This window comes from Athene noctua, chromosome Z, assembly GCF_965140245.1.
Source record: "Athene noctua chromosome Z, bAthNoc1.hap1.1, whole genome shotgun sequence".
In the NCBI taxonomy this organism is placed as follows: Eukaryota; Metazoa; Chordata; class Aves; order Strigiformes; family Strigidae; genus Athene; species Athene noctua.
Window position 1 is genome coordinate 35211048 of NC_134077.1, and position 72089 is coordinate 35283136.

A 72089-nucleotide genomic window follows, 5' to 3' on the forward strand; every position below is an offset into this window, starting at 1 on the left:
TCTTCTAAAACAGAATGTACATTTTATAGCTTGTGTACAAGGTGCGTGGTGCACTTTGGAGTTAGTCTGACCAGCTTTCTGAAAACTCTGTTAAAACACTGTAGATCTGGCTGTAATAGTAGACAGCTGTTATTTCAGTGGCACTGCATGGTATGAACTTTGGAGAATTTAGACTAACCTTGCCTTGACTATATGTCAGCATTATTTGCTATGTATCAGAAATGATTTAAATTTCTTTAATGTGGCCCACTGTAACATTATAGTAATGTCATTCTCACTACTGTGTTTCTATGGGTTATTACAGTTCATCAGACCTAGTCTTTCATAGGAACTGCTCTCCCAGGACTAAGAGCAGCAATCAAAGATCAAATATGTATCTATCTATCTGGTCTGTTTTTAGAGAACTAAAACTCAGAAATTTGGAGGGATTTTGAGAGAATAAGACCTCTTGAGGATCTGAGTTTCTTTTTGCTCTGCAATGTGATAATTTTGTAATTTTTTTCTTTCCTTACAGAAGAGAAAGATAAGAGGCAAGTTTAGTGAGTTTTCTTTGACTTTTCCCATAGTCCTGTGATTGTTTTTTTAAAAACCTGGAAACAGTTGATCACGAGGAATCTTAATAATTAAGTGCAAAGTAGTAAAGTTTAAAAGGTAGCTACAATACTGGAATACGTGGAACAGTCCTAAAATGACTACGAAATTAAATAAATTCTGTAATAGCTATCTTTTGTGCTATGGGTTTGGTGTTTTTGTTTGTTTGTTTTGTGGTTTGGTTTTTTTTTTTTTTTACAATTGACATTAGTCTTATTTATTTCAAGAAAAGAGCTTGAAACAAAAGACATTCTGCACAGAGATAACTGAATATAAGTCCTATTAGTGTTGCTAGAGTTAAGCATGTAAACTCCATGTTTTTTCTTGAATGAAGAAAAATAATGTGTGTCAGAGAGTAACACAAACTAGCAGAACAAAGACAAACCTTAGTTAAAACTAAAAATGGCATTTCTCCTATGATAAGTTGAGCTTAAATTTAGGAGTGTGAGACCATTCAATATGACATTATCTCTGCATGACACAGGTGTGAAAGGGAGAATAAAAAAACCCCAGACTAACCACAAATATCCTGATTTGTTTTATTAGCATGTTCAAATCTTATATTTGCTTACCAACATTTTTTTTTTTTTTTAAATTCCTCGATAAGGTTTCTGAAAATTGAAATAGTGAATATTTGTATACCCTTCCATGTATTTAACCATATAGGTCATAAAGGCTTTACACAGTCATTGCACAAGTACAGAAATACAAACTTATTTTGCTTTTATGTTTTAATAACAGTGAAGATCCTAATTCTTTAGCATGTAAATATCTATTCATCTATCTGTGTAGAAGTTTAAATACTATAGACATAGGATATTTACACTTTGAATGAGAAAATGTGGTGGTTTAGGCCCTGCCAGGACCTGAGGCCACGCCACTGTGGTCCCTCCCCCACCCTCAAACCAGACGGGGCAAGAGTGAGATGCAAACCCTGGGGTTGAGATAAGGAAAAGTTTAATACAACAGTGTGACAATTGATAAACCGAACAACAACAATAGCAATAACAATAAACAGTAATAACAGTAAAGAGGACAAGAGATACACAGAGATATACTGCAAGGATAGAGCAGTCCCGTCTCGGGTACCATCAGGGACTAAAGCAACACAGAAACTGTTCCCACGCTTTGGCCCCTGGACCTGATGTCAGCATGGTATTGAATAGCCCTGCTGGAGCTCCCTTCCCACTGCTGGGGAAACTTAACCCTATCCTAGCTGAACCAGGACAGAAAAGAACAACATTTTGATTTTGGCTAGGTTAGGTTGATAGGTCATTACAGTGCCTGAGGTGAAATAAAACCATGTTTAGCAAGATAGTATGATCCTTTACAAGAAAAAGAAAAATAATCTTTAGATTCATTTGCTTTTAGCATAGTTTATAAAAATTTAAAAAAGATTTTTTTTTTTTCCTTTAGTGTAGGCAGAAGTTTGATTCTTGATCAGAGAATGAGAAAATCAGAAAATGCAGGTTAGCTCTCCCTTTCTGTGGTAATATTATTCCTCCTGCTTTTCTCCTAGCTGTAGCTAAGTAAGTTTGTAGTTTATATTGCAGAGATTTATGCATTTTGGTATATTTATTTTAAATTTATTAAAACTAACTACTGATAACTGGTTTACAGTGCACTCGGGCACACTGCATGGCATTTATATAGTGCATCAGTCAGCACTCTCTATTTGCTCCAATTATTTATATTTTTGTTTGATTTCTTGTATAAAATCAAGAAGGAAATAAAAAATCACTATAAAATACATATCTTGGACCAAAGAACCTTCCACTGGAAAATATGTGACTGAATAATTTTCATCTCCCCTGACACTTAAGGTTTTTATTGTGATGCTGGTCACTTCCCTTATTCCTTTGTACCTTTCTAGTCATGTTCTAACTTTTGCCTTTTGATGATATCTATTTTCATGTTTCCAAAGTTGCATAGTTAAAAAAACCCATTATTTCTGTTTTTATGCTCACTTCTAATTTCATTGGTCTTTTACTATCTTCCTCTCTTACATTTTTTTGAGGAACAGAGGCAGTTAATTCTTCCTTTGATGACTGTCAGATTCACTAATTGTTTTTTGCCTAATTTTTTTCTTTCAGTAAGTGGAATTCAGTAAATTCCACTCACTATTTTTCTCAATGATTAAGATATTTTTCGTACGGAACAATTATAGCCATTACCTTATTTATTCCCATTGAATGTAATGAAGTCATAACTGCTCCTCCCTATGCAACTACTGTTTTGTAGTCCTAGTCATCATGGTGAAATCCAGAATGTTTGGAAGCATATCCCCCCTTTTTGTCCCCACCCCCCCGAACTGAATGATTTTTTTTTAAAGTTTAAAATTTTTAGGATTTTTACCAAGTGCAATAGGCACTGGGTTACGCTGTTTATACAAATTACTATTTTAATCATCCAACAGAGAAACTGGGATCATGTCAAACAGGGTTCTTGTACACTCACTTCTAAAGGAAACCTGTCATACCAGGCAGAATCTTGAAAACAAACTCAAATGGCACTTAGTACAGCTCTGACTGATGACCACTGACTGCGTGCAAATACTTCCCACGTTACTGGAAACATTATGTCCAAACCATTGATGCATTTGTCAAGGACACAGCACAGAAGTGCGTATTACCCATTTGCTTCTCCTACACACTCATCACAGCAACTTGTCAGAATCTTTGAAGATAAATGGCCAAATATTTTCTCCCACAGTTGGCTATCCCATAGCCAGAGAACAGGATTTTGGATTGTGCAGTCTCTGGTCAAAAGAGGATGGTTCTGGGATTCTGTGGTAACCTTACCAAAATGTTATTACTCAGGCTTCGTAAGTCTGAGTAGTTTAAAACCTTTAAATTACCAAAAGTTTGTATCGTGGTTATTTATGTTACTATTTATTTCTGTTTATTTTCTAATTTTGAAAGGGTAACGTTCATACACTGACAGTGTCTTGATACTATAATGGGTTGCCTTGACATTGCATGCCTTTATAATTAGTCATAAGAAGTTGCCTTACTAAATGTCAACTGACAGATTCTCTTGGTTTCTGAAGTTGTAATGCAATGTCATTCAAGTACTTAAGAATATTTCATGAAGTTAAGAGACTTGTGAAAAGAAAAAAGCACATCCCAAAACCAGACTGAGAACCAGACTGCACTTGTAGGACATTAACTGCAGTGTTTCCCCAAACAGAATATACTTAACCATTGTTAAAAAAGAAGACTGAAATATCAAGAGGTCTGTGTTAAATGTCAGTTACTGTTAATTTTTTTAAAAAATTTAACTTTAAAAAATGCCTCAATCCCAAATGCTTTTCTATTTGGATAGTCCTACAGGGTAGCTCAAGGATACTTTTCAGGAATGGCTTTTTCAAAGGGTAAGAAGGAGTGAAAGACCTGACATATAACGCTCCTGGACAAGACCTACTGTCAAGCATAAGGCTGATCTGTTGCCTTCTCCCCAGGGCACAAAGTCCTGCAGATATCACATCAATAGATAATTCAGGGTAGGAAGTACTTGAAGGCACGGATCTAACTGAGCTTGGCTGCAGAAGTTTAACTTTCTATGCAGAAAGATTAGGAGTTTCCCATTTTGCAATAAAGAAGTCTAATACTCTTGTTGCAATTTAATCCCTAAATCCTCAAATCTCCATTAGTCTGAAAGGATGACTCTTAAAGTATCATACAGTAAATATTATAATTTTATAAACCACTAAGCATTTGATTCAGTCTTTCAGTTCTGTTTTAATACATTATATTGTTGTACAAAGGCTATTTTATAAAAACTTTTTTAATGTCAAAGCCTTAATAGTTTTGTGCGTTTTACTAGTATTAAACACAAGTGTTTGAGACTGAGAGAATATAATAGTTTCTTTATATTGATCCCTAAGATCGCATTCAAAAATAATTGTTTCTTAGGAAAGCTGTGCAGGATACCAGTTTAACTTATGCTCTCAATTATGGCTGCTTCTAATATTATAGTGAATAATTGTATGATTTTTAAATATGAGTGTTGATAATTCTATTTGATTGACCAGAAACAAAGTTTTACAGTATCTCTTATGTTATATTTTCAGTGATACAAGGCGCTCTAAGTAAGATATGCTTTCCAAGGAATTATATAACTCCACCTACTATTCTAGTTGCTTATCAGTTGTGAATAACATAATCCAAAAATTTCTCTTCCCTTAGGCTATTTCCAGCTTTGCTATTAGTGACATTATTTCTTCAAACTTAATATGATACTAAAAATTTGTGATTCATTATGGCCAGGCATAGAAATGTATTGTAAAAAGTTTCTGATTGGATGTATAGGTTTCTCTGTTTGATATGTCCAATTCACTTTCAATTCTTTTTATTAGTTTTGAATACAATATTGTAAACTTCATGTTGTCATAACACTCCCCTCAATGGTTACAGTCTTAACATATAACAGATGCCTGCAAAACGCAATGACCAATTTCACCAGGCTTCTGTGGATACGCAGTCATTAGATCCAGTGAATCAAAGCTTGAAGACTTTTGTTTTCAGAAGGACAGATGAACATATGGAGAGTAAGTTATTTTCTACATTCTCAGCAAAATCTTTTTGCGTAAGTAAATTAGTGACTTGAAGATAGCAAAAGGGAGTTTTATTCATTATGGCACCTCTGTCTTTTTTTTTTGTTTTTCTTTTGTGCCAATGGCATAACAGGGATGTAAAGCAGTCTCTAGATTTCTGTAATCATTATATATTCTTCAGAATGTGCAATTAGTATATAACAGCCAAAATTTGCAAACAGTAATGAATAGTGACTAAATATGAGCAAGCCATGTAAAGACTGAAAATTAAGCCAGAAGTTGTCTAGCAGGTTCTTCTCACCTATCTAGCTCAAATGTTTTTTTTCTCCTCTATTGGTTGATATTGAGTAATAGACGAGCCTTAAACATCAACTCAGTGCAAACTGGAGATTGGTCACTACTCATGTGAAAATGATACAATTTATGAGGATGCTTGATCCAAATTCTCTAGGCAAATCCAACAGAATTTTTGTTGTTTTGTTTATGAGTTATGAATAATATATAATATGCCTTGATGCAACCTTCATCTTTGCATTAGAATAAATACATACATGACACATTATGCAAATCATACAAATTAAGAGTTAGAAAAAAAATGCCAGTGCATGAATCATTTCCTAATTGTCAAAATTTTTACACTTCTGAAATCTGATTGCAGTTTGGTGATAGAGACATGACATTGAGCCACATGTAATTAAGTAGAGTAAGGTAGCAATTCCTGTGTTCGGAAAAGACTTGTCAGATCAACACTAACCTATCTCCATCCCTAGCTGAAGTGGTTAGGAGGGAATGGATTGCTTGACAACTATGTTAGCCCTAGGTAATTTTCACAGTATTTATGAACCCATGTTCTCTTTGCATCCATTCATTACCTACGCCTTTCAAAAGGGAGGAGGGAAGACATGGATAGCTGACTCCTGCTGATCACCACAGATGAGTAAGTCAAGACTGTTTAAAAAACCCAAAGTGTCAGGGTGGAGGGTAAAAAATGGAAATTGCAGCAGCTGCAGAAATGTTTCATGTATGTGCGGTAAAAGAATGGCTGTAAGCACTGGATCCAGTCATCTCCACCATACCTCACCTCCTCCTGCACCACCTGCAGTCTATCCAGCTGTTACTAATGGCCTTTGGACTGTTGGGGTCACATGTTTTTCTGCAAACAGTCTGGAGCTTTTCAGTGGTGTGTCTTTCCAGACCTGGGTTGAGAAGAGCAACAGTCTTTAGCTGCTAATGTAACCAAACCTAGAGAGAAAGAGAAAAGGAGGACTGGGCAGTTTGGAAAGAAGACAAAATACAGAAGGATGGGAAGAAGAAAATCAGATTAAAAGGATGCAGAAATAAGACTCTGGTTGTTCTAATTTTGGTAACCACCTCACTTTTCTTCTAAGAAATACATAGTTAACCAAATTATAGTTAACATTATAATGTCTGATAAACCATTAAATCAACATACCACGGGGTAATAAACATGATGTGATTCTTAATAAATCTTAACTGAAAATTGAGTTATTACAGATTTTTTTTTCACCATTAATATTCCTGTGGCTGGTCCTCATATGGGAAAAAAAAGTATATAATAATGGTTTTAAGTGACTTTTCTTTCTTTGCGGATACTTGCTCATGTTTTTGGGTTTGTGACTTTTTTTGGTGGCAGTGCACTGTATTGAATTCCAGTGCCTGTATTTGTGAAGCTTTCCTTTTTTGCTGCAGTCAGCTATTGGTTAAAAATAGCTACATTATATTGTTATTAAATATTCATTAAATTGAGTTGTGGCAGCCTGTGAGAAGCATCCAATTAAGCAGTTCACTTTCTACACATAAGGCTACAAATGAGCAGTCTTCCTTCCTTTCAATAATGCATCACAGGCTGCTATTAGTACCTGCAAAATAACTGATAAGGCAAAAGTAATTTGTAAAATACATACTAGAAATACAAAAGTATATTAGAGAGGATGATTTTGCCTTGGGACTTTCCTTTGATTGTGAGAAAAGTACAGCATACTTTGATTTAATTTTTACATAGCCTGGGAAAACCTGAAATGCCATATCTAATCATTCAATATTTTCTGTTTCTGACATGTATTATGTATTACTAAATCTTAAAAAAATCAGGGATGAAAAACACATCGTAGACTTTACTCACCCTGAAGCCATTACAGGACAGTAAATATGACTGGGTCATGGAAAAGGCTCTGACCTTTTGGATCTATCGTTTACCATATTTTGTTGCTAGCACACTGATATACTCACAGACATGTTTGAAGAATGTTCCTAGGGTGCAGAGGCATGACTACGCTCTGTGCAGGGAGAGCTGAGCTGGTGTGAGCAGCAATGGCAGCGGAGATTCACTGGCTCAGGCTTCAGCACAGGACAGAACATCTTTCTGATTCCCCAGGAGCAGTGCCACAGGCGAATGATGTCAGCCTGCTGCCAATCTCCTGTTGCCCAAGCCCTGGGCATGTCCAGGGACTAAATTAGGCTTATGTGTAAGTCACTGTATCCCAAGTTATATATTACACGCTTCTTTTGTAGGAACTTTCAGTTTCAATTTTGCCTTGTAAGTATCTCACTTGCTGATTATTTCTTACCTGGCTTCACTTACAGATGTTAGTTTTAATTCACCACTTTATTTAATTGCTGATTCCAGCACACTGCTTCAAAATGTACTTCCTGGTTATTATCAAAGCTCTGTGTATGACCTGGGCCTAAACTCCATGGGATATTGGTTCAGCAAGCTGTAAATGGTTTGGTAATTTTATTTACATTTAAAATGTAAGGTTTGATTGAAATAAGTATGAAGCAAAGCACTACAAGATGTATGGTGGGGTTTTTTTCTTTCTTTTTTTTAAACCTGGGATAAAATTACAATTACACAGAATCACGGAATCACAGAATTGTCTAGGTTGGAAAAGACCTTGAAGATCATCTAGTCCAATCGTTCACCTAGCACTGACAGTTCCCAGCTACACCATATCCCTCAGCGCTACATCAACCCGACTCTTAAACACCTCCAGGGATGGGGACTCCACCACCTCCCTGGGCAGCCCATTCCAATGCCTAACAACCCCTTCTGGAAAGAAATGCTTCCTAATATCTAGTCTAAATCTTCCCTGGCACAACTTGAGGCCATTACCTCTTGGTCCCTACAGTGTAATATTTAAGGAGACACAAAATTTTGTACTGACTATGCATTGATGTCAAAGGAGGAAACCTATGGATTTGTCAGCAAGCAGAGGTCACCTAAGCCACTTGGAACCCTTCAAGGCAAAGGAAAGAGCCTGGCAAAGGCCCCAGTGCTGAGAAGAAAGGCATGCTTTGCAACATGACAGGGGACCAGCTGCCACTGCAAAGTGTTTTCGTGCTCATTCCTTCCTCACCTTCCACCTCCAGTCTTGCCCTCTTGCCACTGTGGCAGGGTCAGCATCCATCAAATCCTACAGTGAGGTAAATGAGGTAGCTAAATGGGCACATAACCAGCCCTGTGAAAATGTGAAGAATCGGAATAGTGCATCTCCTGGGTACTTTTAAGGCAGGGGCAGGGGTGGCAGAGCACATGGCTGGTAGCTGTGGTTGGGCTCTGGGTTCTGAGGTCTGCTGAGAGGCATGCAGCAAAGTGAAATGATAAGTGTTACTGCTTTAGTCAGGTTGTTGGTTTTCAGAGTCAACATCATAACGCAAAAAGAGCTATTTGCAGGACCACCAGTAGTGATGTTTCTGATCAGCTGCAGGCTCAAAAAGTCAGTGCTTTGAACCATGTTATCAATATTATTTAAATACTGATGCAGTTCTAACTCCCAACAAGAACATCAACTATAGGATGATCTTATGGTGGGAAGAGACAATTTACAAGTTTGTACATGACCAGGATTTCATATATGATAGAAATGAGTATACATCTAGAAACTCAACAACGAGCTAATTCTTTGTTAATTTTTCAGCTTGCCCTTGCAGCAGTTTACAAGCAAAACATTTTTAAAAGGCTTAAGATTGTTAGTACAATATTGTTAGGAAAGTTTTATCTCAATTAAAACCTTATTTAAAAATATTATAATAATGCATTTGATATCATAAATGCAAAGCACTGCAGTTAATTCAATAAGAAATAAAAAGTAAAGCTGTTTTCTATATTCTATATTTTTATATATTTTCCAGGGTATAACTTGGAAATTGCAGACATTGCAATGGATTCAAAAGTCCAACCTGTCAGAAAGTCCAAAAAATAAGAATTAGCTAGAAAAATTCTTGCTGGATGCACAATATGTACTGAAACAAGAAATCAACTTCTCTTACATATATATATATATAATATACATTATTTATTTCCCCATGACTTTTTCACATTTATTGACTCTTTCTGTAGAAGTAGAAACAAAAGTTTAAAGTTTTAATAATTAATATACTAAGACAGTAAAACCAGTAACATAAATGAAACCAAATCAAATCAGGCTGTACATATTGGTACATATGCAGACAGTGACATTCTTAAAAAAAAATCTTTCACAGTTCTTATTCTGTGAAGCTTGCTATTATTGTTCCTGGGTATCAGAGGAAATCTTACTGCCAGGCATAATAAGAATTGACACCTTTTGAAGTTTATCTTAGTATTTACAGGGATCATCTAAAGGCCAGTCAAATCAATGGAAAAGCTCCTGGGATACATCTCCGCTGTCCAAAGCAGAGCAGTATTAAGCAGTGCTTGGCTTGCTGCTAAAAGTAGCTGCACTGTGCAGAGCCATGCAAGAGGCAGTAACTAGGTGCTAGAAAGGAGTGTAGCGACAGAGCAGGTTAAGCCCCAACCAGACTCCAGGTCCAAAGGCAGCTTGCTGTCTGCCAGTGTATCACCTCCCTGCAGCTATACAATGCACAGCATGGGCAAAACTCTGTTATATTATGAAGCCATGTGTAGTTTGGCCTTAAACTCAAATAAATGCAGGCTGTGCCTGATAATTGGGTGTCTTACGGTTTATGTGTTTCTCACCACATTATTTACCCAGTAATCTGCAGTAGTAAGCAGAGGATGTTTTAAACTGTAATCTACTGCTTTGTTGCTAAACAGTCAGGTAATGTAGAATGTCTCCCCCTAAGCTTGATCAAGGCAGAACACTTCTTACAACTACCAGAGAGGTCTTGAGGATGGAGAGGAGGTGAGACTTATGGCAGCAGGGTCAGGAGTTTACCTCAGGTGTTGAAGGCCACATTTCTTCCCAAGGGCTCTAAGGGTGCAGTTGCACAGCAACATCAGTGGTGATGTACAGTCAGTCCTATTGTGCCCTCTGCCACTGTCCACCACCATTTGTGGGACCATGGATTCAGCTCACTGAGACAGCTGATCTCTGTGATAAGTAAACTTTTTTCCCCCCCTCCCCTTTGATGGAGTTACTTTCCAAACACATGACCTTCCTTAGCCGATTTATGATACAATCAATCACATGTCCTCAATGCTGTGGTGGGGCTGAGCCCATGCCACCTTTTAAGAGCATGATACCATTTTAAAGTGATTGGCTTAAACTGCTGTGAAACCACTGCCTGAGTGGGGTTTTCCTAAAATCAGTAAAAACTGTTAGTGATCATGAAGTATGACAGGGACTACTGGAAACTCCTAAGTCTACCTCAATAGTATTTATTTTATACGACATAGTAATGGAACGTCAAATCAGTAAATGCTTTACGTATAATCAGAAGGATGACCTTGCTTTGAGGTCCCAATCCTAATACTTCCATAATACTTTAAAACATAGCAAGAAAACATACAGATTTTAACTAGCTGTCACAAACTGTTCCTAAACAAGAAACTGTTCGTAAAGAGGATGTCTCAAATAACTGGAGTGGGACACCCTGTGGGGTAGAAGCAAAGCAATCTCTGCGGAGATGGGGCTGTGGGCTATTTCTCTTGCCCTCCCTCCTGTTGTTGCCCAGAGACAGAACTTGCCTAACTGCACAAGTACAAGCCAGAAAAAATGAGAACCTCCTGGAACAACCTACTGTGCATGTATCAACACCCTTCAAGTGTTTCCACCTATGGACCAAGCTCACTACTCTACCACAGTGTGGGATCCACGGGTGGCGATTTCCCTTTTCCTATTCTCTCCTCTCTTTCCTCTTACTGCTCTCTCTTTCTTACATGTATTCATGTATATGTTCTGTTCAATCAGCTGGTCATTGACGGGTTGTTAGGAAAATAGTCTCATACCCAAAGTCCCTATATTTGCTCCCCAAAGTTTATCACTTGATTGTGCCGAATTGTCTCCATTCACTCACTAAACTGGTTAGTTAATAAAGTTACCAACTAAATAGTTCCTCTGAATCATTGTCGTGACTCAATCAGCCCTGGGGCTCTGCTGAGCAGAGACCAGCTCTTCCACTACCACTCAGGCTCTCTGGGAATTCAAGATTCACCCCTCCTCATAACACACCATGCAGGACAAGACACTAGCTTATAGTTGTATTATATAAATTAAATATGTGCAAGAGAATTTTTAGTAATATTGTGAGAAGCAATTTAGCTGAAATACTGCTTTGATAAATTTTGCTTTATTTTATTCTCTCCACTAAAGTCTTTGCAACTGTTTTGAAAGGAGAAAACAGTAAACACCATATTCAGCAACCAAAATGATTTCTTGTGGGCTTCCTAAACCAGAAATAGATAGTGCATAGAAACAGAGTGGTCATTCAGATTGGAAGATACTATGAAAGCAATACATTTGGCATTTAGTAAACCCCAAGGAGAAGGTTGTGGTGCTAATGTAATTTGTCCTACATTTTGAATGGAAAATGTAGAAGTTACAAAACACATTTAAGGCCTTATTTGCAAATTATGGACTTTCATTTTGAGTGTTACCCTTTGTGTTACAGTTCTTAAACTTGGCAGAAAAAGAGCATGGGCTAAAGAGCTCAAATAACTCTTATAATTGGCACCTTAGAATGGGCATTGGGTGCTTTGGGTCTTGATTTAGCAATCCATTTTTGTCCAGATTAAGCCTGGATTAATTACAGCACCAGAAGAATGCTTTACCACACACTCAGTAATAAAAAAGCAGCCCCCTTTAGTGAACCAAAACGTACAGATGAAAAAAACAGCCTCAGCTTACTGCATTCACTTGCAATGTTAATTGTGCAGTCTCCAGTCAGAAGTGGCTCACACCTTCTCAGCAGTGTAGACAAAATTGATTTTTTTTGCCTTAAGGATATGAAACAAAGAAATTGATTCATCAGTCAGAATCCAATATAACTGTTAAGCAGGTGTTACTGATTGTTATTGATTTGTTATTAATTTGAGTTGATTTTTGGTGATTTTGATAAGGAATGATTAGGACTAATCAATTAAATGGAATCTCACAGAAATACTGTTTTTTGTAAAAGATAGTGGTGTAAAGTTTTTAGTAGTCATAGAGCTGTTGTATTTAGTTTAAAGTAACCATACAACCAGTTATGGTTAGGGCCTCGAAGCATGTTAAAATTGCAACATGAGTCAAAGCCCTTGAGTCAGGGGCACTGGGGGGTCTTTCGAGTCAGTAGTCTGTGGTGGTCACAAAAGCAGCCCCGCGACTCATTTCAGGACTGAAGTGCGCATGACTGGAAAGAGGTGGGAATACGAAAATGCATTACAGGAATGATCATGTTTATGTATGAGAAGATGATTAATATGTATTACTGTATACAATATAATCAGCATGTTACGAGTTAGGTGTTCATTGTTGGTGAGACGACTCCCCTGTGCACCCAGCTGTTAATAAAGGAGTGTCTGCTTATCTACATCAAATTGGTGTTAATAAATTCTTTTATCCCGTTTTGGTGACACAGGTATCCTTTATTAGCAGTGCTGGGGTCACCCTGGGGATTCTCCACCATAAAGGCTCCCAAGAACTAACAAGGGACATCAGTTACATACACACAAACCCCACATATTCATTATATATCCTGGAAAGGGGTGTCTTACAATAATGAGTTTCCAGAAATCATTTACATAATCTGAGCATGTGTAGTGAAAATAGAGTGGGGGCCTTCAGTGGTTGAGGTAAGAAGTACATGGTCTTCTTCACGGTGTCTGCTCTTCCCAGAGCATGAACTGTGAAGTAAGGTCCTAAATCGGTGAGATCATCCTTCCTAGATGGTATCTCTGTGTGCTTTTGAGTTCCCCTTATGTTAGCTTGGCCAAGTGCCCATTGAAGGCTTTGAGTCTGCTATCAGTGAGTTATATAGGGAGCTTCTGACTTTGGTCTAGACAATGAGGCCTAGGGAAAACAATTGAGGAGTCCTTGGGAACAAACACAAGAAGAACTTTCATGTGTCACAGTTTAGTCCTAATCAGAAATTTATTGGTTTGAGCCCTTTCAGATAAGAAAAAATAATTAAGACCTGGACAACTATGCTTCTTGTAACTGTACAGAGGTTTGGAATTAAGATGTGGTGCAGCTATGAAACTGTCCTCCTCAGTGACTCTGCTCTGTCAGATCTCTTTCTTAGGATCACCAGCAAGAAAAGCTTCTCGAGGGTCTTGTGCAGTCAAATTAGTCGGTAAGACCTTTTCTGCCCCTTTCTGGGATGATTTTACACAGGTTAGTCTGCCACTGCAGACAGCCGCCTAAGCCTGCAGCTGATTTATCTTTTGTGTCTGAAACTGCTGCCTTCTCATTAACTACAGCATTGTTGAGAAAGGAAAGGCTCGTTTTCATTCCTCAATGGTGAAATTACTGTGACATGAAACCATGCCAGCGCCCAGCACCACTTCAAGAAGGGTGGTAATAGTAGAAAGGCAAGAATGTTTCAGCTCTTCTGTTTTTCATAGGAATTGCTGAATATATGCAAAATATTAACAGATCTAATTATTATGTATTTTCCTCATTTAATGACCAGAATGTGACAGCATTTTGCTGTTAAACACCCCGTATGGTTATAAAACACTTCATAAGTGAATATCTGTTGAGAAAAAAGTGTTTTGATCTCCAAATATGTGAATGACAAAACTCTAATGTAGTACAGGATAATGCATTTTCAGATTTCTCAGTGATTTTACTGTTACATTGGTTGTCAGTAGTTAGTATCCTTGCACTACCTTGGCTGGAGTTACAGATTTGTTAACAGAGGTGTCAAATAATTGTTTTTGTTGGCACTTGTTTAAAATGGGTAGTAAGACTGTAAGTATAGGTATGAATGCCGTTCTTACTTAAGTGCTAACTCTAGAGATTTAACACTGATACCTTATAAATTCCTACTCTTGACATCTGCATCAGCAAGCTCATTTAATATCTCTAAAATATGCACTTTACTTTTAAACAAAGTTGGTTTTTTGCTTGTAAGAAGGATGTTCCATCAGCTAAATGAAACAAAATTTTTCTTTACCCTTTTACTCTTTTTATTCCAGAGAAAATTAGGTCTTAGCACTTTAGGTTCTGGGGAACACGCAAATCTTCTAGTAGTAGGAATGAAGCAATTATGTTGTCTTAATGCAAATGTGATATTCAAGAAGGTAGAATTTTCTTAAATTATATTTCTGTTAATTATTCTGTGCCTTTCTAACTAGACAGTGAAAGCTAACTTGATTACTCTCAGTTATGAAATTTGGAATAAAGGAAAGATGAAAATGGCTTCTATGTCTTACCTGCAGAACAAAACTTTAGAAAAATATACTGACATTATCAATGACATAGCTATATTTTCTTTTTGAACCTTCTCTTTTTAAGTGTACATTGTCAAACTGTAAAATCATTTCCATTTAAGCACCTTTCGTCTTACACTTTTTTATGCATAATTTCTTTATATCCTGTCAGAATAACAATATTATTAAAATATAATTTAATGATCTCAAACTGAAAAGCTTTAAATAACTTATTTATACTTTTTCTTAGTAAGACTTACTAGCAAAACTAAGATTTTGAAGGATCTTTTAAGGTAAACATGTTAACTATTTTTTGGCTTGGTTTTCCAAGCAATGAATGATTATGTAGTGATTATATTACATATATATGTAGAACAGTTTTGAGTCTGCCCCTCAAAAACCTTCTGGTTGCAATGACCTACTGTAAATCAAATTTAATGTTTCAAAACATGAAGCTGCTGAAGTTTTCTGAAAATCAGTACCTGAATGGAGAAGAATAGTGCTCAATAGTGTGCACTGTGGGAGAAGCAGTTAAAATTCAGAGCCCTATCCATTTTAAGAGACAGGATCACATGATCAGCCAAGATGTATATACTAGGTAATCACTCAGCACTTTGTCAGCTCCAACCCAAAACTGGCATGTGCTGACTGTCAGCCAGTCAAGGAGGTAGGAACATGAGAAGAAACAGGGAAATACTGTGTGGAATAAGAAAAGGCAAGGGCAATAAGATGGTGCTGAGTGTACTAAATGTATACAGGAAGTGGCTAGGAAGTAACAGATATAAATCCACAAAAGGAACTCGCAAACAGTCTGAATCATGCTTGGTAAAATCAGATAAGGGGAAAAGCTATGCACTCATCTGTACACTAAAACATCTTTACTTACACATACAGCTTTAGACAAAGTAAGATTTATGTAAGTGAAGCTTTATTAAGTAGTTTGAAACGGGCTTCACAAAGGCTTTAAATTTTTTTATGACAGCTGAAGCGCAGACTAAAAAAAGTGTGATTTAGTCCTGTAAAAAGGAAACGGAAACGATGGATCAACATGTATGCAATATCTGTGATGTACAGTCCACAAGGAGGATGTGTAGGACAAAGCAAAGTCACTTGGTTTTTATTTTGTAGAAGAAATAATGCTCTGTGTTATTTTAGTCTTAGGTGCAGGGTCATTCCCCAGCAAAATGGAGCTTAAAAGGTCTTGGGACAATGGTTTGCCATATTGTACCTCATTCAAAAAGTTTTCTGGCAGCTTCTTTTAGTCTTTCCAGAACTGCTGAGGGAGATTCATTCTTATCTTGTCTCACCTCATACAATTTAGACTGGTTCAGAAACATAGGCATGGCATATTTAACTCTATATAAAATCCATTTCTGATACCGACTCATTCTTTCTCTGTGCTCCACATTATTTGGATCCCCACTGTGGATCCCCAGACGGAAAATTCTGCTCTAATATTCCACCTGTTGTCCCACTCAATACAGTCACTTCTGCCTGTGCTTTGCCAGCCTTCAATACCATCTGTGTTTTTGTATGATCTAACAAATTAGCTAAATTCACCTGTAAATCACTCCAATCCGGACTCTGTGTTCTGATGATAGTATCTACTACTCTGCCTGTTCTCTCAGGATCCTCTCTATACACTCCTGCTGCCTGCTTCCAAGCCATCAAATCAGTCACTGAAAAGGCACTTTCACATACACCGACCCATCACTGCCAACTCCCTGCCGCAGGGAAACTATTGTTTGTACCTGCTGCCGAGTTCTTTCAAGAAACAGGGGTATGAATTACAACCTCAGACGGCCCTTCATCCACATCCTCTATTTCACTACTCTCAGGTTCCTCTACCTGTTCTCTATATTCTCGCCCCCAATGCCATTCTCTCTGCGGAGGGGATATATCTAATTCCGGCCCTTCATCTTTTTCAGCAGAAGCAATTCTTTTCTTTAAACAATCTTTTCCAAGTTCACATGTTGAACAACACTTTTTCACCTTTTTATCGTCAGAAGTTATAGCCATTACTAAATTATCCCTACTAATCAACTTACATTCCTTCTGCCAATCCTCTTTTGTCTTAAATAGAAGAATAAATCAACATACAGCACTTCACTCCATTTCCCTTCCCTTCTGCAAAACAGCACTAATTACAGAATGGTGATATAATTCAATGTCCCATTCATGGGCCATTTTTCCTGATCATCCGAAGTATACAGAGGCCACCGATGATTACAATATTCAACCATCTGACTCTTTCGCAAATCATCATGCAAATCTTCCCAATGTGCTAACAAACATCCTAATGGAGAAGTTATCGGAACTTTGTCATTTGCAGCCAGATTACTCATACTTTTACTTTTAAACAAATGAGTCAGCTTAGATGCCATGGTTCAGTTACTTTGTAACAGAATATACAATCACTCAGGCTGCTTTGTTCTTCTCCAGCTGCACCCCTTGCAGGATAACAGAACCGCAGATCCGAACTCCGCACTCGCTTCGTGCTCAATTGCACATCTCACACTTACAAACACACTCACACTTTTCCACAATTACTACTACAAATAAAGGTATATAACACAATACAACACAGTTCTTAACTACTACACAATATTCAATTGATGAAACAGCCAATACCCCAATTAAGTGCATAAAAACTTTCAACTTCCCGTCAAATGCACTACTTGTGAGAACTCTATAGCATATAGGTTCTCTTATTCGAATTCCACAATTGTCCAACCCTGCAATAGCTTTCGCCTATGTCTTATGGGCAGACGCCTAGGCTTCCAATACACGAGGTACCTCTAGCCCAACCCTGCGCAGCTATCGCTGCATCTGACAGGCAGGCTTATACAGTGGGACTCTAACCCACTGAGTGGGACTCTAACCCACTCGTAGTGGGACTTTAACCCACTTATCCCAATACAAAAGAGAAGTGTCTTACCAAAATCCAAGGGATGTCGTGAAGAGCGTTACAGATCGGGGATCGATGGGTGTCCCTGAGAAATCCTCGGTGCCGGCTGGAACCAATCAGGACCCCGACTCCTCCTGTATCTCTCAGCAAGGTCCCATCTGGGTCGCCAGAAACTGTCACTGAAAACTGGGATAAAAACTTATCAACACCAATTTGATGCAGATAAGCAGACACTTCTTTACTGATGGCTGGACGTGTAGGGGAGTGCTCTCACCAACAACACTTGCTGGGCACCAGAATCATACACCTTATATAGAACTTACTCATACATATTCATTAAGTCTTCGTACATAAGCATACAGCTTCCAAGAAATCATTAACATGTTCCCCTCCTATTTCCAATTCTGCTCAGTAAAGGTTAGAAATGTCTAGAAATGGGTCTGGGGTGTAATGGGAGTAGGTGGTCCATGAGTCGGTGGTCGCGATCTCCCCCTGCCGGAATTACCTTTTGCTTAAGGACACAGTTTTCTCAGCAGGTACCTGCAAGCTGTTACAGTTACTTCCCTCAGTTCCCATTAATCCTGGACCTTGACAACTACTTGCATTCTTCCAGTCCTATGTATGAATTATAAATCAGCTTACAAACCATCTTGTGTTTTGCTACCTAGGTTCTAACCATTCCTACTAAACAATTATGACCAATCCCTTCAGCCTTGGTACGGGGCTGTACAGGGGATTTTAGAGTAGCAGTCGGTTGCTAGATTCAAAATACAACAAATGTAAAATAAATGATTTTTACTAAAATATCTCTTAATTCTGTACTTATATTAAAATCAAACACAATTTAATTTCAGTTGATAATAAAATCAGTAACAAGAGTGCCTGGAGTGGTGCCAAGTCTGCTTCTGCTCCATCTCAAGGAGAGGGACCATCCAAAAAGAGAGCACAGCAAATGGCCAATGAGATAAACAAGGCAGTCATAAATTCTAGATTGTTTTTTCTCTTTTTCTGTTATGTCATTTACATCCTGCATCAGTTTTTCAGTCCATAGCAAATCTTTTTCTATTTCTATCAGATCTATCTGTCTGTGCTTTCCTTTGATGAGAGGATTCTCATCTGCTCAGTCAGAGTTCCTTGGATTATGGTAACAGTATATGACAACAATATCTTACACCTGATAAACCACTACAGTTCCTGTCCTGCCTTGGTGCCTGTAATGCTGGAAACTCTCTTGGTGTAACCGTGGATTAATCTGCCCCACTCCAGGATCTCCATCGAGCTCCAAGTCAGTTGCTGCTCATTTGACTAACTGTAGTCCATTTTTCCCTCACCCTTCTTTACGGTGGCTGCCCTCCCTCACATTTTTGGTCTGCAGAAAAAGTCAATGGTACCTACAGGCAAAGCACAAGTATGCCCTGAAGTGTTGTGTCCATGTGCTCTTTCTCTTCTTGCCAGTGGTATATGACAAGAGCATGTTGCTTGGTGTCCCGGTTCAGCTAGGATAGGGTTAAGTTTCCCCAGCAGAGAGGGGGAAGGGATCTCCAGCTGGGTTATTCATACCATGCTGATGTCAGGTCCAGGCGTGGGAGCACGGTGGCGGGGAGCATCGTGAGCGAGCTGTCTGTAACCATTGTGGTATTTCTCTGTGTATCTTTTGTCTTGTTTACTGTTATTGCTGTTTATTTTTGTTATCATTGCTACTGTTGTTGTTCAGATTGCTTATTACACTGTTGTATTAAATTTTCTTCTTATTTTAACCTGGGGTTTGTGCCCTCCTTGTGCCCGAGGATGGGGGAGGGACAACAGCAATGTGGTCTCCGGTCCCAGCAGGGCCTAAACCACCACACTTGGCAAACATGGGGTCATGATTTGGGATGTTGCCCCCAGCCTGTCTTTACTGTCTCTTTATCTGTTGCTGCTCACTAGATGGGGCTTTTTGAATTGTCCTGGAACCTGACATGCCTCATGCTAACCCAGCTGGGTCCACTGCTAAATGTAAACTTCCCCTTTCCCTATGTACTGTCTCCCACCAAACTCTATATAGCCTTTCCTGCTTCTATTTTTTTTTTGCCTGATCTGGAGTATCTATGAAAGTCCAGTAGATTTCTCTCTTTATTGTTGCTGCTTATACCTTGTCTGAAGCCAGGTGCATGAACAATCATAATTTACTATTGCTATCAGCCTGAGAGGTACCGTATTCAAGAGACATCCAGCTGGTGTGTCCTGGCATTACAAAAAGTAATGGTCAGGTAAAGAGCAAAAATGTTATTGCAGCTGTCAGTAAGGAAGAGCTGAATTATGAGCAGTTTTAGCTATGGTTTAAATGTCTAGGATAATATGGGTGTGCACAAAAAATCTATGCAAAAGAAGCAGTCCAGATCCACATCTTCCTGTGGACATTGGAATATAGTTGCCTGAATGCGGGGAAGACAGCAAAATGGTTTCTTGATGGTAGAGGTAGAGTTCAGGTGAATAACTTCCAAACAGCAAAACGTTTGAATCAGTGCTAGTAATCCACTTTTAGAGATAAATTGCACCCTGACTTCCTGTCTCCCTTGAGATATCTAGGTGTTACTGTGCTATAAATAATAATAGCACTTATTTTGATGTGAAGGAAGTTGAGAAATTGACTGGAAGAAAGTCTGAGTCTTTCATCATATAACATATGGGTGATCAAGATGAGGGAGAGGATGTGCTGAACTTGGAAGATTTGTGTCAGGCTGTGGTTCCACTCTTCCTTGCAGGATTTGTGAGATTTCTTTTCCTACACAGAATTTGGCAGATAAAGTAAAGTTTAAAGCACAATGACATGTGAATTTGAAGAGATTTGCATAGTAACTGCCTGGCTAAATTTTGCCTGTGAGATCTACAAATCGGTCGCTTTCATGAACACACAAAACATTAGCCAAAATCAAGAAAAGCCATCACTTATTTTCACAGGAAAAATAGTTGAAGGAACAATTTAACTATCTTTTCAACCATGAAAAGCAATCCTACCTTTTCAGCCAAAATGTTGTATGGCTGCTTTCACTGACAGAAAAATCAAGACATCTAGTAGAAATTCATATTACACAAATTTTTAAAAGATGAAATTATCTTCAGAACAGGTTTTATTATACCTTCTCAATAAATGCTTTGACGTTAATTCAGACAATTTTGCATAAAACTCTTAGCACAAAAAATCAGTGGTAATCCAGTCCAGTTTCTGAAGGAGAGTACCTCACTTCTGAAAGAGCCTGTTCATAATTTAGCTACTATTATATATACTATAAAATATACCTACTATAAACTTACAAGGCATTCATGATTGATATTAATGAATTAATTTTCCATTTTGTTTCTACCTTAGTGATCCTTTTAATTTCTTTGGATCATGCTCTGATGAATCCAGAACCTGTCTCTGCTTTACTTTTCTTTGCAGTCTATTTTGTTTAAAACCTGCTGTGATGTAGCACAGAAATCACACTTATATTCACGAAAACTCAAGTTAGCAAAGATTATTCAATTTTTAAAGTTGTCATTAATTTTCCCATATACATTGTAATTATTCATTGATATTGAAAAATGTATACTGATTTTTGAAAACTATGTACATACATTGGTTTTACACTTTTAGAAAGTGAATAGAATCCAGTCAATTTGCTAAAGTATTTTCATTTCGGTACTTTAATTCTTCCCTCTGATTTGCTCACATAAAGTTTATTATCTATAGTGCTAAATAGTCATATTCCTGAAATCGTACATGAAAACTGGAAAAAAAATTCCTCTTTGACAGAATATTTGGAAGAGCAATATAAAATGCATGCTACTGTTTGTATGGATTTTACCTTGCCTTTAATGATGGTATGTCTTCATAAATTATTTGAACTCTTTATTCTCACACCTGCACTATCCATAACCAAGATGCAGAGTGTCAGGATGCATTTTTAAAAATTCATCAGCAAGAAAACTATGCATTCAGAAAGAAGAATGGTGCTGTGGATAGATGCACATCCAAGCACATGGGATTAATCCAAATTAGAGCTTCTGACTCTCAAATTCTGAGCAAATATTCCAACCTAATTTAAGACTTTCTTTATGCTTATCTCTCTATCTTCTCTTGAGTCCCAGAATCATTCTTCTTTCTACTTTCCCTTTAAAGTCTTTCTCCAGGGTTCTTTTGGCAGGTAACATAAATCCAAGTAGATGCAAATACACACTCACTGTCAATGAAGGAAGAGTTGGTATGTGAACTATTACAGGAGCTTGACCCTTACAAATCAATGAGTCCACTTCACCTTCATAAAAATAATTTTGGCTGAAAGCATGCTTATAATTAAAATGAAATTAAGTTGTAAGATATTCCAAGAGGTTTAAGCAAGAGAAGTTCTGCTATTTCCTATTTGTCCTGAGGAATAAAAAAGATATAGTCTCCCCACTTGTCTCTGGAAGAACAGTTTTCAGACCTGTCAAGATTGAAGTTCAGACAATTCTGAGAAATCTATTTTGAGTAGTAAAATACGGAGAATAAAGTATCTCTCTCTGCATACCTATAGAAACAGAAAGAAGTATTTGTAGCATGGGTTCATGCAGACTGAATTAACTTTACCCAAACCTTTAAAAGGACATTCACCTTTCAACATTGTTTATGCATGGAAAGTTTCATCTTATAAGAAGGTTTTACACAAAAAATGGACAGCTGCAGACAAACTGTTCTGCAGTCAAAATCATAGTCAAAGATTTAAACCAGCTGGATTTAAATTAACGGGAAGATTGCTTGAAATTTCCGGAATACATTGATGCGGAATTCAGTGGAAAACTTACTGTGGCAGAACAAAAGCATGTAAAAGTTCCAGTGGATCATGAGGCTAGTAAATATTGTGGAAAAATGCATCATTTCCAGGAATGGTGAAGAATCACTTAGTGTTTGGAGTTTTTTGTGGTATATAGTTCTTGCTCATTTTGTGAAGTCTGAAGTTTCTTCCCTATAGAGTTTAGCTCAAGCTTGCAAGATCAACACATATTTTAGTACATTTTTCCACTTCCGTAGGTTTTAAAAATTCTGTTAGAGGGGCCCATCGGGACCAACAGCTGGTTAATTGATAAATTTTTCTTCCTCCTGTGAAACCTCTATTTGCAATGAAAGACATCTACCCGGCATTCTGCAAGAAAATCTACTTTTTTAAAGTTTCTTTTTAGTAGTATGAATAATTCTGCAGGCCAAACCTGTTTGGAGGTCTTCAGATATTTCCTCTTTTTAATATTATACATGAGGTAGCCTCTTTGAAGTGGAATGTATTCTCATTCTTCTGTTTAAGATATGAAAGGAAATTCATTCGTTTTCTACATTTTTGTGTCAGATGAACAGCAAGAAAAGGGACAGGAGTGCCTAGTCCTGTTCATACTGAAGCTGGTGAGAACTTCTGAAGGTGAGCAAAACTGAAAGCTGCAGAATATCTCCCTTTACAGTCTTGAATCTACTCTCATGTTAATTGCTGTGAATCTGAAAAAGATGAATAGTGGGCTTATAAACAAAAAATAAGTGAAAGGCAAATCAAGCCCCGTGCACTGATCCCATAGTCTGCATGAAGCCTGCTGCTAGACTGAGCTGCTTCTACCTTAGCATTTTATCAAAATTTACTCCCATCAAGTAACTTCAATATTTTCAAACTTTGGGATTATTGGACTAGCAAAAAAATAACAGCTCTTCTGCCTTACGTACACAGACTATTACTATAATAAAAAAGTGGTCATTGCACTATCAGTAATGGGAGAAAATAGAAAACAGAAAGTGTCCAAAGCTCAGGAGCAGTCAGTCTTGGGACCAGCCTCTCTCTCTCATACCCTTGGTTGTTTATTTTGCCTTGTAATAGTTCTCCAAGCTGCTGGGTACTGATAGCTGCATTACATAGAGCAACTGTAGGAGTGCAGTGGGTGGCTCAGGACAGCAGCAGCAGCTGGTTTCTGCTGTGTGTTTGAATTTATGACTGCAAGTATCTTCAAGTGGAAAACAGCCTGTAGGGAAAGAGAGGCAGCTGGGGAGACTAAAGTTCATGCTGAAATTTGCTGGAGAGATCCAAGCAATGCAGAGAGTTAAAACAGGAGTGTGATTGTTGCTGAAGAAAAGGAAGGAAGTTGGAAGAAATGTACACCAGTAATTATATTTTTGAAGGATTCATACTTGTGCCATTCAAGGATAATAGTGAGGCAAATTATAAATTTTCAAAGAGAAATAACAAAGTTTGCTTAAAATACTTGGTAAATATTTTATGCTGTTTTGTAATGCATAAGATCTTTTGCTCCCATTACTGTCTAAATGGAAGTTGAATGAATGAGAAATCAGATACTGTAATTTTTATTACAAGAAAAAATTCTTTCACTTTGTCTTTTTTCCCAGGCTCAGATCTGAGGCTGAAAAAAAGAATCTCCCAAGATGTTTATAATAGAAGATATCCATTACTTTCCCAGTTACAGCCAGAATTCTCCCTGTCATATACATTATTTATCATGTAATATTAGTATAATTAGTTATTATGCGACACATTATTAATGAGAACTGAGGACTCAAGCAGAATAATCAATTTGTTCAAAACTGTACAATATATGTAAACTTTAATTAGATTTGGGGCTTTCTTACTCTAATTTGAAGGTGTTATTTACATACATCAGGTGGTTTGATGTATAAGCCTGAGTTTTTTCATTTTGGTGTTTGAATGGCTGTTTGATAAGCTGGATTTTTAGGATTTCTTGTTTTCCACCTTCCGGTCATCCAAAATGTGACGAATGTGTATTCAAGCTTTATACAGAATTAAAAGGTAAAGCACTGTACATGATTGGTACAACCTACATGTCTTCCTGAAAGTACTTTTAACTAAATCCGGAACCACAACTAACACAGGAAAGCAGTCAACAGTTAACATGTTAAACTAAGTTCAATAGAAAGGAAAACACAGAAGTGTAGATGAAAAAGAGAAAAAAACAAACCTACTTCACATCTCTGAACTATTATCTTGAAAAACACAGTAATGTAAGTAGGAAAGGTAAATATTTTAAAAAGTTTAACCAAATTTAGATTATGCTTGCAATGTCATTAATGTTAGTTATTTGTTAAGTCAGTTCTGAAAGTGTTACTACGCATCACCATGTATGAGTGGTCACTGTTATAAACAGGGGAAAAAAAATGACACTGCAGTATCCTTAAGCTTCTCCTAGCTTTATAAATGGCATATAGACTAATCCTTCAAGGTGTTAGATACCTCGTTCAGGGGACTCAGTAACTTGGACTGCATTAGAAACAGAAATGTTGTTGTTTCTGGTTTCAGCTCCAATGTATTTATTAAACTAGCATTTCTGATACAGACACCTGATGGCAGGTGTTCGCATGGTATTTCATTGCATGCAGTGCATCAGTAGGCTGCTGCTGTGGTAAGACTGCAGAGGCATTGCAGTCTTGCCACTATTGTTGGTTGTCATGGCCACAAGTAATACACAATATGAGGCAGAAAGATTCAGACAATTTTTTAAAATGATACCAATTTTTTTCCTGACGTGTTTTGGTTTTGTTTTGTAACAAGCTTTATGCATGATTATAGAAAGCACCCACACACAATAACAATACCTTTGTAACTTCCTGTGATGTTTAAGGAATGCCAGTATTTACATTTATATACAACATCCAGTGGCTAATTTTGCAAATAGTTAAATTTCTTTTATCCATTTGCTATTGGCATGCATGTATTAGACTCTCAAAGATCTATGAATTCAAGCAGATTCAAGAGACTTGTTAATTACTTTATTTCTTCAGTGCCAATCATCATTAATGACAAGAATTAAGCTATGTTTTTCAGTACCAGCATCTGTATATTACTGCTGAATGTGGAATTTTAAAGGCATATCAGAAATAAAAACAAATTAAGAATACCTTTAGTTTATGAAAATTAAATTGTCTAGCAGTTATACAAAAAATATGCACCGATTTAATGACTGCCATGAAGGGAGATTTTTACATTGTGGTTCATTGTTAATTGAGAGTTTCATAGGCAATAATTAATCTTTGGTTAATAGAAATCTAATCATCAAGGCAGATGGGCTGTTGGTAGATTGCAGGTTGCATAAGCTGTTATTCATGGCTCATATGTGTAATATTTTATTATACCACAAGAGGTCACACAACATTTATAAATCTGTGCAGTGGAAAAACTGATAATGGTTCTGTCTGCAAAACAGTAAAGTTAAATCTCATGCACTAAGTAAAAGGCAAGCAGAACAAATTACAAAACAAAAATAATATTTTTTTTTCCTGTTAAAACATTCTCAGCCTGTGTGATCAGCTATGAGACATATCCAAATATCCTCTCAGGTGTACATTTTATGCTGAAGGCAGGGGAAGCCATATGCTGTGCTGTGGTACCTTCTGAATCATTATCAGTATATGATGTAACCTTGTAAGAAGGACAAGATCAGACTCTCCTTGGCATGGTGGGTAACATAATCAGATGATTTATGATGCATCGGATGGGATTACAGTGATAAATAAACATGCTTGGCAGCTCAGTAAAAAGTATTAAAGCTGAGTTTAGCTGGACAAATTGCGGATAGTTCAGCAAAATGTTAGACACAGTATTTTAATTTTGCAGAAACTGAAGCCTGAATTTGTGAAACAAGATCATCTCATAATGATACCACCTAGAATTTTCAATGGAAGGCTCAGTGTGATACAGTGATGCAGTTCCTGCTATCTCGTGTGGCAATAATACCCTGCAATTCCTGTTTGCCCTCACTAAGCAACCAGAGGCCAGTGAGCCAATGTATGGAAGAAATGTGGTGGGTGAAGAAAGCTGGGGAATTAGTGCCACCGCATGGCAGAGCAGGACTGGAACAACATTGCTGCCATGGGAAATACCTGTGAAGAAGTAGTTTTGGGAGGAAGTATAAAGGAGCTGATTTTTCAGTGTCTGCCCTAAATTTTGCAGGACATCACACTCATAGGGATGTGAGCATACTGCCTGATGCCCCTGTTTCTCAACTTCTTCCACTACTAACCCTTCCTTCTGGAGGGATGATACATCACATCATGTGAAGGTCATTTCTGAGCAATTGTTTCTACTTTCCAAACTGTATCACTAGTAGGGAAATAATAAAACCGTAATTATCTGACACACAGTAGCCTATCATTTGTATAATTAAAAACTGCCTAATTATGTGCCTAGATTACAGGCTATTATAACTTCAATAGTGTCTCTTGGGCAAACAAGTCTTCATTCATTCAGGTAAATACATAACTAAAGAGGAAGGAATAACATCAAGCAGGAACTGCCCAGTATAATTTCTTCTCAGAGTTTAAATACAAATGCCGTTTACTGTGTCAATAATTTTTAGTACTTATATTTTTTCTCCTAGGAACTCGCAAAGCTTCTCAACAAAAGGCAAGTGTATTTATTTCTATTTTATAGATGGAAAAACAGAACTAAAGTCTTAAACTGTCATGAGGAATAAACAGCCCCAAAAGACAAAACCTATTTCAAATATATAGCCTGAAATAGCTTACTCAGCTTCTTTGGTAAGTGCAGTACTCTGTATCTTAGGGAAGGTCACACTGAACTGACCTCTAATGTCCTCTCTTTTATATAGTTGGTTATGTTAGCTTTCATTTAAGTTTGTGTCTTTTGTAGAGTTGTATAAGCTGTATGTTTTACTTTTCAAATAAGCATAAGAGAAGGACTACAATTAAATATGTTTTTCTGTTTCATTTTCTAAAGTACCTTCTCAGGGCTGCAGACTCTTAGGCATTTATTTCTTACAGCAGAAGGATGTTCTTTTCTGTAAGTACCTGATACTCAGAAAACCTTAATTTGGTTGTATGAACTCTTTCTGTGACCTTGAACAAGTTGTTTAATACCTTTACACCTCCATTTCCCACAGAGAAAAGGCATGTGATACTCCTATGGTGGTTGGGGGAAGGAGGGTAACTGGTAAATATATGAAAGAACAAACAGCCACAATGACAAAATTAACACTCCTCTCCAAAGCCAATTTATTCCAAAATCTTAAAAAAAGGGAAGAGAGAATTAAATTCCTGAGGAGGAGGATTGTTTTTTAGAGAAAAGCAAGGGGTTGAAACAGATGGGAAGAGGGAGAGTGTGGTACATCCTACAAGCCTTATGTCAGCATGAGGCTATAGATGGAGACTGTGAATATTCCTTACTGCAGAGAGCTTGCAAGACCAAACAGAACAATTTAAACTTAATTCTTCACTTAATTTCAAATCTTCTATACAATGAGGAATGGGCATCTGTAATATGATCACTGTCACTTAAAAACTTTCAGGCAAATGTTGTGCTTTGTTTTAAGTAGCCAACAAGCAGTGGAGATACTTTCATGGGAATAACTGAGGTGTGCGGATAAGGAGGCTGTGTGAAGTGTTTATGTTAGGATGAGAAGTACAGCATAAACAAATTGCACAACAAGGTAAAGACTTTACTTTTTGCATGGGAAACATGAGAAAGTGTGTGGTTCCTTCCAGAACAGGTGAGAATAATAAGGACTTAAGCAACTATTTCTGTCTGTACTCTATACTGTTTCAGGGACTAAAGTAAACCAGAAGTAGTGTGACCTGTGGGTGATAAGTTACTCTGAGCCAGCAGCACTGCTTGGGGCTGCTCTAGCAGTGCCCGTTACAGTGTGCCAGCTGCTGTGAAAGTTCTCCAGGACCGCCTGAGAGGAGGAGTCACACCTGACTCAGGAAGGGCTGTAGGGGTTTATGGCATGTCTTTGCTGCACTAGCAACTGCCTGGAAGCAGACACCCTTCACCTCCTTTGTGATCAAATCCAATATATGAAAAGGTTGCTAGCAAAAGTGATAAAATAATACCTAATTAGACTAATTCATTCTGAACTATTTTTCCCAGTGAGTATAGAAAAAAAGAACAGTGGAACTCTCATAGTTGTGACTTCTATTCATTAATAAGCATGTCTTGAATACAGGGATGGTTAGAGAAAGAAATCAAGGGAAAAATGAGTGGTCTGATATCAGCACATTCTGGACATCCTCTGAAATCCTTCTTTCAGACAACAAAAGTGCAGGGAATGTCTAGCACACTTGAGTGACAGCCCATTCCCAAACTTTATTGAGACATATAACAATTTTTAAGAATAAAATAACATCAGTACCTGGCACTTGAAGGAACCCTTTCTGAAATTTAGATATGTCTAAGGTTTTTGAATGCAACTAGTTCTCTAGACACTGCTGCTAATAGATTATAGATGATACACACCTACACTTTTCAACAGCATATTGCAACAGCTTCTGTGCCTATTTTTATTTTCCTTATTCAAAGTCTACTGTTCATTGTTATAATCATGAATTCATAAGTAAAAGTAACAAACATGAGTAGAATTCAGAATATTAGACAAGTTCAGGACAGACAGATAAAGCATATCATAGAGGTGAATCAAATAAATAAGCTTAATTTTTGTAATATTTAGAAGCATGCTGCATAATAAATTACCCCTCACGGTTTACCAGATTAGTGAGTAGGGTCTTCTGGCATGCAAGAATGAATGACCCTTGAATTGCTCTAAGTAAGCAGTAGATAGAGTTCATGAAGTTGTTTTGCCATTTGCATGAACCTTATGTTCTAAGCTCTGCTTTGGATTTATTTTAAGTGGAAACTTCAACATGGTTGACTTTTCCTATGAACAGATTCATCTGACAGCATAGGAGTTCTTTAAGGACAAGTTCCTGGAAGTATTGGTGGTAGATTGCCTTACTTGCCCATGCAGAGACTGCAAATGTATAGCTGTTCTGAACTATTTTAGTTCAAAGTCATTTTCACAGTAAGAAGGCATTGGACATTCTAAAGTTGTAATAATTGATGATACTTTTCTGTAGAAGAATATTCAGTCCCATGTTTCAGGGCTAGAACTAATTTTCAGCTCTTTCAGAGAAGGATGAGACCAAAGCTGGTGGAAAATTCCCACTTCTGCTATCAAAGGACTCCAGGACACCCCAAGGACTGAATGATAAATATAGCCAGAAGCAAGATACTAGGCTAGCAGGACTTTTTGAACCCAGTGTGGGAGATCATCTAACAGATACCAATAACCTTACAGAGAGGGTAGTTACACAACACCACAGGCATGCACCTAATTCATTTTTAAATGCAGTTTTTCTCCCACTGGTAGAGTTAAACACTGTTGAAGGTGCTTGGAGTGTTGCATCTGGCCATGTAAATCCTCAGGCATTGATGAGTTTTTGTTTGACACCGTTTATTTATCCTCCTCCACTTAAGCACACTCCTTGTGTAGGCAGCATGCCTCTCTTGAGCTGCTGCAGATCCTTTGCAGAATAAGTGGTAAAAAAATTTTGACACAAGAAATAATATTACTGTCCCATGTATTACATATCTGTAAATAAAAGTTCTTTGGTCTGTATTCGGTAGTCTCGTAAATGCAATCTCACAGGTATATATTGACCATAGAGGAGGACTCTGCATGAGCACAGGGATGTAAGAACGGAGATCTGATTCCAGACACTGAGACCTGAGTCAACTTGACAGGCAACTGGTCCACACTACTGATGCCTAACTATACTACGTCATTATGTAAGATATCAGAAGCACTGGTACTGTACTAAGAATTGGTAAAAACTCCTAAATAACCCTGTCTTAAAACTTTATTTTTGTAAGTTCATATCTGGGTAAAGCAAGATCCCATACTGGGTAGACTAGTAACACACACTCTGTAATAAAAACTTGTCCATAGGAAGGTAAAACTTGATGCTAGACAAAGCAAGAAGAGAATGATCCTGAAGAAACAGAGTGGGTAGGCTTTTCTGAGACAGTGTGAAAGACATCACATTCAATTGCATTATTTTATTCAAAAAGCGAACACTGTACATTTAGAATGCTACATTGATTGAAATTCAAATATAAAGACTAGATAAAGAAAAAAGATCTTACCAATGAGCTTAATTTTCCTTTTTTTTTTTTTTTTTTTTTTTTTTTTGTTTCCTTTGAATCATGACCCATAAGTTTCATCAAAGCTTCAACAAGAAGGGTTTGAAACTGAAGATTTCCCTTGACATAGCCATGTTGTTTGGGTTTCTTATGCAACATATCTCCTCAACTGCCTGAAGCATCTTCTGCTCTATAAGAAAGAACTCCACCCACAAACCTCTAAGGATCATCCACTAACTTGATATAATTCTTAAAGTAACAGCTTTTGTGTTTAAATGTTAATCATAGTTATATATCCTATGAAAAAGATTTATAATCTCAGCAACAAAAGCAGATACACTGTAAGTACTTTGTATGCCTTCAATATATCAATAAATTGTTGCTATTTTGCTTTGCTCGAAGCACATACAAATCTCATCCCAGATTATTTTTATTAAATTAAATTTGTTATTGATAGGAACTTTTCTCCAGCACTTTAAGTTGCCTTTATTTTCTGAGTACTTGAACAGCAAAAATAAAATGTACTGTTCTTCAGGGAAGTTCATTAAGCTTTGACTTTTTTGTATTCTGTACTTGTGAAATAAACCTAAAACTAATCTAGAATGATTACAATTAATTTTTCATTGGAATGTTTTCCTGTATGCTTTCTGTTAATTTAATCATGAAACATATATTGTCAAGATTTAAATCTGCGTTGTTCAACAGAGTTACTGTATGAAAAAAAATAATTAAGCAATTAAAAAACTCTACAGAACACATACTATGTACATATTCCTTTATAGATGAGCTGTTTACAGAAAGATAGAAGACACTGACTTCACCACTAATTTCAGGTGTCCCAATGACCAGGGATGTTGATCTGCAACATTTTGATTTAACTGTGAAAGCTCTAGCAAAACGTGTCACTGAAAATAAGAAATCTCACTCAGAAGTGGATTTTACTTCATTTTGTTTATTTTGTGTGACAGCAGTGACCCTGTGTAAGCAAAGGATATATCCAAATAATTTATCTTCTTAGACAGAGGCAAGGAAGATAGGCTTGCCTTTTTTCCATTCCCTTTTTCCTCCTTAAATACTGTAACTTGTATCCACATTATTTTTCTCTTTTTGTTCTTATGGAAACAAAGCCAAATAGGAAGTCTGGGCTTTCAGTGGTTGTGGATTTTCTAGGACACTGGCGGAAGAGGAAGAGAGAGGGAGAAAAAGATGTGCTTTTTTCCCAGCAGAAGCAAACAGTCCAACTTGGTTTCTCATTCGCAGGCGTGGGGGCAGAAGGCTCAATAGCAACTCCAAAAGCCCTATACCAGGAAGGAGTGTGGTGTCATAAAGCTGTGCACCATGCTCCATGTGTGTGTCGTGGCTTGAACCTGCTGGCAGCCGAACACTACACAGCTGCTCACTCACCCTTCCCCTGCCTGTAGGATGGGGAAATGACTGGAGGGGTAAAAGACGACTTGTACGTTGACATAAAAACAGTTTAAATAAGAAAATAACAATATTAGAAGATACAATTGGGTAATGCACAATATGATTGCTCACCACCCACTGACTGATACCCAGCCCATTCTCAGCTAGTGATTCCGAAATATCAATAACCTGTAATCATAATTCCAGAAGTGAGAGAGAACCCCCTCCTTCCCAGCCACCTCTCCTTTATATATGGAGCATGACATTACATGATATTAAATATTCCACTGGCTAATTTGGGTCTGGTGCTCTGGCCGTGCTCCCTCCCAGCTTCTTGTACACCTGTACATGGACAGGACATGGGCAGTTGGAGAGTCCTTGATCTCTTAGCAACAGCCATAAACACTGGTGTATTATCAGTACTCTTCTCATACCAAATCCCATACTGAATCCAAAATATAACACTATTCTATCTACTAAGACGAAAAATTAACTCTATCCCAGATAAAACCACAATAGTGTGGCATATGCCTCTTACAGCGTCAGCTCTGTCAATGCTCTGTTAATCTGAGATGTGACATCATGAAATGATGTCATCTTGAAGCCAGGGGGAAAAGTGAGAATATGGCTCATTGATGTGAAGTTTTTACCACAAGGGCATATTAGTGGGATTGCTTGACTGCAGGGCTAGCTGTCACACAGTCACAAATTCAGAGACTGAGCATGACTGTCTGCCTGTATGAAGATGTGCCCAAACCTTCTCCGACCATGTACATATAGCACTTCAGTATCTCATACAACGTCTCCTATTTCACAGCAATAATTGTATTCTTTCTCTGTGACGTGTATGAGTGGCATTCACTGCAATGTATGTAATGTAGTGTTTTGTTTTTACTCTGGAATTGAGTTACTATATGATTTAATAACTATTTAAAATCTTCCTAAGTCCCAGTGACCTCCAACCTTCAGTGCAATAGTACTGCTTAAGTCAGCTAACCTGAGTGTACAACTCCATTCTCAATGTGTGACTACTTTTAGAGGCACTGACAACCCTGGCAAGATTCAGGGAAAAAACCCACAAGCCCGATCAAGGTTCAGACTTAACTTCTTTCTTTTATTCCATCATGTCTGGGCCAACAACTGTGAGCAATTTCAGATTCAGAAGAAACTGTCCTTCTTTGACTTACATCAGGGATGATCCAGCCTACACACTGGCACACAAAACAGCTATAAACACCTTCTTATGCTTTGGCTGTACAAATTCTCTGCTGTGTAAGAACATCTGCCAGCCTCTGTGGAATTTCTTGCATCTTTTTATAGCTAGGTTTGGCAAATAGAATGCATATAATGGATTAGGGCACTATGTTACATGCCAGAAAAGTCTGTAAGAATTGTCTAAAAACAGTGGTATCCAAAGATTTATAGTGTCTGCCCTGTTATTAGGTTTTAACACTTCAGTACTAGATGGCATTTGTATCTTAGGCTATAACTGATGACTCCTGTAAAGCTACTAATTAAAAGAAGCCGTATTCAGTGCTTCTAAAGTGAAGTCTGTTAGATATTTGTTCAGGTCTTGTACATGACCTTTGAAGGGTAAATTTATCCTCCCAAATTTTCCCTGCTAATTTAAATTATTTATTATTAGTGTATGTTAGTGACAGTTGCATATTAAGTGTCCTCCCAGCTTTGAAAGAAAGATGGTCTGAGAGTATATTTGTACTCTGTGGAGCTCAGAGTATAAAAAGAGATAAATCGCTAGGGCAATTCCAGTGGGAATAAAAAACTGGTTGGATGGTTGGGCCCAAAGGCTGGTCACGAGTGGAACCACTCCTGTTTAACATCTTTACTGATGATCTAGATGAGGGGATCGAGTGCACCCTCAGTCAGTTTGCAGATGACCCCAAGTTGGGTGGGAGTGTTGATCTGCTCGAGGGTAGGGAGGCTCTGCAGAGAGACCTGGACAGGCTGGAGCCATGGGCTGAGGCCAACTGGAGGAGTTTCCATAAGGCCAAATGCCGGGGGCTGCCCTTGGGCCACAACAACCCCCAGCAGCGCTACAGGCTTGGGGAGGAGTGGCTGGAGAGCTGCCAGTCAGAGAGGGACCTGGGGGTGCTGATTGACAGCCGGCTGAACAGGAGCCAGCAGTGTGCCCAGGGGGCCAAGAAGGCCAATGGCATCCTGGCTTGTGTCAGCAATAGCGTGGCCAGCAGGGACAGGGAAGGGATCTGACCCCTGTACTCGGCACTGGTGAGGCCGCACCTCGATTCCTGTGTTCAGTTTTGGGCCCCTCACTACACAAAGGACATTGAATGACTCGAGCGTGTCCAGAGAAGGGCAACGAAGCTGGTGCAGGGTCTGGAGCACAGGTCGTAGGAGGAGCGGCTGAGGGAACTGGGGGTGTTTAGTCTGGAGAAGAGGAGGCTGAGGGGAGACCTCATCGCCCTCTACAGCTACCTGGAAGGAGGGTGCAGAGAGCTGGGGATGAGTCTCTTTAACCAAGTAACAAGCGATAGGACAAGAGGGAATGGCCTCAAGTTGTACCAGGGAAGCTTTAGGCTGGATATTAGGCAGCATTTCTTTCCAGAAGGGGTTGTTAGGTGTTGGAATGGGCTGCCCAGGGAGGTGGTGGAGTCCCCATCCCTGGAGGTGTTTTAAGAGTCGGGCTGACATAGCGCTGAGGGATCTGGTGCATTTGAGAATGGTCAGTGTTAGGTTAATGGTTGGACTAGGTGATATTCAAGGTCTTTTCCAACTGGTATGATGCTGTGATTCTGTGAATTTAAAACATATATATGTACCTGTGCATGTGTATATGAGTCAGCTAGGTCAGTGAAGGCTGCAGAACAGTGTAATGGATTTTGTTTCAGTAAGTGAAAAATGGTTTAGAAATATTATTATTCCACTCCTGAGTAAGGCTGTTTTACATTTTTGGTGTTACTGTCTTTAGTATGCAATCAGTCCTTAGAGAAAATTTTCTATGTCTGAGCTGCTGCATTTTCATATGTGCAAGTAATGAACTAGCTTGAGTTTGCTGCTCTAGTAAGATTTGTTTTTAATGTGTTCTTTACCATGAACAGTTCTCCACTTATAACTGTATTTTTCAAAGTTTTAAAAATTAGGAGAAATTAATTCAGAATTGGAATAAACACAGAGTAGACAAATATCCCGGCTTTTAGTCCATTAACTTCATATTAGAAAACACTTCTTGAAAGAGTAATCCTGAAACAGAGCACTTTTATTCCCTACCCATGGCCTCACATGCTCTCTATGGACTTAGTAGCACTTGAACTTCCATTTGCATCTAGTAGCATTAAGATCAAGTGAGTTTCCATTTCCAAGGCATGTCTTTAATCACATGGGCTTTCCATGTACAGTTAATAAATACATAATCTGAATTGTTTTCCTTTTTTATCAGTTTCCTATGCTTCTTTTCTGTCCTGCTTCCTCCATATCTGGGCAGGATTTTTCTCCTGGTGCTGGTATTGTTAGCAATGTCATTTTGGGCCCTAATGTTGTCCCTTTTCTGACTACACCTGTGACTACTATTTATTCTCTCCTGGTTGTCACAAACCTGTGTTGTCAGCCTGTTCCTGCCTTTTGGCTTTGATAAGGAAGAAAAGACCAAAAAAGTTGAGATGATTAGTCAGTGCCCATTATGTCTGTTTTTATTATCCAACACTTTATATCATGCAGGCCAAATAGTAATCTCCAAAATCTCCTTTAAAATGTATTTTGAATGATGCTTTTCAGTACCCAGGTCTGCCAAACCTGGTGCAGGATAACTGTGTGTAGATCTCCATCTTTGCCCAATGATTACTTTAGTATAAGATCTTACTAAACCTTCTATTGATCATAAAATAAATTTCAGTCCAGATTCACACAAGGATATCAGTTACCTGGTTAAATATGAATCAGCCAAAGCAACAGCTAGGAAGAGAAATGCTGAAAGCTAGCTGTTCAGAAATGCCAAAGAGAAGTAGTATTTGATGTGTCAACTAAATGCAGCCCTTAGTGATTTGCATATATGAGATAGAGACTCACAGCCAAAAGCCTCTTGCAGACTTGGATCCATAAAGAAACTTTTCAATGACAACTTCAGACCTGAGAAGCAGAAGTTTAAAATGCTTTAAAAAGAAAATACCATGAGCAGGATCAACTGATGTATAAAACCAATAGATTTTTACAATTGGGCATACTTTCAAAAATTTACTGAATCTAAAACCCAAAGATGCTGCCTTACATCATGGACAGTAAATGATCTAAAGATCATCTTCCTTCTCCCACCTACTCTTCTCCTTAGGCTTACTACTTTCATTGCTATTTCTGTATCACAATTTTCTCTGCATATGTGAAATTATTTATGGTTTCTATTTTTTTCCTTCATGAAAGCATTTTCTTTTCTGGAAAGTTCAATATGTAATTGATTCTGGACACAATGCTGCTGTGACAGGAATGGTTTGTGTGCAGCTAAACAATATTGGGATTAAAACATTCATTTTTTTCATCCGTGAGCGTCAGGTTACACTAGTTTCTGTGAGGGTCTGAGACAACAGACAAATCATGAAATGCCTCCAACCCATCCAGTTCTTAAGGCTGACAAAACTACATAAATTGTCTTCAGTGCTCAGGGACTGATCTAATCTGTGATGACAAATGGCCCCATAACCAGTTATTCATATGTATGCTGAGTGGAAATAACCTAAAATTTGTGATATAAAATTTAAACACTGGTAGGAAAGTGCTAAAACACATAATGGAAAATAAAACTTGCCTGTGCTTTAAAATCAAACCTAGAATGACACTGAGTGTTGTTTTCTGTATGCTGCTGAAGTATTTTTAACAGAACATTAATTTCATCTCACATTAAGTCTATACAGACTTTTCCGTTAAAACACATTTTAAGTTTGAATCTCAGAAACACTTGCTTGCATCATCTCTCAGCCATACCTCTTAAAAACTGTAGGTAGTCCTATGGTTCTCAGTGAACTCTGACTAAAATCTCAAATCACAATGTAAATTAAAATTGTAGCTTTTAACTTAAATGTAATTTAATTAAAATTATAAAATGCAATATATGAAAATCAATTAGACATGTACTGTTAATTTAAGAAAAAATATGAGTGTTTATGTTATAGAACTGTAGAAGACACTGATATTAAGGAACAATAGACCATCTCATTTGTGTCTATGTGGATAATCTTTCCGTCTGACAGAAAAGGGCACTGTCTGGTCTAACTTCCAATGTCTCAGCTGGTGAGACATGCAGGTACTTCTTTGAAGAAACTTACTCTAAGATGTGTGGGTAGGTACCGCTGATAGAAAATTTTTTTGATTAATTACTCTAATTTCTCCTGTGACACTGCTGTGTTCTTTTATCTGCTTATAACACAACTTAATAAATCTATTTGCCTATATATAAAACTATGTTCTTATATAGCTGACAAAGAAAATCCTCACAAAAACTTCCCTAACATAGGCAGTGTAATGTAATTAGTTATAAATGAAATTCTCTCCAATGTAAATTCAAAAGCACTTTCTTGTTATTCCTAAAGCTTTAGGTGACATCAGTCCTATTCCTGTGGACTTGTATTCCCTTATTATTTTCTCATGTACCTCAGACTCCCAGCTTTTATTCAGCCTTGGTATTATATCAGTGCTCAAACTCAGGGTGTAATTTCAAGCTCAGAACCCCTGTTTTCACAGATGCAATAGTACAGCTAAAGAACAATAGCTTCCTGGTGAACAGGAGCACATGCCCCAACTAAGCCAGGAATTCAAAGGAATATGGGCATCAGGAATAACTGCAGGTCACAGTGGTTTGCCACTTCCTCCAGAAGGAACCAGATGTTTGGTACTATCTTTGTCCCAGAAGTGGTGGTGACTTTTCAGTCAGCCTGCTTTGTAGGGCTGATGGAATACAGTTGTCTACAAATACAAATACTTCTGACTCTCCACATGAGAAATTCTGCATGCGAGTGGAGATTTCTTAACTGATTACAGACAAACCACTTCAAACACTGCATTATGTGGTTCAGGCCTAACCTTTCATAGAATCATAGAATCATTTAGGTCAGAAAAGACCTTTAAGGTCATCAAGTCCAACCGCTAATCTAACACTGCCAAGTCTACCACTAAATCATATACCTAAGCACCACATCTACATTTCTTTTAAATATCTCCAGGGATGGTGACTCAAACATTTCCCTGGGCAGCCTGTTCCAATGCCTGATAACCCTTTCGATGAAGAAATTTTTCATAATATCCAATTTAAACCTCTCCTGGTGCAATCTGAGGCTGTTTCTTCTTGTTCTATCATTTGTTACGTGGGAAAAGAGACAGGTATCTACCATGCTACAATCTCCTTTCAGGTAGAGAGTGATAAGGTCGCCCCTGCACCTTCCTTTCTGCAGGTTGAACAACCCCAGTTCTCTCAGCTCCTCATAAGACTTGTGCTCTAAATCCTTCACCAGCTTTGTTGGTCTTCTTTGGACACACTCCAGCATCTCAATGACTTTCTTGTAGCGAGGGGCCCAAAGCTGAATACAGTAAGGTGGTGTGGTCTCACCAGGTGCTGAGTACAGGGGGACCATCAGTTCCCTAGACCTTTTTCCTTTCTGAAATGCAAGTCAGAAACATCATGTTCCCAAACATTCAATCACTACTGTTGCTCATGGTTGAATTCTTTGCTTTGTCGATTGGTATATTTTGACAGTGTTTTCCTCAACTGAATACAATATTTTTCATGAAACTTTGTCATTTCATGATTTCTTGACATTGTCATTTTGCTTTACCCTTCGCATCCATAACAGAATGCAAGCTACCTTTTAACTGAAATTGTTTCTGTCACATGAAACTTGTGTCTCATTAACTGCACATTGATATTTTCTGGGTACTTTCAACATATTCCTTTCCAGGTCTCTGCTAATACCTGTTTTATTTGTTTTTCACATTAGAGTATCTTCAATATAACAGCCTACATCTCACAAGGTGAATCATTTTGCTATTCTTCTGGCCATCGTGTTAACCTTCCCAATGAGTCTGTTTTATATGTCAGTCTTCACTGATGTTTGCTACATTTCTGGGTCATTAATGAAGATGTAGGCTAAAAGTAGACATAATATTGATTTTCTCAGTGTTTTGCTTGAAATGTGTCCAAATTGATTCATTGACAGTGCATGTTTTTCTTGTTTACTCCATAACAAATGATGACAAATAATTTTTCTTCCTTTCTAGTTAGATAAGTAACTTGTATGTTACAGCAAGGCCAGCCAGCATGCTGGAGCCAAGTTTGTCAAATTAATTTCTCCCAGTAGATGTTTATATTTAGTAGCCATAAGAACAGATCTCCTCTATTAGAATAAAGTAGCATAAACTGTAAGTTGGTCTGTCTGTGTGATGTACAAACCACTTCAAAATGGGATGCATACACCACTAGAATAGTTGGACATTCTCTGCCTGCTTCCAGGTCCAAAGATATCTCCAACCCTGCCAACAGTCATGGACCCCAAGTAAATTAAGTTTGGAGGCTCTTGCTATAATGGCCTGATCTCCACCAACACATCAAAATTGTCTGAATAACTTGCAATAGTATTCCTGAGCTCTAACAGTGAACCATTTATTACTGAAGAAAAACACGGTGAGTAGGGTGGGTAATGTAACTTAACAGACTGTCTTTTTAGCACCCTGTGTACGTTGTCTATTCCTGTAACTTATCTAGAAAGAACTTTGATAAATTAGAACTTTTCTAGGGCATAGATTTCGTTAGACCTTCACACTGAACCCAATATATCTCTGTAAAAACAGCACACTTTCACTTGCTCTGTAGACTTCGATATTAACAGATTCCAACAAATGTCAGCATTTCTTGAATTTAATTGTTTTTTGCAAACTAGGATACTAATTACCTCAATAACCAGTAGGTTTTATATTTTAAAAATCAGGTCCTTGGAGAGGTAGCCAAAATAAACTTCTACTGCTTGAAGATTTTAATGGACCTAGTGAGAGATTTTGTTTCCACCTCAGTGTGTCTTCAGAAGCGGGTAAAAGCAGTGCTAATTCAGAAGTAGGAGGAGGTGTTTGTTAGAAATTCTAAATCAGACAGAAACAGAGCATTTAGTTTATTTGCTGTGTAAAATCAAAGGTTATGCTGACCTTAGTACTTTGAGATGGAGGGTAGAATAAACAGGCTAGTTAATGCAACAGATTAAATGTCTGGGAAATACTTCTCTATTACAAAAAAAAAAATGACAGAATGGTTATTTCCTCTACTAAGTTAGTTGCTCAAGTTACTTTGGGGAGTTAACATAATTAAATGTGACATTAGATTTTAGTACGGTATTCAGATGCCACTATACAATGAAAAAGAAGGCCAAAGTCATAACCAAGCTGTGTTAGGAGAAGTGTTGCCAACAGGCAAAGGGAAGTGATCCTACCACTCTATTCAGCACAGGTGAGGTCACACCTGAAGTATTGTGTCTGGTGCTTCCCAGTGCAACACATGGAGACTGAGTTGGACTGGACAGTTCAAGGAAGGGTATGAAGAGGTTAAAGATCCCTCTCTTAGGAGGACAGGCTGAGAGAGCTGGGACTGTTCAGCCTGGACAATAGAAGGCTCAGGGAGACCTTATCAATGTATAGAAACACCTGAAGGGAGGGTGCAAAGAGAGCAGAGCCAGGCTCTTTACAGTGGTGCCCAGTGACAGGACCAGAGGCAATGGGCACACACTGAAACACAGGAGGTTCCCTCCGAAAATCAGGAAATACTTTTTCCCTGTGAAGCTGACCAAGCACTGGCACAGGTTGCTCAGAGCGGTGGTGGAGTCTCCCTCCTTGAAGATACTAAAAAAAACACCTGGGCATGGTCCTGGGTATCTGGCTCTATATGGCCCTGCTGGATGGAGCATGGGGTTTGGACCAAATGACCTTCACTGGTCCCTTCCAACCTCAATCATTCTGTCATTCTGTGCTTCTGTCAACAATAAAATTAGTATTTTAGGTAGCTGAGATAAAAAATTATTTTGTGGGAGCTTTAATAATATAATAGATTTTCTAGATTTTGAACATTGAATATTGAATATTCTTTCTAACAGAGAGAGAAGTCCACAAAAAATCTGTCTTCCAGACCTGGGAAATAGGATGTGTGTACACATCTGTACTCCGAATTATTTGTTTGTTACTTCAGAGCTATAAAAATGGCTTTCTTGGGGTTCTGTGATTGTACAAAATCAGAAAGGAATCCTGCAGAACTAAGAAAGGCAAGTTTTTTTGAGCTTTTGCAATACCACCATCCAATTGACTGTAAGTATCTAAGTCAAAGCCCCATTTCTGCCACTTTTACACATGTGGTAATGTTATAAAGCAGATTGAGAAGAAACCCATCAACAGGAAACACACTTTGGGATTTGGGTTTCATTTCCCAGAGCATTTGGAGTTTATTTGTACAAAACTTCCAAAATACTGGAGTTTCTATTTAGTTTATTCTCATTAAAACTTCTGAATAATATCACCTGCTTTTAAATGGAAATTCTACAATGCAGTTTGTATTTTCAGATTTAATTTTGAATAAGTATACTTTCCAAGCCACAGGTTGGATGATTTTTATTTTTTTTTTTCAGCTTGTAGTAGAAAGAACCCCTCAACATGCAGAGAAATGATGGAATTTATGCACTCTATTTTTTTTTTGAAATAGGAAAATAATTCTGATCTTTTCAAGTTAGCTATTTTTCTTATTGCCAACAGTGTCATTTTCCAGGAGTAACAGTTTTGATATAGCTAAGAAAAAACATTTAAGCAGTATATTGATTTTTTTGTTAATAATTTAAAGATTGAAATTATCTGGCTGTTCTTTTAAATTACAATTTCAGCATGGTAGCCAAAGAACGTGAAGCATACCAACAGCAAGCACAAGGGCAGTAACATACAGATAGATTTCCCATTTCCCAAGTAACAGTCACCTTATTCCAAAACCAGCAGAAGTAACTTTCAAGGACAGGCTGTGTTGTGTGAGAAGAAAACTCTTACTCGATGTTACTTACTGCTTAGTTCAGTTGCTAAAGGAACTTCAGAGGCAAGCATGGACACATAAGGGCCTTCTCCAACATCTAATGAAAACAGTGAAAAGACTTCATCAGTTCAATGGATTATAAAACCATATGCAAATGGTTCCCAAATACTTAGTACCACTTCAGTAAGCATCCAGTTTACAGTGTCTGCTTTGTCTCAGTAAATGCAGAAACATTTAGATGCTTCAAAAATTAGGAAGAGAAAGGGAACAGAACGTATACAGAATCATGGATAAAATGTTTACTACAAGGCACAGTAATTATATTTTAGTTATTCACTGTCAAACTCCAAAATCAGCAACCTGATTACTATAACTTGTTGGCATATCTTTTAACTTTAATTATAGTTATCAAATTTTCATTCTAAATTTTATTAACCTTGGAATTATTCTCATTCATATGGTGTACAATCTACTTGTATGAATAATGATAATTTACAGGTGTGGAAAAGTGAACTGTAATTGTCCTGTAATGATAATTTAAGGAGACTTTATTTTCAGTGAGGTCATACATTGCAGGCCAGAATTAAGTGAATAATGAAGGAAAATCAGAAAAATAAAAATCCATTTCTGCATGACTTACTTTGTGCCAGTTAACCCCTTTCAAATTTTAACTGATCTACATTGAAAGAATGACTAAAGGTCTGAAACTGAATTAGTTCATACTAGAAGAGTCTGTATTTTAAATATTTGTTAGTAGAAAGAATCTAGATACATAAACTTTAAAGACATACAAGACCCCAAAACAAGCATAAAAAATCCTGCTTATTCTGCAAAGATTATGTATACCAGTCAATAGAGATCTGTCAGGGTACGAGAAAAAGCATTTTCAAAAGACAGAACTTCCATACACATGGTTCGAGAACATTACATGTGATGATAATATACATGATTTTAAGCCACTTATTCCAGATCCTTACTACCTTTAGAAAGCTCTTCTTGGTGTTGAATCTTATCTCCCTTCTAATTCAGGCTGCCTGCCTTTTTGGTTTAAATCTAGTACGCATTGAGAACAATCAACTTCCCTGTTCCAGATTCAACAACTCCAATTCCTTCAGTCTTTTCTCAGAAGGCATCTGTTCTAGGTCTCTGATTGTTTTTGTTTCTGAAAACCTACCACTCTTAAGTAGACTGGACAAATGATTTCCGATTGTATATGTTTACTGGTTTGTACATGTTTCTTCCTATGATAGTTGACTGTTTTGCAATGACAGGACATTGTTGAGTCAAGCACAACAGGTGACTATTAGTTAAGTACTAGTTATTTGCTGCAGAATTCATTTCCTGGCAGAGCAGCTGATTATTTCTCCTGATTCACACAAGCTGCTTCTTATTTCTTTTATCTGTCAATTGCATTCTGTATTCTTGATACCACCTGAAACTCTTTAGCAAACCTTTTCTCTGTCAGCCAAATCACTAATGGAAATATCAAGAAGTGTCACGTCAGATTCAGGACAGACTCCCAAACATTTCATTAGAAACATGCCTCCACTCTGACTCTCTGAGGAGTGAATCAACTCTAATTGCAATTGTACCTGCTAAATGTTATATTGCAATTCTTGTTACTCATCTGTTTGTATCTTGCTGTTTTCCCCGCTATTCTCTCTGTTTTGTCTTCCTAACAATTGTGAGCTCTTTCATTATGTCATACAAGTTGCCTTCTGTCTTTGTATTCTTGACTGACTCATGGTTACTGATCAGAATCAAACCTAGAAAAGTCCCAGCTGTAATTGCCATCTTCTGATAAAGTTGTGCTGTGTTTGTACAGTGTCTGGCACACTAAGAAAGGATCATGGCTGCTCTAAAATATCAATATTCTGCTATTGATGCAAAGTTTTAAGTTATGCTCCTCCAACAGAATATGATAGGCTGTTTTTAATCCCTTTCAAAGTTATCTGCATAACTTCAGCTAGCAGAGGTTAATCCAAAAGTTTAGAACACCTTATTTCCTATAAGACTCTTTCTGTGAGGGGGTTCAAAAATAATTCTCCTCTTCTGTCTGTCAGATATTCTTTAGGGCAACAAAAGAAAAGCTATTATTAACCTTACTATTTTCCTGCTGGTTCTGTGTCTCCTAAATGGCTTCCCACACAGCAATGTCAGTGACATCTGTCATAAGAGAAGATATTTGGTTTTCCTTTTAGAACCTTATTTCTAAAAAGATACACTAACTCTGCTTGTCAGGCTTAAGAAAACATTATAAAAATCAACTTCATAATAGCAGTCTTGAACTAGATTTGTAAATTTTCTTCTATTTCTTTTTAAGAAAGAAAAATATCATTAAAATTTGAAGCTGCCAAAAAGGGAAGGTAGACTTACTAAAATCTTTCTTCCTCCAATGCCATAGTATTATTTTGTGGTCTTTTGTCACAAACCTTTTGTTCCATTTTCCTGTGTGGTTTTTTTCCAGACCACATCACACACCTAAGATTGAAGAAACAGCTCAACTGAATGAGATTTGAAGTTGCAAACAACCACAGTATGGGCACTGGAGATCACTTGGGCTGGCAAACAGTTCAACAAAATCAAAAGGGATGGTGGAGAGGTCTAAGTGTGATTATTTGTTACTTATAGCAAAATTCTAGCTAGCTCATGCATATTTCTGAAATATTTCTAGTGAAATACAGAAAATGAAGGACATAGGTGCGATGAATTAATTGTTATGGATCCCAGGTTGAAACATGACTGGAGGGAGGAGAGTGAGCAGCCTGAACATGATTTGGGGCTTCACATTTCTGTAACCCCCCAAAAATTTAGTAAAACAAAACCAAAGGTAAATTAATGTTTCTAAAAATTATAACATTGTGATAGGAGATGATGAGAATAGGTTAAACTGTTTTAACTCAGTATATCATTAAAGTACTCAAGGCCTCACATATAGTTTTGCTATAGTGATTCATTAAGGTGCCTCCCACCAGCTGAGCTGTAGTAAAACGAATGTGTGCATGTTCCTAGCCTGCCTGTTTGTGAGAAAATGTGATCGGAGTTTAAACGTGAATGAAAAGCACATGTAGTCAGTTTACATGTCTGCCATTATGAATAACAACACAGTAAGATAATCAGAACAAGGAAATCTATATACATTTATTACATACCATAATAAATGAGACTGTGCCTGTCAAACTCTCCAGTACAGGATGCAGTGTTACAACCTTGCTGAAAAGCCTGGACTTAAGTTTTTTTTAAACTAGTATGGAAGAACATGATCTGCATTTTAACACCCTTTGGTAGTGCACAAAATAACTATGGAAGACAGGTCTGCCATCTACCACCACCTTTTCATTAAACACAGTAGTTGCAGAATTCTAGTGAATGGGTTATTAAAACCTAGCCCAAGAAATCGTTCTCTGAATTTATACCTGAATTACTATAGAGGAATTTTTCAAAAGATAAAATCGCACAAGCAGAGAAAAGTGTAATACACTTGACAAAATGTCACAATAATTTCTGAAGGTTAAAAAAAATGAATACGGCTTTTGGTACTACATATTCTTCCATTCTTTAATCCTTCAAGAGAAGCTTGGAGGAACAATAATGATAAAAACAATGCTTTTGTTTTTAACCTTTGATACACTATGTGAGATTACATTCAAAAATTCAATCACTTTGTTTTTTCTCTTCTTGTGGTAGAACAGATTGATATTCCTCCTAAATCAATTTTTGGTTTAGGATTTACAGAATAGGTATCAATTTTTTGAAACAAAACAGAACTCAAACCAAGGTTTTGTTTTAACAATTTAATTTATTATAAAGCTGTGAAGTAGACCACTGTCACAGAACATAGCTCCACAGGTGGCCATACAAAACCCCCCCCCCCCAATTATTTTAATACTCTATTTAATCTTGGCCTGGTTCAGCTAGGGTAAGGTTAAGTTTCCCCAGCAGGGCGAAGGGATCTCCAGCCGGGTTATTCATACCATGCTGATGTCAGATCCCGGTGGGAGCTTTCCTTTGTGGCTTTGGTCGCAGGGAGCGTGCGAGCAAGCTGTCTGTAACCATTGCGGTATTTCTCTGTATATCTTTTGTCTTGTTTACTGTTATTGCTGTTTATTGTTGTTATCATTGCTACTGTTGTTGTTCAGATTGCTTATTACACTATTGTATTAAATTTCTTCTTATTTTAACCCGGGGTTTCTGCCTCACATCCAGCCTGACCAGCTGAGGATGGGGTAGGGACAAAGGCAATGTGGTCTCTGGTCCCAGCAGGGCTTAAAACCACCACAAATCTCCACTGCAGTAAGAATAAAAATACAACGAAACTATATAATGAGCACTAGTGAAAACTTATATGGCCAGCTATACATTTCAGAAACATAACAACATTATCAAACAATAGAGGTACATACCTTTCTTACCTACAAGAATGGTAGCCAGAGGGAAGAAATTCAATAAAATATTTGTATAGACAAGTCCTAGTACCACTGGCAGAAGTAAGAGTGACATATAATGTTGGGGGAAGAAGTTAAAAAATTCCTTTTCACCTCACAATACAGACAACAAGGTGTACAGAGGGTCCTATTTACACTGTAATAATCTGGAGGAAAACAGAGCATGAGATCGGTTCTGGATAACTCTGAAAAGCTCTAGAAATGCAGAGTTAAACTAAATAAGCACAAAACCAGATATTATTTCTAACTGAAATAACTAGTCTCAGTGAAAATTAATTTACAGGACAGACAGAATCTATTGAAGTCATTGCCAGTATATCTGTTCCTGCTTTCTGTGTATTTCATGGTCTGGGTCATAAAAACTTGCATGGAGGATAGAAGGTAGATTTTGATTAAAAATCAACTGTTTCAGTAACATTTTTGTTTAAATTTGAGTATTAACTTTATTTTTTTCATGAAATGCAGTGTTGGATTATTTTTGTTGTATCCCTTGAGGTAAATTAAACATGTTTTTTCTTAAATATAAAGAGATTTAATGAGCATTGGAGACAGTCTTACTGCTGTAAGTGGTATTGCCAGGAGTCTGCAAGGATGTGCCCCGAGTCAGTACCTTACATAGAGACCTTGCACCAGCACCTGTCTTGAGAGCATCAGCATAGGGCGCCTCAGCCCGGGGTTTGGTTATACACCAGCATCATCTGTGTTTACCAAAAGTGGCTCCAGAAAACTAGTGTTACACTATTGCTACAAGATACGGTTTTCAAACTTTTAACTTGTAATGCTATTTTTACAACAGTACTTTCTCTCTTTCATACAAAACACAATTGGTAGAACCACAATATATTTGGTAAAGCATTAATATTATGTAGGATGTTATGGACAATATGGAAAACCAAAGTGCTTTCATGGATAACTTTTACTGTGAAAGGACAAATGGGTAGAAAAGCAGTGTATTTAACTAATGAAGTACAGAATACATTGGGTTAATTTCATTATTTATTGAAACTCTGCATAGTAGAATGTAGATTACAAGGCTTCTGGTTATGCAAACTAGTTACATTTTTCAAAACTGGATACACAAAATTACATTTTCACTTGTGATAAGTTATTTTAAAGGCCTCAGTAAGACAGAAATGTTATGTTAGGAGCTTTTTCATCATCAGCGGTTTACATATAGTGACACAGTAGATTACATGCTGAAGAGAGGCAAAATTTTATGTTTGCTTACTGACTGTAGTGCCTTCTGTCTTCTACCATTCTGTTACTCTCACATCCCTCCAAGACCTACTTCATTTTTTTCCTGTACCATTTAAATAAAATGTAACTAAAATACTTTGAGTGGGGGTAACAGGCATAAAAGTTAATTCCATCTGAAATTCATTCTGGGAACCAGTCATGAAGACAGAAAGAGTCAACTGCCATTTATTTCTCAGGTTTCAGACTATATGTAAGAAGAGGTCAGAATCTGCAGCACTACAGTCAAGACAGTTCATTTTCAGAAAGGTCATTGTGCAGAAGAATGTTTCTCAGTTAAAACTGGCTTGATTTAGGAATTGTTTTGGCTCTCATATTTGAACTATACTGATATGAAGAAATTATAGGCCAAAATTAACCTTTAGATTCCTAGCTTTGGAGCATATTAAATTAGTGATGATCTAACCAACCCAGAACAGAAAAGCAAATGGAAAACTCAAAATATTATTTCAAGTCTCTTGGATACGTGATGACTTTCCTATTTTACTTCACCACCACCACCCATCCCTCTCCCCACATAGTTAAGATGTCCTGATGCTAAGCTTTTTATATCTCTGCTGGGATATTATTTGATGAGATATCAGGGACATGTTTCTTTTCAGTATGTTTAGAAGAGTGTTTTTGATAGCTGCCACTAAGTCACTACAGAACAGAAAATTCCGATGTTGTTGGATGCATGGGAAAAGCAAAATAGCGAAAAATCTGCAAAATACAAATTTCCTTAAAACATAGTGCCCAGAACAAACACAGGATGGGATAGAGACCCACTGATTTGTGTTGCTGTGGCACCAAGATGGAATGTGAAGCAAGGTGGAGGCTGTGCAGTCCCGTTCTTCTACTTATCTCAAGGAACAGTTGACATGACTATGCAGATTTATCTCTTGCTTTTCCCCTTCCCTCAGGGACTGCTGTACTCTGCAGACCTTATCTCTCATTATTCCTCTTTTCCCACAAAAAACAGCACACACCTTGCACCAAGGAATGTGCTGTGTTGTTACTCTAGAAACAATAGCTTGTCCACAGTCCCACCCACCCACACATACATACTATGATAAATACTATCCAGAGTTTGTATCTAACTCGAGGGATGATAATCTGATGCTAAATCAGAGGGACAGATCGACAGGTTTGTGTTCCTCGTTCTCCCCCAGAAGGGACACTTTTTGGTAAAATGTGGGCCCTTGGCTATGCTGAGTGATTACCTGGGAATTAAGTGTGTGTGATTGCAATTGGGGGTTTTGTGTGTAGTGCTATATAGCCAACCTGCAGTCTGTGCATTTATCGTAGGCATCTCAAAGAATCTGTAAATGTTGCATAAGAATAAACCGTACTATTCATGAACCTGACTGCTTCTCTTGAATGCAACCAGACCTACAGCATATGGGCTGTTCGTGCATCTGGTGTCAGGCCTATAGTTACAGCCATAATTGGCATTCCTATTAAGAGATAAGTCCAGCCACCTCTAGCCCCTCTAATCTCTGAGGACCGGCTAGAACACAAGGAGATTCATCTCTTACCAAATTAAATGCAACACATGTGATGTTGTAGGGAACCTGGATGTAGTAGTTCTGAAACAGTCAAGTTTACAAGCAAATTTCTAGATATGGATCTTAAACTGCAGTCACTTTTTTATGACAATCCAACATATTGCCACCCATCTTTATAAACAGATTGAGAGGGGGCATGAATTAGCTGTGTGACATTTGAGCATGATAGGTTCTCTTCACAAATATTCTTCAAGAAACCTGTAGTTGAATTTAAATCAACAAGAGAAGAGCCATATGGCTCTCTTACTAAATCATCAATGACTTGCATAAGGAATTGTGACATGCTGGTACATAACTGAAATTTTTTATGACTTGCAATCACTCTAGTGGATTTTAAAGAAAATCACATTCAGATTTATGGCTTTTCTGTCATGCTTCTAATATATTCCTGTTCATTGAGAAAAGATTTAGAATATGAAAAGAGAAACAGCTTGTGTGAAACAAATTTGTTTCTTTTTTTATGAAAAAGAATATACTGATAATCTTCACAAACATATTAAACTTTGTAAAGCCACTGAATTTAGTTATATTAATACCTACAGTGACACAAGCTCAATTTTACATATCCTTCTCGTTAACCATATATATAATTTGCTGTATTTCCCATTCTCTCAAAGCAGCATAATCTTTCCAAACCAAGAAAAGAACACCTTCCTGTGTTCATAATAAGATATAAACAATTTCCCAGAAAATACAAGTTGCAGTTCATAAAATAGCAAAAGAAGCATATGGACATTCAGTATCGTTATCAGACTTCTGGTGCTTGTCACTTTAGTAGGCCAATCTCTCTGCCATCCTTACTCCTCTGCCAGCCCTCCCTTCCCATCCCACCTCGCAGTAACAACTTTGAAAGATGTATTTTGTCCAGTCTACTATGTTTAGATGAAATGTCCCTTATCATTTTAACAGAACTGCCTGTTCCCATGCATTTTGAAATTGAGCATAAAGTTTCCTTCCTGGAATTTAAAACCTTCACAGGTTAAACTCTTAATAGACCATGTATCTCCTCATCTTTGTGCAACTCCCTCCTCAGATTCTGTACTCCAACTCCTGTCTGTTCCCTCATGAAGTATAACACTGTGGGTGGACAGGCTTCTTCACAGTTCCTGCCATCTGGAACTAACTTCTGCCTCTCAGTTGCATTTAATCAGTGGAGTCTCCACTTGAAAACAGCCCCCGTTTTCAAAATACATTTATTGTACACTCCGTTGCCAGAATGTCCTGATTTTTGTTAACAGCTATTTTTGTCTATTACTTTTGGTGTTATAATAGTTTATTGAAAGCCTTAAAATATATTGCAGCATAGTTTCTATGTATATTTCACTAGCAACAGGACTGAATTGTGTACAAATCATGTCACACATTGCTTATTCTTATGCTTTCTGTGACATCTAGTTCCAAACAAATTAATCTTTCAATGCTTGTTTTGAGATCCCTACCTAAGATTATCTGTCACTCGGTAATTCTTTTCTCTATTTCTTCTGTTTGCAACTGAAACAAAGACATTGACTCAACAGTTGGAATCCAATATAGCTGTTAAGCAGGTATTCTTTATTAGCAGTGCTGGGGTCGCCCTGGGGATTCTTCACCATAAGGGCTCCCAAGACCTAGCAAGGGACAATAGTTTACATACACAAAATTATACATATTCATTAGATTTCCTGGAAAGGGGTGTCTTATGAGAATGAGTTCCCAGAATTCATTTACATAGTCTAAGCATGAGTAGTAAAAATAGAGTGAGGGTCTTCAGTGGTCTAGGGAAGAGGTAAGTGGTCTTCTTCATGGTGTCTGTTCTTTCCAGAGCATTCACTATGAGGTGAAGTCCTGGTGTCTTCTTCCTTAATCGGTGAGATCATCCTTCCTAGATGGTCTATCTGTGTTCTTCTGTTTGAGTTCCCCTTATGTTAGCTTGGCCAAGTGCCCATTGAAGGCTTTGAGTCTGCTATCAGTGAGTTATATAGGGAGCTTCTGACTTTGGTCTAGACAATGAGGCCTAGGGAAAACAATTGAGGAGTCCTTGGGAACAAACACAAGAAGAACTTTCATGTGTCACAGTTTAGTCCTAATCAGGAATTCATTGGTTTGAGCCCTTTCACCACTATATTATCTGTGGATTTAGTTCAGAATTTTATGACTGAAGGAACATATATAACTGCATCTGTTCATACTTCTACTCTCTTTATGTTTAATGTCCAATATCTGTAGTTGTATGTCTGGTTTTATAGATTTTTGGTAAAAACTAGTTACGATCTTACTAAACTTGATGTTGTGTCTTTCATGATTTCTTAAAGTAGATAGTCACCTTCAACTCATTACATATTTTGCTTAAATGTTCCAGGCCAAATTCTACTAGTGTGGCACTGGCAACGTACAATCCTACCAAAAGCTTTGTAATTATATTCATACTTCTGTGCACTGGAGCTTTATGTTTTCTTAGGTTGTCCCTCAAGCCACATGTGATCACAAGCAGTTGAGTAACAGAGCTGTTTCTTGGAAACTAATAGCTTTCAGATGGAATAAAGTACTCCTACCTTATTTAGAGCACCCTGAATATAAATGTATATACAATACTGCTCAACCCCAAATGACTAAGCTAAGAAATCCAGAAACAGTATTTATTAAAGTTAGTCAGAATGATTCGGTAATACTGTTTACATACATAAGTGTTTTTTCTTTAATTTAATTTTTCTTTTGCATGGATAGACTATTTTATGGGGCTGATGTGCAAGAGATTATATATGCAAATTTTATTTCCACTAGCTTTAAGCTATGCATGTTTTATATTTAAACTGGGTGTGTATGTTCCAAGTTCCTCTAAATTTGAACAAGAACAAATAACTCGCTCAGTTTATATCTCTAATCCTGAATGCTTCATATGCAAGCACCAAAAAATCTGCTAGGTCCTTTGTTTAAGTCAAACATGATTACACAGTGGCCTGCACTAATAGCTGTCTAATACAGTTCTCCAGAAAGGTTCTGTGTTCCCTTTCATGAATCATTAAGTCAGCCATAGTCAGCATGCTTTCAACAGCAGTGAATGCTGAGATTCTGTCTGAAGACATTTTAGCATGGTGCAGGCTCAGGCTGTTAGATGACTAATAGCAGCATGTTCATATGCAAAATACTCTCTTTGCTAATTTGAAGGGAACGCAAAAAAACCCCACTAGTTATTGTTTTGTAAGGAAACATGAGAAAGTGTTTATGATGGCTGCTCTGCTTAAGCTTTTTTAATGCTTTTGATATATGGAGTGCTCTAACAATTCACCTGATCTTCCTCTCTGCTTCAAATAAGAGGGGAATTGTTGTTTGGGGTTTTTTTGGTTTTTGTTTTTGTTTTTTTTTTTTTCCATAACAGCTGAGACAATTTAAAACTAAATATTTTCGAGAGCTTAGAAACTGGAATGGAGACTGATTTCCATCAACAACAGGCATAAGTATCATCTAATCTCCTTCTGAGTCTTTCCTCCCTTGTTCCATACATATATAACACAGTTTCCTTGGACAAACTCATTTTCAATAGCTTATGCCAACAAAATTGACAAGCTGAGATATTTGATTCTTCTGTTTCAAGATTAAATATCTCCTGTAGGAGGTACTAAATCACTAAGCTAAATTTTTTTTGCAGCTCTGCCCACAAAGATCTGAAAGCACATTTTACTGGTATTGTAAAAAAAACCTTTCACTTAATGAAAAGTTTGTATTTCTTTGTTACTCTCTGAGACACAGCTGATAGCAAAATTGTTGCATATTTCATGCAGCAAAATTAAATTATTTGCAGGTGAGGAGCTATTCTGAGTTATTCACTATGAACTAGTTTACAGTTTTATCACTAAAATGAGATAAAAGAACTTATCAACACCAATTTGATGTAGATAAGCAGACACTCCTTTATTAACATCTGGGTGTGCAGGGGAGTTGTCTCACTAACACACACCTAACTCCTGTAGCATGCTGCTTATATTGGATACAGTAATAAATATTAATCAAGTTCTCATACATAAACATGATAACTCCTGTAACTCGTCTTCATATTCCCACCTCTTTCCAGTCATGGTGCACTTCAGTCCTGAAATGAGTCGGGGGGGGGCTGCTTTTGTGACCACCACAGACTACTGACTCGAAAGACCCCCCAGTGCCCCTGACTCAAGGGCTTTGGCTCACGTTGCAATTTTTACATGCTTCGAGGCTCTTTCACAATACAACTTTTAAAACACCTGGTCTACAGGGCTATAAATCATCCTCACCAAACAGTCTAACAATGGTACCTCGTCTAGCAGGTAGTAACCATACTGGTTGTATGGTTACTTTAAACTAAATACAACAGCTCTATGACTACTAAAAACATTACACCGCTATCTTTATAAAAACTGGTATTTCTATAAGATTGCATTCAATTGATTAGTCCTAATCATTCCTTATCAAAATCACCAAAAATCATCAACTCAAATTAATAACAGATCAGTAACAATCAGTAACAGTTTAGCTGTGATCTGTTATGAACTCAGTGGGGATGTGAGTTGAGAAGGATTACAGCATGCAGTATGGATGGCCTTACAGCAAAGGAAGCATGGGGGAGGGGACAGCAGAGTCTTCTGTGCTGTAATAGTGACTGAGGTATGCTCATGCCTGAGGACATCACCCCTTTGGTATGCTGCTTGCAGTCAATCTATTGTTTTGGGGTTTTTTTTAATGAAAAAAGCATGTAGTTTCAATTAAAGGAGTATCCTCTGAGTCTTGCCTAGCAAGTGGTATACATGCCATTGGCCTATTTTGATTCTTGTTACAACATAAGGGTATTTTATTTAATGATTGGTGTAAAATAGTTACAGATTAGGTGACCTATTTTAGATTTGCTTTGTAGGAGAGTACTCTGGATTTTAAATCCCCAGAGAACTCAGCACCATTTTTAACAGAGGACAATGTTACTAAAAAATAGCACTAAACTAATGAAGAGTTTGTCTTACCTGCTTGCTGTCAAGCAATAAACTGTTGATATCTTTACATTCTGCTAATATTCATAATAGCAAGTGGACAGACAGGAGTAAAACCACTGTTACACAAATGGCTGCTCAGAAAGAAAATTCACACACATGAAGTGTTTCCTAAGGTCCAACCTAGCTGCCCTGGAAATCAATGCTGAACCTCCACTGGCCACAGTTCCATGAGGCTGTATATCACCTTCCCTGCAGTATTACTTGTAAAGTCCATTTGGATCAGAGTGCCTTTGCACTGGCAAGAGTACAAGCCCACAGGAAAAGAAAAAACTGTGTGTCTACATATACATATATGGAACACGAGGTTTATAAATGAAAAATCTTGCTATAGGATTCCAGTATGTACCAGCTCATTAGAAAGAGGTGTTGTACTTCACAGCACATTAAATTCTTTAGTCAAGTATGGAATAAGTCATTAACAATTTATCTAGGTAGTGTGAACCGTTTGGATCAGGCCCAGGAGTTATTAACATCTTTTAAGTGGATCAGTTTACTGGGAAGAAGGGCTAAAGCCTCTCCTTCTTGAATAAATGAATAGTAAATGAGCACAGGGACAAATTTTCATCTAAAGACCAAAGATTGGTCTGTATTGCAAAGAAATTACACACCCTCCTGGCCTGGTCTTCCTTCTGCAAGTACAGCCCAAAGTTGTAAGTTTTGGGAAAAAACAGCTAAGAATCTTTGAAACACCTGACAGTTTCATATGAGGTAAAAGAAAACTCTGAGCCAACAATTTATGTAATTTCCCTTTCTGATCACACATTTTAAGAACACTGCAATCATATTGTCTGTTTCGGGTATTTAAACACGTTTTATACTAATAACATCTTGAGGACAACTGAAAATTACATTTTCTTTCACAAGCTGGCCATCCCCTTTTCACTGCTCTCAAGGATATTTGCAGGCATGACCTTATTTTGCTACCATTACAGTTTAAGGGATAGTAATGTCAGTGATGAAGCAGCATTTTCCAGTAACCTGTATTAACATACTACCTGGTATGTATAAGTAAGATTATGGGAGTCATGTAATACTATATTAATTCCAAACAGATGCTAGCCTAGCTAACCTAGCAAACTGAGATATAAAGACTTCCTTGGGAAATTTCCCCAGGCCTTTGCTATACTTATGTCCTTTACACCTAACCTAATCCTTAATTGAATGTAAATATTTCTGACATTTAAAATCAGTATTTCTTATCATGTCCACCATAAAGTGGGGAGAATAATTTCTTCCCTGCTTCTCCTTAGGTTAAAGAACTGCAGTTTATTAAAGAATTTCTCATACAGCCTTTTTTTCAGTATCTCTGATAATTTTTTCCACTTTTCATGAAGCATTTTCCAAGTGGCCAAATTTTTCTTTAAGTGTAGTTGCTAAATACGGACACAACACGCTAACCAGGCTTTAGCAGCACTGAATAAAGGACAAGAATAATGTCATATGTCCTTTCACAGCAGACATCAAGACAGAAAAAAACCTCATACCCTGTCTTACAGATGGGGAACAGAGGCCCACAGAGATCAACAGTGTGGTCTGGGCAAGGCACAAAGGATGTGAAAATCAGGAAATCAGCGCAGGCTCTTGTGTCCCAATTAAATGCTTAAATCACAGACCATTCTTTTTCTCAAAGATTTCTTAATCTTTACTTCTTAGTAAGGAAATTCTTGATATTAAAACTGAGTTGACTGGAAGATGAGTCCCATATCTGCAGTAATCTTTGTCAATCCACAGTTGGGATTTATTCTTCAATGGATTAAAAAAATACTTTCTGAACTTCTTTATGAAAATAAAAGTGTACAAAGGAACACTGTATGTCTGACACATTTTACAGTTTCATGGCTAGGGTACTGGCCTAAGATGTCAGGCTTAACTCTCTGCTTCAAAATTTTTCATGCTGGAAAATTTCAAATTAAGCATAGCAATGGTTTGAGCTCAGGTCTACCATGTCATAGGCCAGCTATAAAGAAAGCCTCCTCAAAAAACATTTACCCTGAACAGATATATTTCAGCTCAAGAAAACAGGACATTTCACCAAAATTTATGTCACCATCAACCAAAACTGTGAACAGAAACTACGACAGTATGTTAAAGAAAAAGGCTGAGATCTGGATGGATAGAATCCATGGAGCTACATGGACTGATCTGAGAATAAGGATGGGATAAAAACCCCCATACACCTATTTCCTTTATGTGGAAGTAAGCACTCCTTTATTGTTAATTTGTATTTCTTCTACTGGTGTCCTCATCACTGTATAGAGAAGTTAAGGGAATATTGCAACACTAGATATTTGAGTACAACAGGTGTAATTTTAAGGTCCTTTCTTTTCGGGTATGGGAAGCAGCAAAACATGGACTGGCTGATGCTAAAAAGTCATCTGTCTTAAAAGATGACTTTGAATATCTCCAGACAGGGAGACTCCACTACCTGCCTTGGAAGCCTGTGCCAGTGCTTGGCCATCCTCACAGTGGAAAAGTATTTCCTGATGTTCAGAGGGAGCCTTCTCTGTTCGGACGGCTCATGCTTATTGCATTTTGTCCTGTCACTGGGCATCACTGAAAAGAACCTGGAGCCATCTCCTCTACACTCTCTGTTCAGATATTTGTACACACTGATGAGGTCCCCCTGAGTCTTCTTTTCTCCAGGCTGAGTAGTCCCAGTTCTCTCAGCCTTTCCTCTTAGGAGAGACACTCTAACCTCTTAATCATTGTGGCTCTTCACTGGGCCCCAATATGTCCATGTCTCTTTTGTACTGGGGAGCACAGAGCTGAATACCACGGTACTCATGTGATCATAATGCAGGAATTTCAGACAGCTTTATATGTTACAGAGGCTTGGACTCAGCAAGTATATGAAATGAAACAATATTAAAAATTTCAGTATCACCAACGTTCTCAGACAAACAAGTTTTCTCTTACATGTGGGACAAACCCAGCATTATACAAGTTACTGTTTGGTTTTGTCCACTTGAATTACTGTTTTTATTCAATCAGGTAACGAAATTGGGAATCTTATTGGGTGTAGAGGAGGCAAAAGCTTCCGTAAATGCCTCTATGACAACACTGCCTTTAACAGTGGGAACAGATTAAGTCCAAAGGAGATATATTTGGATCTCTATCACAGCATAACAATAATTGAACAGAAAAAAACCCATATATAGTGATAACTGAAGGCTACTGACAGATCACTTTCTTTCTCTTTCCACAAAAGAAAAGAAAACATGAAGGAAAGTATCACTAGAATTTACATACGTAATTTTAAAAAAAATTAATGTGCTTTAAATGGCATGAATCTTTTGAGTGAAATGAGGTGAGTTACAGTTAAGGAAAATAAACTTGCGAAAGCACTACCAGTGGAGGAGATATTCTGTCTTAAAAGCACTGGCCATTCCTATTACCTCAGAAAATTAGATAAGCACGTCTCATCTATTTAACCAAGATAGAAATAGCACAGAGAGATTCAGGGTTCAACTCCTTGATGGCCTAGAAAAAAGAAGACATCTGTCTTCCATTTGCCAAGTGTTCTTAGATATTGCCTTTGTCCAACAGAGCTACAGGATACAATTTACTCTCCCCTTTAAAAAGCAGTATGTATAGTGACTGAGAGAACTGTAAACAAAAAGAACAAATCCTCCTCAGCTACTCTGACTGTCCAGCTCATTTCCTGACAGCCTGTAGCCTGTAAGAGGAGACTGAAGAACTCACAAAAGAGCAAAGGAAGCACAGAGTAGTCTTTCTCCTCACATATCCTTCTCTCTTATGGGACTCACTGGCTTAAGAACCTCTTGAGCAGACATCCAGATGATGGTGTTTAAAGGAGCTTTCCTCTATAAATCTGTCTCATCTGTTCCTGAACCCATTTACACTGCTGACGGTCACAACACTCTACAGCACTAAGTTCCATAGTTTATGCATTAAGTGATAAAGTATTTCCACTGAGTGTTTTAAACTTCATGATTGATTGGGTGACCCTTAGCTTTTGTATTATAAGAAATAGTGAATAATCACTTCTTATTCACCTTCTCCAAACTATTCAAGATTTTATAGACCCCTGTCATCCAACTTGTTGCCTCCTATTGAGACTGAAGTCTCCTAGTCCAATGTGTCCCCGCATACAAATGCTGTTCCATGCATCTGCTCATCTGTTCTGGTCTTGTTTGTTTGCTTGTCTGTTTCTTTCTTTTTGTTTCTTTTTTCTACTTTGTAGCCTTATCATAACTTTCTGATTCTGAAATGAGGGTTACCAGAGTCACATTAAGTATTCAGGATATATTTATTGTACATAGTAATGGTTTCCACTTTCTTCTCTGTTCTTTTCCTAATAATTCCTGTTTTCTTTCTTGACTGCTGCTTGGCAGTGAACAGAGCATTTCTAGAGAAATATCCTCAGAGGCATAATATTCTTTTCCAGAATGATAATAGAAGGAGCTAAAGCAGGCAGCAAATGCTGAGACTAGGGCTCTTTGAGCACTGGTAGGTGACAGTCTTTCATAACTAGTAGCAGCTCTGAATGATAAGGAGTCTAATGATTGGGCTTGGGGCATAATCAAGAACCTTTTCACATGCATTTCAGCACTCAGCAGACTGAGCCTATCTGAGGACACACAGTCCCACCATAGTCTGTAAGGAGCACTGTGCAACCTGTGCACTGTGCACCCTCAGGCTTCCTCAGATACCCACTGAGGGCGAGAGTCCTTCTGCTGTGGGTGTATTTCCTCTGAACCTGAGTTTATCTCCACAGTGCTGGGAGCAGGAACAAAAGGTGAAGATGACCTCTTGCTCTTCCTGCAGCTTATCAGGCTGTTCTCAGGTATGTTAGGTCAAAGCTACAGACAGCACTTCATCTGCTTCCTAAAGATGAATCATGAACAATTTTATGCATCTAATTCAGACCTGGAATAAGCAGCTGCTTCCTTCACTGAAATGTGTCTGCATAGGTTAAACTTGTCCCTGTGGAATACAGTTTATCTTGGAATAATATTTTCAACTTCTGCAAGGAATTACAATGTGATTTTGGTTATAATCTTTGAAAGGAAAATATTTTTCCCAAATAACACTTACCTAGAGACAGAATATATCTTCTCAGTTAAGTGGACAGATATATATGTTTCTTCAGGCTTGTTGCAAAACAATGAAAAATTGAACTACTAAAACAAGGGACTTCCTATTGCCAACCAACAATGCTGCTCAGACCTGTGACAGGTCTACAGACCTGTCAAACAGGTTGTAGTAGGAGCTTTAAAATTGTTGCCAGGATATGCAGTGGAGTTGTTTCGTAAATTGTGGCAGATACACCTTTGCCACACTGTGAAAACTGAAAAAAAAATCTGTAACATTAAGACTACCATCAAAAGCTTCTCCAAAGAGGCCCATCAGATGCGTTACACAGAGGTCCAAGAAGAGACAAAAGATGGAGTAAATAGTGGATCAACTTGTATTGCAGAAAGGCATCTCTCTAGATATACAATAACAGTTTCTTACTCTGTTCCTAGAAACCTCCAAAAATCTCTGTTTCTAAAAATTTTATCCATATCTCACATCTAGAAATATCCAGTCAGAACAGTTTTCTGTTGAAAATGCATTTTCTGTAAAAATCTAAATGATATGAGGGAATATTTTGAACCTGCAGAAAATGTTTAATTTGCCATTTAGAAAATAGAAAGAAAAACTTTATTATACTTTATTTAAGTATAATACTTTATTGATGGGTTATTAGGAAAATAGTCTCATAGCCGAAGTGCCTTTATTTGTTCCCCAGATGGTTATCAGTTGATTGTTGCTGGATTGTCTCCATTCATTCACTGAAGTGGTCAGTTAATAAAGTCACTAGCACAACTGCTCCTCTGAGTCACTGTGGTGACTTGGCCCACCCTGCAGCTCTGCCGAGCTGAGACTCTTCCACCGGCACGCAGGCTCTCGGGGAGTTCAAAAGATTCACCGCCTCTGTGTGTGACCAGACACAGGGTTCACTAAGTTATAACTCTGGGCCATACAGCTACCTGCATTGCTTGTACATTGATCTCACAAACTCTGAGATCATGCCAACAAAACTGCTGCAGACCTGGGTTTAGCAACAAGCCTCAAACATTTAGATAGCTACAAAATATATAAAAAAAAAAAAAAAACCCAAACCAAAACAGAGAAAGAAAAGAGAAGTATAATTATTTAAAAATAGAAGAACAGAACCCTAAGTGCTGAGACTTTCATCTGGCATATCTGTCATCCAAACTAAATTGTGTTCCTAATGTATGAGAGGAAAATAGAAAATTGCCACGTACACATAGTCACATAATAAGCAAATGTTAATTGTTGTGCTTTGTTTGTGATAGCTCCTGGGAGATTTGCAATGAGCAAGGCTTTTCTGTATGGGCAATTCCACAGCATATGCTAGCCCATCTAGGAAGAGTCAGTGTGTCAAAGTACTTTCTACCATCTGCTAGGAAAATTGAAATATTGAAAGAGTTCTCTCTTTACCTCAGTAGAGTTATGTATGTAACAGTGACTTCAGTCCTGTCTTTTTTGAGCCACAAGGCTAAATGCCATGTTTTTAACGCTTTGTGAAGTTCTCTACTGTGAGTCTTTTATAGAGAAAAATACCTAAATGCATGCATTGATACACAGTAATACGTATGTATATACACAAATACAAGAAAATACACTGTATAATTTCCTGTGGGTAAACTACATTGGTAAAAAGGTATAGAAGAAACACCCATCCCCTCCCAATTCTTCTGACAAAGTCAACTTTCCAATTCTTTTGTTTGTATTCACATTTGCACTGTGTGGTTCAAGGGCAGTAATTGTTCTTTACTGACAGGGATTCATCAATCACCTTAGCTTTTAGGCTGCCTACCTCCTCCTCAGCCACCAAAGACAGACACTTCAGTTCTCAGCTGTGTCTGTCCAGTTGTTTTTCTTGTCTGTCCAGTTGTTTTTCTGGTTTAAAATGCATTTTTGACTTCAGGTATTGATTTAAGGGTCCCATAGCTGCTTCTTGCTACCCTTGGTGACAATGGCTCACCTATTAACTGAGGATGATGGAAACCAATGGTATTCTGGGTATTCTCTGTTATTGAGAAGATATCTAGCAGAACATGGGATGATTACTGGTGGATCTGCAAAAATACATAGTGTCCTAATGGAAGAGTTTCAAGGTTCAAATCTAAGATAATAAAAAAAGCCCCTTGCAGTTAGAAGCATGGCAAAAGATTTCCTTCTGACAATTTACGTCTCCTTTGACCATTGTAATATGTTGCACTAATGTACTTTAATGAGACTTGGCTAGGGTTCCCGTCTCAAGAAGGCTGTGTTATGGTAATGTTCACAGAGAGACACAGAATCTCAGTCAAGGAGGAGTTCAGTATGCTAACCCTAAATCAAACATAAGGGACATTCTTATCATGCAGAACAAGATTTCTGCATGACAAGATGAACTGTCTTGTCATGTAGAAATCATCTTTATGGAGATGCTGGATCTATGCTCAAAGAGTCCAGCATGACACTTAGCTCCTCTGTTTAGTTTTGGTGCAGGATTTAGATGCTGCAATGCTGAAGCCTGAAGCTCTTAGTTTTAGATATCCATCCCCAAGAATGGAATCTAAAATTCACAGCTGGGTTCCCAGAACACAACAGAGCCGATAAACAACACATCCATAGAGTAAAAAAAAAACCTGTACACTGAAGAGGAAGCCTTCATTATTTCCTTGGGCTGAGTCTGAGTGAAGTGCATGTGTCCAAACTCTTCTCTCTCTAAAGCTTAAAAAATTAGGGCTACATCTACCTGAGCTGGAGTTGTCCAGTAGCTATAAGCTTACGTCTCTTTAAGTGTCTGCCATGGAAGGTGGTGGTGCCATCCACCTTTCATTTAATGACCTCATGCCTGCACCTCACCCTTTTCAACCAGAAGGCAGGAAACCCTGTATCTTCTATCAGTAATGATATTCCTAATTCCTTTTAGGTGTGTAAGTCCTTTCTCAAATTTATCTTGGGTCCTCTGAAAATATGAAGGCAAAACAACCAAAAAGGAAGGAAAAGGGAAGACAGCTATGGTAATAACAGGTTTGCCATTAACTGCAGAGAATAAGCTCCTGTGTGTTTGGTTTGTGTACAGATTTCTCTTGTCAACTACATGAAGAGCTCTATAAAATCTTAGAAAAGTAAACATTTAACTGTATTTCTCAACTTTAGTGCATAAGAAAAGGGACACACAAACACACCCATAATCAAGCTCTTGTTTTGAAAGAGCAGATGAGAAAATAAATGCAAATTCTCAACACAAAAGGAATTTTTACAGCTGATACAAATGCTGGACAAATAGGATTGTTAACAGAAGTGCTGACACTGCTCTAATGATACAGTAATGCTAGTAGAAAGCTTTTATGAAAGAAAATAAAATGTCTAAACCTGAAGAAAATTGTAGAAATAAGTTGTACATTTAATTTCTTGATGGAGCTGATGTACCTGCAAAACAATATTAATAGTCACATCACAAAAATAAACAAATCTAAATGATGCTAAGAATGACTGACATACAAACACAGAAAAACATGCCTTCTTCCATTGCTTACTGTTACAAGGATTGATAGGCAAATAAAATGAATTCTGACGGACTGGTAAAGGGCTGCATAAAGATTTATAATATTCAGTAAATAGTTTGTCATTGGTATTTGAAAGTAAAATTGACAGGATATGAGACCTTATTTACTTCCAAGAAAGAACAATTATTTTATGTACATAAAAAGTGGCTGATTTTAACATTAAATGACATTTTGAAGCTGATTCAATTACTATATCTGAATTATGGCCAAGAAAAATATGCCTATGGGCATCTCACTTGCTGTTTCAACTTAGAGGAGAAAAGTAATTAAAAATAGGCAAGGACATCCTCACCAACCTGAGATGAACAAGAAAGGAAGCATGATGTTAGAGGCCTTATATTTTTGTTATGGAAAGTACACAAATAAATGGGAAGAAAAAATATCCTCCTCTTTCTCTCTCCCTGAAATACAGAGTTTGTAATTTGTCTCCTTATGAAGGAGACTGCTCCTGAAATGAAGGATGATTTTGGTCTTTTGGAGATCGGTTACATTGCACGTGTTTATAGAAGCCACTGTGGAGTTGTAGACCACCCTACTGACATGAAAAGAGTAAAATTTCCACTAAGTATATACATTTTGACACATTTCATTTGCCTATGTAAAGCCAACATTAGCAGTTTTGAATGTGATCACATCACAGGGGCCAGTCCTATACTCACAAAATGGCCTGTTTTCATAGTCCCCTGGCTGGAGAAGTCAAACGGCCTACACATGAGCTACCAACCAGCATGTGCTCCTTAAAGTCTTTAAATACCCTTATGAAAGATGAATTGCTTAGAGTACCCCACAAGGACCTTTTAAAATTAGAGAAAGTTAAGATTTAGTACCTTGGCTTAGAAGTAGTATTTCTAAATATGAGACAACATCCAAAAGGCCAACAATGTGAATTATTACCTTATGTTTGTGATTTTGTGTTACTGATAAATGAGTGCATTTTTTAAACTATATTGATAAAAACATTGGCATTGACAGAGAAGCAAGCTATGGAAAACAGAATTAAACCCTACACAATTTATTTATATTGCTCTGTAGATGGACCATGGCCCAGATAATTTTTGCCATAATCTCACTCCAAGCAGTTATTATGATAAGTCTGATTTAATGGATTTTTTTTTTTTTTTTTTTTTTCTTTTTGCTCAGCAGATGAGGCAAATCATCCAGCAAAACACTGCCTAAGCTCAAATTCAAAAGCTCTGTCAGCTCCTGGGACCCACCTTCACTACATGGGCTGGAGACTTGCCAGTATGCTCTCCCAGCTCTGTTTACCATTCACTGGTCCCAGCATGCCTGTACGGGCACACCATATGATACAGCATCCACAACATGAGAAGAGTGATGGAGGGGAAAAAGCTGCAAGCCCTTATCTGAAAAGGTACTTTCCTACCGCTCCATACAGTCTGTTCTCTTTCTGTTTGCAAAGACAGATAGAGATCATCTCATGGCAGTGATACTTACATTTAATAATGATACACATTACCCTGATCCTATAAATTCAGTGCTTGAAAAGGTTCAGCAAAATATGTTCTGAGAAAAATTAATCTGTCTGAATCGGGTCTGTTCTTTATGATGAACCATTTACATGCTTTGCATTTACACAGCCTTGTCTGTGCGATGTCTAGTCCAGTGCATTATCAGTGCAATATCAATATGGAAATATCCTACTTCAGATTAAAGTGCATTGCCAATATAGTTTGAAACAGGTGCTCTAGGAGTTCTGTTCCTAAGAGGGTGACCAGCAATCAAAATGAAATTAGATCTTTCAGTATTTTACAAAGGGTTTAAATAAAGATTTTACAGTTCAATCATGTAGTCCTTCCAAACACAAAAGTAACTTTAAGGATTTCAGCAATATTAGCAAACAGACATTTTATCCCAGGATGACTAGTAATAATGTTCAGCCACACAATAAAAAAGTTCTGTACCCAGAGTGTTAGCCATTTTATTTTCCCAGAATGAAGTGAGTTGCAATTCTATGTATATGACTGAAATCTTCAGTGTTATTTTAGAATAAAAAACATTTTAGAAATCACTCTAAAAATTCAGAAAAACCATTTGCAACCAAAAAGCTTTCTCCTTCCAAATACAATGGGAGCTCAGAAAGAGTTACTCTACTCAGTCACATTTCTAGAGACAGTATGTGCACATTCTACCTCTTGGCCAAATATGTAATTACTACATCTCTGTGAATAACATCGTGTTCAAACAAACTTGAGATGATATAAGAAGTATTAAAATTGAAAATACAGTTCAAACATAGTGGTATATGACTGTTTGGTTTACAAAGGGAAGACTGTACACAAAAGTTATGATCCCCTTAGTGAAGATGCAGTTCTCAGTCACGAGGATTAGCTACTGTCTCAATTTTCTGTGCTGCGATGATTTTCTTGTATCTTTCAGTGTTCATGCTACACCAAGTTGGTTCACATTTTGAGTCTCTTGAAGATGAAAGGCACAAAAAATTAATATTATAACTAAAAAATCACTTCCATTTGTAGATGTTCTCTTACTCTCAGCACAGAGGCCAAGAGGTACTCCCACTGTTCCTTCTCCCCATAATCTTTTGATGGTCAGTACCAAATATAACTTCTTGACTTGAAACAATAACTATCCAAATGATTTCTCATTAGACTAACATATCAAAGGTCAAACTACAATATGAACAGGGAATTTTTTCTTTCCTTAGTATTCGTTCAGTGCAACTAATCCTAAACCCTGAACCCTTTTCAGGAATGGCAAAATACTGTGCAAAGAGATAGCAACATATAAATGTACTAAAGCTTTTGGCAATAGATAAAGCTGCTTTTCTCCTTCATGTGCATCAAAACCACAATGTGTCAGATTCGAGAAGAAGCATGACTACAGTCTACTGCATAAATAAGGGAGAATCTAACCCAGAAACTCTGCAGTATCTTGGAAATCTGTATGAGGCTGCTTCGAGATCCAAAAATTAATGGCTTCTAACAACAGGAAAAACCTGTGTTCTGGAAGGAGTATGTAGGCTTAGCAGCTTGCTGACCTGGCAAGCAAGCACTTTCATGAAGACAAATTTCCAGACCCTCATAGCTGAGATTAGCATTATTCAATGAACAGATGTGAATTTCAAGTTCAGAAACATTCCATATATAGCCTGATCATGGGTAATTGAAATTAGGACTGCCAGCTATAGCTTTCACTGTTCTCCCATTTCTCAGTAACTTAATTTGACTGGAACTACCAGCCATCACAGCTGAACTCCAGCTTTATTTTAGTTGGGTCTGACAGCCACAGCCCTCTGGAAGTATTTGCAGCATCTAAGGATCATTTTGGCACATCAGCAAATGAGGCATATCCCTTTCTTATGACATACTCTGACACCAGCACCTGAAGCTGAAACTGGAGTACTGGGGCAGCCACATGGTTATATTCTTTTCACATTGCCAGCATTGTCAGAGCAGTGTGGAGAATTTGGAAGAGGTGAGGAAAGGGACACAAGCCAAGAAGGCTGTGATATTTAAATAGCTGAGCATCCAGCCCAAAATTTGCAGAAAATGCAGTGATGCTCCATTCAAATTCATCATTCGTTGCAGCCCTTCCACTGTGAAACCCTTTATTCTTTTTCTGTGACTGGGAAGTGAGACACTGGGGGGTATATGAAATTGAAATTACTTATGTACTTGTCTTTTGGGAATCCTCTAGTTGATTAAGGCTCTTTGAACAGGATAAGACAATTTGAACTGGATCCTGAGATACTGTTTCATCAACAGAGCAGGGAATCTGGCTCTCCTTAGTTGCAAGTAATGCATTGCTATAAACATGAAGGCAATTTTACTGGTTCAACCTTGCAATGGATCAGTCACAGCTTCAGCATTATAGGTTATGGCCTCCAGTCTGTATTCTTCTATGTATATCTATCCCAAAGGTTAAAAGGCAGCTGTTCCTCGTTACAGTGCTACTGACAGTTAAACTTCTGCTATTGATTGTGCTTAAGACAATGCTTGAACTTAAGGTAAGGCATGTGTGCAGCAAAGATTACAAATTTAAGGCAAATGTCTTCCAAAACACTACTCAGTCAGGTTATCAGTCCTAAACTGCCTTTCTGTACAACATGTAAACAACACAATATTGGTGAATCTGCCAAGTGACACTGTAAAATCTAGTCATAGAGCAAGTTCTTGCTCAGTGCCTATATCCTAACAGCTCATCAGAGATTGTATTTGCCAGGCTGTAGGCACAGTACACATTATTTGCTTTGGCAGACTTTTCATTGAAGAAATATGGCTTGCTTGTTAATAAATAAGGTATCTGCTGTATTCTGTTGATATCTTATTGATATATAGCACTAAGTTGCTTTAGATACAGATGACACTATCAATTTCTAAACAAATAAATATGCTGAACAGCTGCTTTAAGATTAAATTTTAGTCAAAAGCAGTTTATTTAGTTCTCTTTTTAAGTGATAGTTAAACCTTACTTAGGCTCTACAAAGGAGATGTCTGGAGCCTGGTATTCTCTTGGGCATCATCCAACAAATGAACAGCAGCTTCTTATGCTCTCTTCTTGCCCATTTCTTCTCAGATGCCTGTGACCTCCTCTGCCATTTGTGAGGATTCTCATTTTGGGATTACTTTTCCCTCTGTGTTTAAGCTCCTCTAGTACCTGTGAGAAACTTGTCTCTGTCTACTGTTGACCCTGCAGGCACCTGATGACTAGTCACTGCATCTCCAGCAACAGGTGAAACAGAAGCATTGATCTATGCTGGGCATGATGTACTCATGGGCATGGTTCCACTGTTATTGAATTCACTAGCAAAATTCCTGATTACCTCTGGGCAGAGGATCTGGTCCCACATTACAGTAGAATTTCTGTGAAACTCCTCTCATTCTGTTTCACTCACTTCAAAAGCTTTTTCTCCTCACTCTTTGCCAAATTACCTCTTCTTTTTGTTTTCCTTTTTTGTTTGTTTGGGGTTTTTTTTCATTAAGCTGAGCTGTGTAAAGCAATGCAATAGCCACCTCTAAACTGTGATCTCACTTATATACATTCAGTGCCCTTGCTCAGTGGAATTGCACTGTATTTTGCAATTTTTCTCCCTTTACACCGCTCAGAAACTGTACTTCACCATTTTTCAAAGTTCTTTTCTTACACTTCTTCAAGCTCTCCTCTCCCTCACCTACAATTCCTCCTTAAAAGCACAGGCTGCTTCTAGTGGAAAGTGTATATCTTTAATTAACTTCCATATTAATTTATCTTCTGAGTAGCTTCCTCCTTCCTTTCCAGCTGCACTACTTTAAAGAGCAGTAATTGTTAAACATCCATCACATACAAAGTGAACTGTTAACGAGAACATAGTGGCCAAAGCCTGTCATTTCCTCTATTTCTTATTTTGGTACACAGAAGTTCAAGCAAAGGAACAAATCCATTATGCTAAGATAAGCAAACAGAAAGAGAAATTTCTCTCCTTCATGGTTTCAGTGGTCAAGGCAGAAATACTTTCAGACTGGGGTGGGCAGGGCAGGACCTCACCAGCCAGGACGTGTCCCACCACTTCCTGCCCTGTCTGCCCCAGGAAGCCCCCACTTCTCCTTGGACATCTGGCCCATGCTGTGCTCTGACAACATGCAAGCTGACATTTTGGCTTGTTCTTTCTTCAGTTTCAAGTATAACACTATAAATTAATTCATCCAGTTAGATAAATTGTCCATCAGACACTTTTACATCAAGGATACAAAAGCAAAGTCAACAAAGACATTTCACAGGGCAAAGTATGTCACTGGGAGAACTGAACTTTCCCAACATCCCTTCCTTTTGTCTCTCTTCTGTCTTTTCATTGGATTTTGCTGTTGAAAAATCATCTTTATTCTAGATTACTATTGCCAGAGCAAAAAGAAAAGGTAATATGCTGCTTTCATTTTTTCAGATGCCATTAAGTTTTTTTCAGATGTATGATACCACTTATGTACACAGTACCCGACTGAGACAACTATCCTGACTGCTACTCAGTTGGTGATGGGGAACCAAAGATATTTTACTGATATGACTCAGACAGCAAAAGTTGGAGTCCACTCAAAGTCCAGTCAAAGAAGCATAAAGGACAAATGCCATTACAAGAACCATGGTAGAGTGTATCATTACAGTGAGATACAATGAACAAAGAGTCTTTCTGTGCAATAGGTCCATTGTTTAATCCATTACAGAGGATTTCTTATGTTTAAACCTTAACCTGATCATGATAATGGAAGCTTTACAGTATGGCAGGTAATGGCACAACTCAGGATTGCAGAGACTCAACATTGTCAGAGAGGTAGAGAAGTTTCTCATTCAGCTGTCTGATTTTAATCATGCAAGTGCAATCTTGCCTTGGCACACATCATATCACTGAACTAACTTGCTATGTAGCAGAAGCACAGCCATAAAAAATGCCTTCTCCAACTCCTAATTATTTTACTTAGTAGTCAAGAAATTACATTATGATCCTCACCATGCATCATAATGCAAAACCATAGCTGGTATTTATTAATTCTCAGTGCCTACTCAGTTTTCACAGAATCACAGGATCACAGAATCATCTAGGCTGGAAAAGACCTCGAAGATCATCCAGTCCAACCATTAACCTAACACTGACAGTTCCCAACTACACCATATCCCTCAGTCCTATGTCAACCCGACTCTTAAACACCTCCAGAGATAGGGACTCCACCACCTCCCTGGGCAGCACATTCCAACGCCCAACAACCCCTTCTGGAAAGAAATGCTGCCTAATAACCAGTCTAAACCTTCCCTGGTGCAGTTTGAGGCCATTCGTTCTTGTCCTGTTGCTTGTTACTTGGTTAAAGAGACTCATCCCCAGCTCTCTGCAACCTCCTTTCAGGGAGCTGTAGAGGGCGATGAGGTCTCCCCTCAGCCTCCTCTTCTCCAGACTAAACACCCCCAGTTCCCTCAGCCGCTCCTCGTATGACCTGTGCTCCAGACCCTGCACCAGCTTCGTTGCCCTTCTCTGGACACGCTCGAGTCATTCAATGTCCTTTGTGTAGTGAGGGGCCCAAAACTGAACACAGGAATCGAGGTGCGGCCTCACCAGTGCCGAGTCCAGGGGCAAGATCCCTTCCCTGTCCCTGCTGGCCACGCTATTGCTGACACAAGCCAGGATGCCATTGGCCTTCTTGGCCCCCTGGGCACACTGCTGGCTCCTGTTCAGCCGGCTGTCAATCAGCACCCCCAGGTCCCTCTCTGACTGGCAGCTCTCCAGCCACTCCTCCCCAAGCCTGTAGCGCTGCTGGGGGTTGTTGTGGCCCAAGGGCAGCCCCCGGCATTTGGCCTTATGGAAACTCCTCCAGTTGGCCTCAGCCCATGGCTCCAGCCTGTCCAGGTCTCTCTGCAGAGCCTCCCTACCCTCGAGCAGATCAACACTCCGACCCAACTTGGGGTCATCTGCAAACTCACTGAGTGTGCAGTCATTTTCACCAGGAGAATGTTGTGGGAAACAGTGTCAAAGGCCTTCCTAAAGTCAAGATAGACAACATCCACAGCCTTTCCCTCATCCAATAAGCAGGTTGCCCTGTTGTAGAAGGAGATCAGGTTTGTTGAGCAGGACCTACATTTCATAAACCCATGCTGACTAGGCCTGATCCACTGGTTGTCCATTATATGACTTGTAATGGCAGCCAAGATCACCTGCTCCGTGACCTTCCCTGGCACTGAGCTCAGACTGACAGGTCTATAGTTTCCTGGATCGTCCTTTCTGCCTTTCTTGTAGATGAGTGTCGCATTTGCCACCCTCCAGTCCAATGGGACCTCCCCAGTCAGCCATGACTTCAGGTAAATCATGGACAGCGGCTTGGCGAGCACATCTGCCAACTCCCTCAGCACCCTTGGGTGTAACCCATGCGGTCCCACAGACTTGTGTGCATCCAAGTGGTGCAGCAGGTCTCTGACCACCTCCTCTTCAACTGTGCTGACCTCATTCTGCTTCCCCTCCCCATCTCCCAGCTCATGAGGCTGGGTGTGCAGGGAACAGCCAGTTCCACTGCTACAGACTGAGGCAAAGTAGGCGTTGAGTACCTCAGCCTTTTCCTCATCCTTAGTTACCATGTTTCCCTCTGCATCCAGTAAGGGAGGGAGATTTTATCTAATCCTCCTTTTCCTGTTTACAAATTTATAGAAACTTTTTTTGTTATCCTTAACAGTTGCAGCCAAGTTGAGCTCTAGCTGTGCTTTGGCTCTCCTGATGTTCTCCCTGCATAACTTCATTATATCTTTATACTCTCCATGAGAGACCTGCCCCCTCTTCCAAAGGCAATAGATTCTCCTTTTGTCCTTGAGATCCAGCCAAAGGTCCCTGTTTAGCCAGGCCGGGCTCCTTCCCTGCTTGCCTGTTTTTCAGCACGCGGGAACAGCCTGCTCCTGTGCCTTTAAGACTTCTCTCCTGAAGTATGTCCAGCCTTCCTGGACTCCCATTTCCTTCAGGGCAGCCTCCCAAGGGATTTTGTCAATAATTTTTTTGAACAGGTCAAAGTTTGCCCTGCGGAAGTCTAAGGTGGCAGTTTTACTAACCCCTCTGTTTCTCCAAGGATTGCAAACTCAATCACCTCACGATCACTGCACCCTAGACAGCCTCCAACCTTTACCTCCCCCACAAGCTCTTCCCTGTTCACCAGAAGCAGCTCCAGGAGGGCTCCTTCCCTGGTCGGCTCACTCACCAGCTGCGTGAGGCAGTTATCCTCCACACACTCCAGGAACCTCCTGGACTGTTCCCTCTCTGCTGTGTTGTGTTCCCAGCAGATACCCAGGAGGTTAAAGTCCCCCACAAGAACAACGGCAAGTGACCGCAAGATTTCTCCCAACTTTATAGAGAGCTTCCTCCACCTCACTGCTTTGGTTGGGGGGTCTATAGCAAACTCCCACAGCAAGATCTGCTTTATTGGCCCTTAACCTAACCCAAACACTCTCAACCCCGTCATCACTGTACTTGATTTCTGAGCTGTTGTAGCATTCTCTAACATACAGGTCCACTCCACTGCCTCTCCTTCCCTGCCTATCCCTCCTGAGGAGCTTGTAGCCATCGACTGCAGCACTCCAGTTGTGTGAGGCATCCCATTACATTTCTGTGAGAGCTACTGTGTCATAGTTGTCGTGCTGCATCATGGCCTCAAGTTCCCCCTGGTTGTTGTTCATACTGCGTGCATTGGTATAGATGCACTTGAGTTCACAAATACAACACCCTTTTGTCAGTGTGGGCCCCATTCCCTACCAGACCCTTCTCAGGTGCTTCCATGGTTCCTAAAC